Genomic DNA, 72,089 nt, shown 5'->3' on the forward strand with positions numbered 1-72,089 from the left:
GGATTCAAGCTTCAGGAGGCTAATTTGCATATTCCAGGTGCCTTCTGGGAGAAGCGAAGTCTCCCTAAGCTAGAAGATCGTTGGATACAGCCGGGACCAGCTGCTTCGAAAGCATCACCAAACCAGGGATTCAAGCTTCAGGAGGGCTAATTTGCATATTCCAGGTGCCTTTCTGGGAGAAGCGAAGTCTCCCTAAGCTAGAAGATCGTTGGATACAGCCGGGACCAGCTGCTTCGAAAGCATCACCAAACCAGGGATTCAAGCTTCAGGAGGCTAATTTGCATATTCCAGGTGCTTTCTGGGAGAAGCGAAGTCTCCCTAAGCTAGAAGATCGTTGGGATACAGCCGGGACCAGCTGCTTCGAAAGCATCACCAAACCAGGGATTCAAGCTTCAGGAGGCTAATTTGCATATTCCAGGTGCCTTCTGGGAGAAGCGAAGTCTCCCTAAGCTAGAAGATCGTTGGATACAGCCGGGACCAGCTGCTTCGAAAGCATCACCAAACCAGGGATTCAAGCTTCAGGAGGCTAATTTGCATATTCCAGGTGCCTTCTGGGAGAAGCGAAGTCTCCCTAAGCTAGAAGATCGTTGGATACAGCCGGGACCAGCTGCTTCGAAAGCATCACCAAACCAGGGATTCAAGCTTCAGGAGGCTAATTTGCATATTCCAGGTGCCTTCTGGGAGAAGCGAAGTCTCCCTAAGCTAGAAGATCGTTGGGATACAGCCGGGACCAGCTGCTTCGAAAGCATCACCAAACCAGGGATTCAAGCTTCAGGAGGCTAATTTGCATATTCCAGGTGCCTTCTGGGAGAAGCGAAGTCTCCCTAAGCTAGAAGATCGTTGGATACAGCCGGGACCAGCTGCTTCGAAAGCATCACCAAACCAGGGATTCAAGCTTCAGGAGGCTAATTTGCATATTCCAGGTGCTTTCTGGGAGAAGCGAAGTCTCCCTAAGCTAGAAGATCGTTGGATACAGCCGGGACCAGCTGCTTCGAAAGCATCACCAAACCAGGGATTCAAGCTTCAGGAGGCTAATTTGCATATTCCAGGTGCCTTCTGGGAGAAGCGAAGTCTCCCTAAGCTAGAAGATCGTTGGATACAGCCGGGACCAGCTGCTTCGAAAGCATCACCAAACCAGGGATTCAAGCTTCAGGAGGCTAATTTGCATATTCCAGGTGCCTTCTGGGAGAAGCGAAGTCTCCCTAAGCTAGAAGATCGTTGGATACAGCCGGGACCAGCTGCTTCGAAAGCATCACCAAACCAGGGATTCAAGCTTCAGGAGGCTAATTTGCATATTCCAGGTGCCTTCTGGGAGAAGCGAAGTCTCCCTAAGCTAGAAGATCGTTGGATACAGCCGGGACCAGCTGCTTCGAAAGCATCACCAAACCAGGGATTCAAGCTTCAGGAGGCTAATTTGCATATTCCAGGTGCCTTCTGGGAGAAGCGAAGTCTCCCTAAGCTAGAAGATCGTTGGATACAGCCGGGACCAGCTGCTTCGAAAGCATCACCAAACCAGGGATTCAAGCTTCAGGAGGCTAATTTGCATATTCCAGGTGCTTCTGGGAGAAGCGAAGTCTCCCTAAGCTAGAAGATCGTTGGATACAGCCGGGACCAGCTGCTTCGAAAGCATCACCAAACCAGGGATTCAAGCTTCAGGAGGCTAATTTGCATATTCCAGGTGCCTTCTGGGAGAAGCGAAGTCTCCCTAAGCTAGAAGATCGTTGGATACAGCCGGGACCAGCTGCTTCGAAAGCATCACCAAACCAGGGATTCAAGCTTCAGGAGGCTAATTTGCATATTCCAGGTGCTTTCTGGGAGAAGCGAAGTCTCCCTAAGCTAGAAGATCGTTGGATACAGCCGGGACCAGCTGCTTCGAAAGCATCACCAAACCAGGGATTCAAGCTTCAGGAGGCTAATTTGCATATTCCAGGTGCCTTCTGGGAGAAGCGAAGTCTCCCTAAGCTAGAAGATCGTTGGATACAGCCGGGACCAGCTGCTTCGAAAGCATCACCAAACCAGGGATTCAAGCTTCAGGAGGCTAATTTGCATATTCCAGGTGCTTTCTGGGAGAAGCGAAGTCTCCCTAAGCTAGAAGATCGTTGGATACAGCCGGGACCAGCTGCTTCGAAAGCATCACCAAACCAGGGATTCAAGCTTCAGGAGGCTAATTTGCATATTCCAGGTGCCTTCTGGGAGAAGCGAAGTCTCCCTAAGCTAGAAGATCGTTGGATACAGCCGGGACCAGCTGCTTCGAAAGCATCACCAAACCAGGGATTCAAGCTTCAGGAGGCTAATTTGCATATTCCAGGTGCTTTCTGGGAGAAGCGAAGTCTCCCTAAGCTAGAAGATCGTTGGATACAGCCGGGACCAGCTGCTTCGAAAGCATCACCAAACCAGGGATTCAAGCTTCAGGAGGCTAATTTGCATATTCCAGGTGCCTTCTGGGAGAAGCGAAGTCTCCCTAAGCTAGAAGATCGTTGGATACAGCCGGGACCAGCTGCTTCGAAAGCATCACCAAACCAGGGATTCAAGCTTCAGGAGGCTAATTTGCATATTCCAGGTGCCTTTCTGGGAGAAGCGAAGTCTCCCTAAGCTAGAAGATCGTTGGATACAGCCGGGACCAGCTGCTTCGAAAGCATCACCAAACCAGGGATTCAAGCTTCAGGAGGCTAATTTGCATATTCCAGGTGCTTTCTGGGAGAAGCGAAGTCTCCCTAAGCTAGAAGATCGTTGGATACAGCCGGGACCAGCTGCTTCGAAAGCATCACCAAACCAGGGATTCAAGCTTCAGGAGGCTAATTTGCATATTCCAGGTGCCTTCTGGGAGAAGCGAAGTCTCCCTAAGCTAGAAGATCGTTGGATACAGCCGGGACCAGCTGCTTCGAAAGCATCACCAAACCAGGGATTCAAGCTTCAGGAGGCTAATTTGCATATTCCAGGTGCTTTCTGGGAGAAGCGAAGTCTCCCTAAGCTAGAAGATCGTTGGATACAGCCGGGACCAGCTGCTTCGAAAGCATCACCAAACCAGGGATTCAAGCTTCAGGAGGCTAATTTGCATATTCCAGGTGCCTTCTGGGAGAAGCGAAGTCTCCCTAAGCTAGAAGATCGTTGGATACAGCCGGGACCAGCTGCTTCGAAAGCATCACCAAACCAGGGATTCAAGCTTCAGGAGGCTAATTTGCATATTCCAGGTGCCTTTCTGGGAGAAGCGAAGTCTCCCTAAGCTAGAAGATCGTTGGATACAGCCGGGACCAGCTGCTTCGAAAGCATCACCAAACCAGGGATTCAAGCTTCAGGAGGCTAATTTGCATATTCCAGGTGCCTTCTGGGAGAAGCGAAGTCTCCCTAAGCTAGAAGATCGTTGGATACAGCCGGGACCAGCTGCTTCGAAAGCATCACCAAACCAGGGATTCAAGCTTCAGGAGGCTAATTTGCATATTCCAGGTGCCTTCTGGGAGAAGCGAAGTCTCCCTAAGCTAGAAGGATCGTTGGATACAGCCGGGACCAGCTGCTTCGAAAGCATCACCAAACCAGGGATTCAAGCTTCAGGAGGCTAATTTGCATATTCCAGGTGCTTTCTGGGAGAAGCGAAGTCTCCCTAAGCTAGAAGATCGTTGGATACAGCCGGGACCAGCTGCTTCGAAAGCATCACCAAACCAGGGATTCAAGCTTCAGGAGGCTAATTTGCATATTCCAGGTGCCTTCTGGGAGAAGCGAAGTCTCCCTAAGCTAGAAGATCGTTGGATACAGCCGGGACCAGCTGCTTCGAAAGCATCACCAAACCAGGGATTCAAGCTTCAGGAGGCTAATTTGCATATTCCAGGTGCTTTCTGGGAGAAGCGAAGTCTCCCTAAGCTAGAAGATCGTTGGATACAGCCGGGACCAGCTGCTTCGAAAGCATCACCAAACCAGGGATTCAAGCTTCAGGAGGCTAATTTGCATATTCCAGGTGCCTTCTGGGAGAAGCGAAGTCTCCCTAAGCTAGAAGATCGTTGGATACAGCCGGGACCAGCTGCTTCGAAAGCATCACCAAACCAGGGATTCAAGCTTCAGGAGGCTAATTTGCATATTCCAGGTGCTTCTGGGAGAAGCGAAGTCTCCCTAAGCTAGAAGATCGTTGGATACAGCCGGGACCAGCTGCTTCGAAAGCATCACCAAACCAGGGATTCAAGCTTCAGGAGGCTAATTTGCATATTCCAGGTGCCTTCTGGGAGAAGCGAAGTCTCCCTAAGCTAGAAGATCGTTGGATACAGCCGGGACCAGCTGCTTCGAAAGCATCACCAAACCAGGGATTCAAGCTTCAGGAGGCTAATTTGCATATTCCAGGTGCTTTCTGGGAGAAGCGAAGTCTCCCTAAGCTAGAAGATCGTTGGATACAGCCGGGACCAGCTGCTTCGAAAGCATCACCAAACCAGGGATTCAAGCTTCAGGAGGCTAATTTGCATATTCCAGGTGCCTTCTGGGAGAAGCGAAGTCTCCCTAAGCTAGAAGATCGTTGGATACAGCCGGGACCAGCTGCTTCGAAAGCATCACCAAACCAGGGATTCAAGCTTCAGGAGGCTAATTTGCATATTCCAGGTGCCTTCTGGGAGAAGCGAAGTCTCCCTAAGCTAGAAGATCGTTGGATACAGCCGGGACCAGCTGCTTCGAAAGCATCACCAAACCAGGGATTCAAGCTTCAGGAGGCTAATTTGCATATTCCAGGTGCCTTCTGGGAGAAGCGAAGTCTCCCTAAGCTAGAAGATCGTTGGGTACAGCCGGGACCAGCTGCTTCGAAAGCATCACCAAACCAGGGATTCAAGCTTCAGGAGGCTAATTTGCATATTCCAGGTGCCTTCTGGGAGAAGCGAAGTCTCCCTAAGCTAGAAGATCGTTGGATACAGCCGGGACCAGCTGCTTCGAAAGCATCACCAAACCAGGGATTCAAGCTTCAGGAGGCTAATTTGCATATTCCAGGTGCCTTCTGGGAGAAGCGAAGTCTCCCTAAGCTAGAAGATCGTTGGGTACAGCCGGGACCAGCTGCTTCGAAAGCATCACCAAACCAGGGATTCAAGCTTCAGGAGGCTCATTTGCATATTCCAGGTGCCTTCTGGGAGAAGCGAAGTCTCCCTAAGCTAGAAGATCGTTGGATACAGCCGGGACCAGCTGCTTCGAAAGCATCACCAAACCAGGGATTCAAGCTTCAGGAGGCTAATTTGCATATTCCAGGTGCCTTCTGGGAGAAGCGAAGTCTCCCTAAGCTAGAAGATCGTTGGATACAGCCGGGACCAGCTGCTTCGAAAGCATCACCAAACCAGGGATTCAAGCTTCAGGAGGCTAATTTGCATATTCCAGGTGCTTTCTGGGAGAAGCGAAGTCTCCCTAAGCTAGAAGATCGTTGGATACAGCCGGGACCAGCTGCTTCGAAAGCATCACCAAACCAGGGATTCAAGCTTCAGGAGGCTAATTTGCATATTCCAGGTGCCTTCTGGGAGAAGCGAAGTCTCCCTAAGCTAGAAGATCGTTGGATACAGCCGGGACCAGCTGCTTCGAAAGCATCACCAAACCAGGGATTCAAGCTTCAGGAGGCTAATTTGCATATTCCAGGTGCTTTCTGGGAGAAGCGAAGTCTCCCTAAGCTAGAAGATCGTTGGATACAGCCGGGACCAGCTGCTTCGAAAGCATCACCAAACCAGGGATTCAAGCTTCAGGAGGCTAATTTGCATATTCCAGGTGCCTTCTGGGAGAAGCGAAGTCTCCCTAAGCTAGAAGATCGTTGGATACAGCCGGGACCAGCTGCTTCGAAAGCATCACCAAACCAGGGATTCAAGCTTCAGGAGGCTAATTTGCATATTCCAGGTGCTTTCTGGGAGAAGCGAAGTCTCCCTAAGCTAGAAGATCGTTGGATACAGCCGGGACCAGCTGCTTCGAAAGCATCACCAAACCAGGGATTCAAGCTTCAGGAGGCTAATTTGCATATTCCAGGTGCCTTCTGGGAGAAGCGAAGTCTCCCTAAGCTAGAAGATCGTTGGATACAGCCGGGACCAGCTGCTTCGAAAGCATCACCAAACCAGGGATTCAAGCTTCAGGAGGCTAATTTGCATATTCCAGGTGCTTTCTGGGAGAAGCGAAGTCTCCCTAAGCTAGAAGATCGTTGGATACAGCCGGGACCAGCTGCTTCGAAAGCATCACCAAACCAGGGATTCAAGCTTCAGGAGGCTAATTTGCATATTCCAGGTGCCTTCTGGGAGAAGCGAAGTCTCCCTAAGCTAGAAGATCGTTGGATACAGCCGGGACCAGCTGCTTCGAAAGCATCACCAAACCAGGGATTCAAGCTTCAGGAGGCTAATTTGCATATTCCAGGTGCTTTCTGGGAGAAGCGAAGTCTCCCTAAGCTAGAAGATCGTTGGATACAGCCGGGACCAGCTGCTTCGAAAGCATCACCAAACCAGGGATTCAAGCTTCAGGAGGCTAATTTGCATATTCCAGGTGCCTTCTGGGAGAAGCGAAGTCTCCCTAAGCTAGAAGATCGTTGGATACAGCCGGGACCAGCTGCTTCGAAAGCATCACCAAACCAGGGATTCAAGCTTCAGGAGGCTAATTTGCATATTCCAGGTGCTTTCTGGGAGAAGCGAAGTCTCCCTAAGCTAGAAGATCGTTGGATACAGCCGGGACCAGCTGCTTCGAAAGCATCACCAAACCAGGGATTCAAGCTTCAGGAGGCTAATTTGCATATTCCAGGTGCCTTCTGGGAGAAGCGAAGTCTCCCTAAGCTAGAAGATCGTTGGATACAGCCGGGACCAGCTGCTTCGAAAGCATCACCAAACCAGGGATTCAAGCTTCAGGAGGCTAATTTGCATATTCCAGGTGCTTTCTGGGAGAAGCGAAGTCTCCCTAAGCTAGAAGATCGTTGGATACAGCCGGGACCAGCTGCTTCGAAAGCATCACCAAACCAGGGATTCAAGCTTCAGGAGGCTAATTTGCATATTCCAGGTGCCTTCTGGGAGAAGCGAAGTCTCCCTAAGCTAGAAGATCGTTGGATACAGCCGGGACCAGCTGCTTCGAAAGCATCACCAAACCAGGGATTCAAGCTTCAGGAGGCTAATTTGCATATTCCAGGTGCTTTCTGGGAGAAGCGAAGTCTCCCTAAGCTAGAAGATCGTTGGATACAGCCGGGACCAGCTGCTTCGAAAGCATCACCAAACCAGGGATTCAAGCTTCAGGAGGCTAATTTGCATATTCCAGGTGCCTTCTGGGAGAAGCGAAGTCTCCCTAAGCTAGAAGATCGTTGGATACAGCCGGGACCAGCTGCTTCGAAAGCATCACCAAACCAGGGATTCAAGCTTCAGGAGGCTAATTTGCATATTCCAGGTGCTTTCTGGGAGAAGCGAAGTCTCCCTAAGCTAGAAGATCGTTGGATACAGCCGGGACCAGCTGCTTCGAAAGCATCACCAAACCAGGGATTCAAGCTTCAGGAGGCTAATTTGCATATTCCAGGTGCTTTCTGGGAGAAGCGAAGTCTCCCTAAGCTAGAAGATCGTTGGATACAGCCGGGACCAGCTGCTTCGAAAGCATCACCAAACCAGGGATTCAAGCTTCAGGAGGCTAATTTGCATATTCCAGGTGCCTTCTGGGAGAAGCGAAGTCTCCCTAAGCTAGAAGATCGTTGGATACAGCCGGGACCAGCTGCTTCGAAAGCATCACCAAACCAGGGATTCAAGCTTCAGGAGGCTAATTTGCATATTCCAGGTGCTTTCTGGGAGAAGCGAAGTCTCCCTAAGCTAGAAGATCGTTGGATACAGCCGGGACCAGCTGCTTCGAAAGCATCACCAAACCAGGGATTCAAGCTTCAGGAGGCTAATTTGCATATTCCAGGTGCTTTCTGGGAGAAGCGAAGTCTCCCTAAGCTAGAAGATCGTTGGATACAGCCGGGACCAGCTGCTTCGAAAGCATCACCAAACCAGGGATTCAAGCTTCAGGAGGCTAATTTGCATATTCCAGGTGCCTTCTGGGAGAAGCGAAGTCTCCCTAAGCTAGAAGATCGTTGGATACAGCCGGGACCAGCTGCTTCGAAAGCATCACCAAACCAGGGATTCAAGCTTCAGGAGGCTAATTTGCATATTCCAGGTGCTTTCTGGGAGAAGCGAAGTCTCCCTAAGCTAGAAGATCGTTGGATACAGCCGGGACCAGCTGCTTCGAAAGCATCACCAAACCAGGGATTCAAGCTTCAGGAGGCTAATTTGCATATTCCAGGTGCTTTCTGGGAGAAGCGAAGTCTCCCTAAGCTAGAAGATCGTTGGATACAGCCGGGACCAGCTGCTTCGAAAGCATCACCAAACCAGGGATTCAAGCTTCAGGAGGCTAATTTGCATATTCCAGGTGCTTTCTGGGAGAAGCGAAGTCTCCCTAAGCTAGAAGATCGTTGGATACAGCCGGGACCAGCTGCTTCGAAAGCATCACCAAACCAGGGATTCAAGCTTCAGGAGGCTAATTTGCATATTCCAGGTGCTTTCTGGGAGAAGCGAAGTCTCCCTAAGCTAGAAGATCGTTGGATACAGCCGGGACCAGCTGCTTCGAAAGCATCACCAAACCAGGGATTCAAGCTTCAGGAGGCTAATTTGCATATTCCAGGTGCTTTCTGGGAGAAGCGAAGTCTCCCTAAGCTAGAAGATCGTTGGATACAGCCGGGACCAGCTGCTTCGAAAGCATCACCAAACCAGGGATTCAAGCTTCAGGAGGCTAATTTGCATATTCCAGGTGCCTTCTGGGAGAAGCGAAGTCTCCCTAAGCTAGAAGATCGTTGGATACAGCCGGGACCAGCTGCTTCGAAAGCATCACCAAACCAGGGATTCAAGCTTCAGGAGGCTAATTTGCATATTCCAGGTGCTTTCTGGGAGAAGCGAAGTCTCCCTAAGCTAGAAGATCGTTGGATACAGCCGGGACCAGCTGCTTCGAAAGCATCACCAAACCAGGGATTCAAGCTTCAGGAGGCTAATTTGCATATTCCAGGTGCTTTCTGGGAGAAGCGAAGTCTCCCTAAGCTAGAAGATCGTTGGATACAGCCGGGACCAGCTGCTTCGAAAGCATCACCAAACCAGGGATTCAAGCTTCAGGAGGCTAATTTGCATATTCCAGGTGCCTTCTGGGAGAAGCGAAGTCTCCCTAAGCTAGAAGATCGTTGGATACAGCCGGGACCAGCTGCTTCGAAAGCATCACCAAACCAGGGATTCAAGCTTCAGGAGGCTAATTTGCATATTCCAGGTGCCTTCTGGGAGAAGCGAAGTCTCCCTAAGCTAGAAGATCGTTGGGTACAGCCGGGACCAGCTGCTTCGAAAGCATCACCAAACCAGGGATTCAAGCTTCAGGAGGCTAATTTGCATATTCCAGGTGCCTTCTGGGAGAAGCGAAGTCTCCCTAAGCTAGAAGATCGTTGGATACAGCCGGGACCAGCTGCTTCGAAAGCATCACCAAACCAGGGATTCAAGCTTCAGGAGGCTAATTTGCATATTCCAGGTGCCTTCTGGGAGAAGCGAAGTCTCCCTAAGCTAGAAGATCGTTGGGTACAGCCGGGACCAGCTGCTTCGAAAGCATCACCAAACCAGGGATTCAAGCTTCAGGAGGCTAATTTGCATATTCCAGGTGCCTTCTGGGAGAAGCGAAGTCTCCCTAAGCTAGAAGATCGTTGGATACAGCCGGGACCAGCTGCTTCGAAAGCATCACCAAACCAGGGATTCAAGCTTCAGGAGGCTAATTTGCATATTCCAGGTGCCTTCTGGGAGAAGCGAAGTCTCCCTAAGCTAGAAGATCGTTGGGTACAGCCGGGACCAGCTGCTTCGAAAGCATCACCAAATTTTTGCCTGTAGGACATTATTGCAAGAGAGCTTGGCTGAGTAGATTACACAAGAAGGAAAACACACAGCAAGTCAGCAGGATCTAGGAGCAACATGGCAGATGTGACAACCTACATGGTGAGCTGCAGCATGTGCTACATGTTCACAGATCGACCAGAAGAAGAATCCAATTTCACCTGTCAGAAGTGTAGACTAGTGGCCCTTTTAGAAGAAAAGGTGCGGGGTCTGGAAGAAAGAATAGCAACTTTGAAACTCATCAAAGAGAATGAAGACTTTCTAGACAGAACAGAAGCATCTCTACTGGTCACAGAAGGTGCAAAAAGTGTCAGAGAACCTCCAAAAGCAGATGAGTGGAAGCATGTGACCAAAAGAAGCAAGAAGACCATGGAGAAATCACCAACCACACAACTGAAGAACCGATATCAAATCTTTGTAGAGGATGAAGATGGCACACCTAAGAATGAAGCAATACCAGCAAGCAAAAAAGAAAAGGGCACACAGCAACAAGTGACAGCAAAAAGTACAGCCAAGAAGCAACGAAGAGTGGTGGTGGTGGGAGACTCACTACTGAGAGGCACCGAAGCAGCCATCTGCAGACCGGACATAACTGCAAGAGAAGTATGCTGCCTTCCAGGTGCGATGATCAAGGATGTGACCGATAGGATACCAAAGCTCTTCAGCTCCAAGGACGTCCACCCATTTCTTCTGATACATGTTGGCACCAATGACACGGCAAGGAAGGACCTACCGACAATCTGCAAAGACTTTGAAGAGTTGGGGAAGAAAGTAAAGGAACTGGATGCACAGGTAGTTTTTTCTTCTATCCTTCCAGTAGACGGGCATGGCACCAGGAGATGGAACAGGATCCTTGATGCAAACAACTGGCTAAGACGATGGTGCAGACAACAAGGATTTGGATTCCTGGACCACGGTGTGAATTACTGGTATGATGGACTCCTCGCCAGAGACGGACTACACCTCAACAAACCTGGGAAACACACATTCGCCAGAAGACTCGCTACACTCATCAGGAGGGCGTTAAACTAGAAGAAGAGGGGACGGGAAGAAAAACATTAGACTCGAACAAAGACGACCCAGGAAAACATACTCAGAAGGGAGGTAAGAACATTTCTAAAACAATCCACAGTGAGGAGATTGGAACAAAACAAAATCTTCTAAACTGCATGCTCGCAAACGCCAGAAGCCTGACAAACAAGATGGAAGAACTAGAAGCAGAAATATCTACAGGTAACTTTGACATAGTGGGAATAACCGAGACATGGTTAGATGAAAGCTATGACTGGGCAGTTAACTTACAGGGTTACAGTCTGTTTAGAAAGGATCGTAAAAATCGGAGAGGAGGATGGGTTTGTCTCTATGTAAAGTCTTGTCTAAAGTCCACTTTAAGGGAGGATATTAGCGGAGGGAATGAGGATGTCGAGTCCATATGGGTTGAAATTCATGGAGGGAAAAATGGTAACAAAATTCTCATTGGGGTCTGTTACAAACCCCCAAATATAACAGAAAGCATGGAAAGTCTACTTCTAAAGCAGATAGATGAAGCTGCAACCCATAATGAGGTCCTGGTTATGGGGGACTTTAACTACCCGGATATTAACTGGGAAACAGAAACCTGTGAAACCCATAAAGGCAACAGGTTTCTGCTAATAACCAAGAAAAATTATCTTTCACAATTGGTGCAGAATCCAACCAGAGGAGCAGCACTTTTAGACCTAATACTATCTAATAGACCTGACAGAATAACAAATCTGCAGGTGGTTGGGCATTTAGGAAATAGCGACCACAATATTGTGCAGTTTCACCTGTCTTTCACTAGGGGGACTTGTCAGGGAGTCACAAAAACATTGAACTTTAGGAAGGCAAAGTTTGAACAGCTTAGAGATGCCCTTAATCTGGTAGACTGGGACAATATCCTCAGAAATGAGAATACAGATAATAAATGGGAAATGTTTAAGAACATCCTAAATAGGCAGTGTAAGCGGTTTATACCTTGTGGGAATAAAAGGACTAGAAATAGGAAAAACCCAATGTGGCTAAACAAAGAAGTAAGACAGGCAATTAACAGTAAAAAGAAAGCATTTGCACTACTAAAGCAGGATGGCACCATTGAAGCTCTAAAAAACTATAGGGAGAAAAATACTTTATCTAAAAAACTAATTAAAGCTGCCAAAAAGGAAACAGAGAAGCACATTGCTAAGGAGAGTAAAACTAATCCCAAACTGTTCTTCAACTATATCAATAGTAAAAGAATAAAAACTGAAAATGTAGGCCCCTTAAAAATAGTGAGGAAAGAATGGTTGTAGATGACGAGGAAAAAGCTAACATATTAAACACCTTCTTCTCCACGGTATTCACGGTGGAAAATGAAATGCTAGGTGAAATCCCAAGAAACAATGAAAACCCTATATTAAGGGTCACCAATCTAACCCAAGAAGAGGTGCGAAACCGGCTAAATAAGATTAAAATAGATAAATCTCCGGGTCCGGATGGCATACACCCACGAGTACTAAGAGAACTAAGTAATGTAATAGATAAACCATTATTTCTTATTTTTAGTGACTCTATAGCGACAGGGTCTGTTCCGCAGGACTGGCGCATAGCAAATGTGGTGCCAATATTCAAAAAGGGCTCTAAAAGTGAACCTGGAAATTATAGGCCAGTAAGTCTAACCTCTATTGTTGGTAAAATATTTGAAGGGTTTCTGAGGGATGTTATTCTGGATTATCTCAATGAGAATAACTGTTTAACTCCATATCAGCATGGGTTTATGAGAAATCGCTCCTGTCAAACCAATCTAATCAGTTTTTATGAAGAGGTAAGCTATAGACTGGACCACGGTGAGTCATTGGACGTGGTATATCTCGATTTTTCCAAAGCGTTTGATACCGTGCCGCACAAGAGGTTGGTACACAAAATGAGAATGCTTGGTCTGGGGGAAAATGTGTGTAAATGGGTTAGTAACTGGCTTAGTGATAGAAAGCAGAGGGTGGTTATAAATGGTATAGTCTCTAACTGGGTCGCTGTGACCAGTGGGGTACCGCAGGGGTCAGTATTGGGACCTGTTCTCTTCAACATATTCATTAATGATCTGGTAGAAGGTTTACACAGTAAAATATCGATATTTGCAGATGATACAAAACTATGTAAAGCAGTTAATACAAGAGAAGATAGTATTCTGCTACAGATGGATCTGGATAAGTTGGAAACTTGGGCTGAAAGGTGGCAGATGAGGTTTAACAATGATAAATGTAAGGTTATACACATGGGAAGAGGGAATCAATATCACCATTACACACTGAACGGGAAACCACTGGGTAAATCTGACAGGGAGAAGGACTTGGGGATCCTAGTTAATGATAAACTTACCTGGAGCAGCCAGTGCCAGGCAGCAGCTGCCAAGGCAAACAGGATCATGGGGTGCATTAAAAGAGGTCTGGATACACATGATGAGAGCATTATACTGCCTCTGTACAAATCCCTAGTTAGACCGCACATGGAGTACTGTGTCCAGTTTTGGGCACCGGTGCTCAGGAAGGATATAATGGAACTAGAGAGAGTACAAAGGAGGGCAACAAAATTAATAAAGGGGATGGGAGAACTACAATACCCAGATAGATTAGCGAAATTAGGATTATTTAGTCTAGAAAAAAGACGACTGAGGGGCAATCTAATAACCATGTATAAGTATATAAGGGGACAATACAAATATCTCGCTGAGGATCTGTTTATACCAAGGAAGGTGACGGGCACAAGGGGGCATTCTTTGCGTCTGGAGGAGAGAAGGTTTTTCCACCAACATAGAAGAGGATTCTTTACTGTTAGGGCAGTGAGAATCTGGAATTGCTTGCCTGAGGAGGTGGTGATGGCGAACTCAGTCGAGGGGTTCAAGAGAGGCCTGGATGTCTTCCTGGAGCAGAACAATATTGTATCATACAATTATTAGGTTCTGTAGAAGGACGTAGATCTGGGGATTTATTATGATGGAATATAGGCTGAACTGGATGGACAAATGTCTTTTTTCGGCCTTACTAACTATGTTACTATGTTACTATGTTACTATGATATTACAGTATGGGATCACAGCTGCTGCTTTCTGTGAGGTAAAACGTTTCCCTGCCTGTTTAAAAACATATTTTACCTCACAGAAAGCAGCAGCTGCGATCTCCTGCTGTAATGTCCGTATATTCTCTTTTGAGTCTTCCCCTGCCCAGGAGCTGTGGTATGATCAGGCCATGTTCCTGCACAGTCAGACACAGCCATTACACAGTACACAACAGGGGCACATTTACAGTGCTGGTCACTGTTATTGGCGCCCCTTCATTTTTTTCATAAACTGTACAATATTTTCAGAAATAAATGGAAATGCACCAAAGTTATATCCACAAGATTTTTAGATAAGTGGCCCAAAGTAATGCAACAATAAAACATTGTTTTTCAACTCACATGTTGCAAATTCAAAGAAGAAGCAGAATAAACAGCATGTGCAGCAATACTTGGTTGCACACCCTTTGGTATTGATGACAGCCTCTAAACAATTCTTGTAGCCATCTTTAAGCTTCTTGCACTTCACAGCTGATATTTTATCCCCATCTACCTTTGCAGTTTGTTCAAGCTCTTGAATGTTGCAGGGTTCTTTTTCCCAATGGCAGATTTCAGCTCACTTCAAAGATTTTCAATGGATTGAGGTCAGGACTCATTAATGACCATTTTAAAATGTCCATTTTTTCTTTTTCAGCCATTCCTGTGTACTTTTGGATGTGTGCTTTGGTTCATTGTCTTGCTGGAGGACCCACAATCCTTGACTTAAACCAAGTTTTCTTACACTGGGAAGGACATTTTGCTCTCTTGATAATTCTCTGATTTCATGATTCCTGTGATACGGTCAAGGCCTCCAGTACAAGACGCAGTAAAGCAGCAACCCCACAGCATTATAGATCCTCCACCATGCTTAACAGTTGGTAGGGTGTTCTTTTCCTTATAAGCTTTATTGCGCTGTCTGTAAACAAACTGTTGCTTTGAATTGCCAAAAAGCTCTATTTTTGCTTAATCTGTCCACAGAACATTTTCCCCAAAAGGATTGTGGTTTGTTAAGGTACAAAGATTAGTCATTCCTTTTATGTCTTGTCTTCAGCGATGCTTTCTTCCATGGTCTTCACATATAAAGCTCTGCTTGGTTTAGTGTTCGGCGTATGCTACTTGTTGAAACCATGACCTCAAACTGTTCCAAGTTGGCCTTCAGATCTTTGGATGCTTGATGTGGTGTTTTTCCACCATTCACACCAACCTTCGAAGACATCTCTTGTCAAGTTTCCTCTTTCCCCACGTCCAGGGAGGTTCTTGACAGTTACATGCTAGGCAAACTTCTTAATAACACTGCGCACTGTTGAAACTGGGATACCAAGGTCTTTGGAGATGGCCTTATACTCTTTGGAAGATTTGTGTTTGCTAATAATAGCAGATCTGATGTCCTTAGACAGCTCCTTTATCTTCACCATTGTGACAGAGTCCTACCATGTGGCTTTTTAAAACTCTGTAGTCATCATTCATTGGCTAATTCCTGTCACATGGGCACAGACAATTAATCACAGGTGATTCTCATTTGTGATTCACAACAGGTGAATCAAAATGTGTTTTCATACTAATTTAATGGAAAGGGTGTCACATCAAACTTTAGGTTTTTCTATTTTACCTTCCCATTGTTTTTTGTTTTAAGTTATTGTTTATCATTTGCTCTTTAGTATTTAACACAAGTGCTCTATACAAAAAAACTGTTTTACTTAATTTTTTTCAGGAGATATTCTACATTATGTACTTAAACTTTATGGGTGCCAATAACGATGAGCAGGACTGTGTAAGATCATCTTAGCACAGGAGCATTATGTAACACATCCAATTGTGGAACTTAATATTATTCCAAAATCTATTGAATAAAAAGTACTTTGTTAGTGTTAAAACCCCTTTGAGCCCTTCCATCCTTGGTGCATTTCCTTTTTTGCACTTTCATTTTTTCTTCCCTATTTTCTTTTTTACAAAAGTCATATCATATGAGGATTTTCATTTGCTGATACAATGTGTAGTTTTATGACACCATTCATTTTACTATATGAAGTACTGGAAAATTACAAGTGTAGAGAAATGGAGGAAAGAATATTTTTTTGGGGGGGTTTCATTTCACAGTATTTTTGTGGAGTAAAAATGACCTGGCGTCATGGTTCTCCTGATCAGTACAATTGCAGCAATACCAAAGTTACATACAAAGTTTGAGGTGGCGTGGTCCCTTGCATTTTTGTGGTATGTACACTGTTTATATCGTTATCTGTATCTGTCTTTGGGTACTATAGACTGTTATTGCATAGTACTGTTATTGTCTGCCTATACCCGGTGACAGTGTTCTAATTACTTATGTGTGCCTGCCACAAACATCCCATATGGTATGTGGGATGTGTGTGACATCTCTATCTAGGGTCCACTTTCCACCTCACAGGTGTCATGAGGTTTTGTTTACGTCCCCTACCTTGCTGTTTTTTGTCCATTATTTTATTGTTGTTTCTAATAAAGATATCTGATTTTTATCTGATACTTTGGACTTGTACACTATTTTTTCTGTGATTGTGCTTGTTAGCATTTAGTGTGTCCTACACACCTTCCATATAGAGGCTGTTTATACTGTATTATCATGCTAGTATGAAGATATATGTATGTACCAGCCACATGAGTGTACCTTGTTTGGCAAAGTTACATACAGCTGAAAAGTAATTTAGGAATGTTAAAAAAAAATGTTTTTTGAGACTGCAAAGTTTTAATTTTTCTATCATGTGAGAAATTTTCTGCACATTTATTTTTTACTATTTTGGGATACTTACAACATTTTGAACGCTTTTTATTACACATGTTAAGAGCGGTACAGCAACCAAAAAACAGCAAATCTGGAGTTTCAATTACTTTTCTCTTTATGGTGTTAATGTTTTTTTAGGAGTGAAGATGGAGTGATTCAAGCTTTAATAATGTATTTATATTTGTAATACTTTTTTAATCTTTAGATTTTATCTTTTGGTTTTACTTGAGGCTCTTTTACCACATAAGGACACACCAAAATTATATATGACACATTCTCGATAATGAAACCTGTTACGTTTTGTTTTAGTGCCATGGAGTGTCAAGCTGCACCTCTGAATGTAAGTTACTCAGTCTTCTAGTAGGTAGAGTAGCAAACCACATGAATACAAGGCAATATCTGCACAGAAATAGACCACATTGTTACACACCTGTCCTGAGTATCCCTGACTCTGCTTCCTTCACCTCGGTCTGCTGCCCTCTGTTGCGCCCCATGTTGGGTTTTGCAAGTTGCCCTGGTGTGGCTCAGTGATGTTATCTCCCTAATCCTGTTTAGGACCTATTAGAACACACACCTTTGTCTTAGGATTTAGATCCTAGTGTTCAATGTTTGGTTTGCTCCATTACCTGTGCTTGTTGTGTTTTCAACTTTCATCCATGCCTTCTGGGTTCCACTCCATTTGTCTGACTGCTCCTTAAATTTTGAATAGTCCAAGGCCTCGATTGCGCACATTCTCTTGGAAGCTGCACCAATGCCTAGAGTCCATATGCCAACCACCACTCCACCGAGACTAGTGGATTAATGGATCCACCTCATCAAGTTACCCTTATACCTGGGAAAAAAGGGAAAACAGGGGCAGACATACTATTTTTTTAATTATTTTTAAGCAGTCTACAGCCTGTATGTCCATATTAATAGTTTAGACATGTCAAATGTGGTGACAGATTCCCTTTAAATGGATCCAGAATTTTTTTTTAATTGGGCAAATTAATAACATAAGCATTCCAGCTCTGCTGCTTCAGTGGTCTCTTTTGGTTCCAAAAGTGATTTTCAGTCCAACATTCAGATGACCACTGCAGCCAAGGATGTATGATGCATGAGTGCTGCGGCCAGAAATTGGCTATTTATTATTGAATATAATAACTTCGCTATTTTAAACCCTGCTGTTCTGTTGGTCAAAAATGACCGACTTTGAACTTCAATATTCTTTAAAATATTCAAGATGCGGCTCTGAAACCCGTGGCCGACCGACCCATCCTCATTTAAGTCAATCAACCACAAGTTTCAGAACCGCATCTTGAACACCCCAAAAAATACCAAAGTTCAAAATAGGTCTCCCCAGACCGAACAGAACAGCAGGGTTTTAAAGTGCCCCTACTCTTGGCTCAATTTTAAAAAAAAATACCTTTACTTATAATAACGTTTTAGAAAATGGCACACACAAAGTGTTTGTAAATATCTCCTACATTATTATCTCTTATATGGCAAGATTGGTTTCCGAATGGCTAACTCATGTACATGTACACTTGGTGTATAAACCCATCCTAATAGGTCCAGTCACACATTAAGTAAGATCATTAATTTCCAGTAAAACTAGATACAGTATGTCAGGGGTGTCAAACTGCATTCCTCGAGGGCTGCAAACAGGTCATGTTTTCAGGATTTCCTTGTACTGCACAGGTGATAATTTAATCACCAACTCATTATTTGTGTAGGTGATTAAATTATCACCTGTGCAGTACAAGGAAATCCTGAAAACATGACCTGTTTGCAGCCCTCGAGTAATGCAGTTTGACACCCCTGCAGTATGTAGTTTATGTCATTTTTTGCCCGTAACAAATTTGATCATATAGGAAAAACAATAAGACCAATATTTATAAGTTTTCAGGAACAATATCGTTCCATTGTTTCAAGTAAAGGCTCCCCTAAATGGATAAAAGTCGGATACGCTCCAACAGGTGGAAAAGAGATGCAAAAAGGAATCTTGATACACCTACCCAAGGTCCTTTAGGTCTAAATATTAGAATTGATTTGTCTGTATTTTTATAATGTTTTAATTATTTTCATTATGTTGTAAAAAGTGCTTTCTGGCTTGTACTATGATACTGCCCATATAGGAAGTAGTTTCATCTCACCTTTTACCTGGACCAGTAAAAGCATTGTGGAAACACGAAACAGTCGCCAACCTGAAATTCCCTGGACCCTCCTATATACCGCATCTACACCCTGTAATTTGGAAAAAAGGACACAGTAACTAAGTGCCGCTTTTCACTATCTTTGCTTGGACTAATTTACTCACGCACAGCGGACCACCTACCTCACTCCTGATTAATCAATGACCGGGCTCACAGCAGGGTTAAAGAAGCAAAGTGTTTAACTGTTTAGTGCCAAACAGCTTTATCTTCATGCTGACTACCTGCCTGTTGTGCCTGGCGCTAATCTCTTCCGGCACAAAGCGGTCACAACTTCTGCTGATGTAATGTCGACAGAGCCGCTGCTTCTCTTAGTCCATAGTAGTCCAGGACAACTCCTTTAAAGCCAAGTGTTGTGCATCCTCAGATGTATGATTTACTCTAGATCCTCAGATTTATGGCCATAACGTGTGCTATGGCTACAACATAACATCAGCATGTGGTTCACAAGGCTGGGGACCCCTTTCATACTTGGGCAAGGACTAAGATATTTAAGCATCTTCAGGTCTTTCAATTGTTTAGTAAAAGTTTATTAGCGATAAGGCACATTCCACTCTGCCTGGTTCTGAGTTCACTTCTTCCTTCTTCACCATTTGAATCTGTTGGAACTGAGTAGGCCTCACGATACCAAGTTGGATATGTTGTATATCAATGACCTGCATCCTGAAACATGACCATGGGAGAAAGTTGGTGAGTGCTGATCCGAAGATTGAAGACTGAAAGGAAAGAAAGGAGGACCAAAAAGAGAATTGAGGAGGCAGAAAAGGTGAATATCGTCTTTGGTAATTGTTTTAACCCCATTCTCGGCCATATAAATGCCAAAAATTAATTATAACATTTTAGGAAATTTGTTAACAAATTTGATTTGCTCTGTATCAATTCCCTCATCTCCATGCATACAACATACAGGTGCTTCTCACAAAATTAGAATATCATCAAAACGCTAATTTATTTCAATTTGTCAATACAAAAAGTGAATCTCATATATTATATAGTCATTACAAACCTATTTCAAGTGTTCATTTCTGTTAATGTTGATGATTATAGCTTACAGCCAATGAAAACCCAAAAGTCATTATCTCAGTAAATTTGAATAATTAACAAAAAACATCTGCCAAGGCTTCCTAAGCATCTAAAAAGATTCCTTAACCCCTTCACCTCGAAGCCTGTTTTCAACTTCCTGACCAGGCCATTTTTTTTCAATTCTGACCACTGTCGTTTTATGAGGTCATAACTCTAAAACACTTCAACGGATCCTGGTGATTCTGAGAATATTTTATCATGACATATTGTATGTTTATGATAGTGGTAACATTTTTTCGGTTTGACTTGCGTTTATTTGTGAAAAAAATGGAAATTTGGCTAAAATTTTGAAAATTTTGCAATTTTTAAACTTTTAGTTTTTATGCCCTTAAATTAGAGAGTCATATCATACAAAATAGTTAAAAATTAACATTATCAACATGTCTGCTCTGCATTAGCACAATTTTGGAACCATAATTTTTCTGTTAGGAAGTTTTAAGGGTTAAAAATTGAAAAAAAAATTGTTTTTACAACAAAATTTGCAAAACCATTTTTTAGGGACCACTTCACACTTGAAGTGACTTTGAGGGGTCTATATGACAGAAAATGCCCAAATGTGACAACATTCTAAAAACTGCACCCCTCAAGGTACTCAAAATCACACTCAAAAAGTTTATTAACCCTTCAGGTGCTTCACAGGCATTTTTGGAATGTTTAAAAAAAATTGAACATTTAACTTTTTTCACAAAATTTTTACTTCAGATCCAATTTGTTTTATTTTACAAAGGGTAGCAGGAGAAACTGGACATTGTACAATTTGTCCTGAATACGCCAATACCCCATATGTGGGGGTAAACCACTGTTTGGGAGCATGGCAAAGCTCGGAAGGGAAGGAGGGGAATTTGACTTTTGTTGGAATTGAGATCGGACACCATGTCGTGTTTGGAGAGCCTCTGATTTGCCTAAACAGTGGAAGCCCCCCACAAGTGACACCATTTTGGAAAGTAGACCTCCTATGGAACTAATCTAGATGTGTGGTGAGCACTTTGAACCTCCAAGTGCTTCACAGAAGTCTATACTGTAGAGCTGTAAAAAAAATCATATTTTTTAACAAAAAATGATCTTTTCGCCCCCAATTTTTTATTTTCCCAAGGATAACAGGAAAAATTGGACCCTAAAAGTTGTTGTGCAATTTGTCCTGAGTACGCTGATACCCCATGTGAGGGGGTAAACCACTGTTTGGGCGCATGGCAGAGCTCGGAAGAGATGGAGAGCCGTTTGACTTTTCAATGCAAAATTGGCTGGAATTGAGATTGGACACCATTGTTGTGAATTCCGCTCTTGGGCTCCCTCCGGTGGTTGTAAGTCGCACTTTTTTGAGTTCTGCTCTTGGGCTCCCTCTTGTGGTTTCTAGTGGTATGGCTGCTCCTTGGAGTTAGCTGTCATCAGCTGCCTCCACTTATCATCTCTTCTGCTCGGCTATTTAGGCCTGGCTCTTTCTTCAGCCAGTGCCACTTGTAAATGGTTCCTGGTTGGATTCACATCTCTTTGGAGTTCCCTGTTATCCTGACCAGTTCAGCAAAGCTAAGTTTTTGCTTGCTCTTTTCTGTCCATAGATTGTGGACTTATCCATTCTGTGCTTTCCATGTTTGTCCAGCTTATCAGTGTGAATTAATTCTGTCTTGCTGGAAGCTCTGGGAGGCAGATTTGCCCTCCACACCTTTAGTCAGGTGTGGAGATTTTTTGTAAACTCTGCGTGGATTTTTGTAGTGTTTTATACTGACTGCACAGCATTCCATCCTGTCCTATCTATTTAGCTAGACTGGCCTCCTGTGCTCATCCTGGTTTCATTCTGTGTATGTCTTTCCCCTCTCCACTCACAGTCATTATTTGTGGGGGCTAATCTATCCTTTGGGGATTTTCTCTGAGGCAAGATAGCTTTCCTGCTTCTTTCTTTAGGGTTACTTAGCTCTTAGGCTGTGACGAGATGCCTAGGGAGAGTTAGGAGCATTCCACGGCTACTTCTAGTGTTGTGTTGAGCTTAGGAACTGCGGTCAGTACAGTTACCACTTCCTTCAGAGCTCGTTCCATGTTGCTCCTAGACCACCGTATCATAACATACCATGTCGCGTTTGGAGAGCCCCTGATGTGCCTAAACAGTGGAAACCCCCCACAAGTGACACCATTTTGGAAAGTAGACTCCCTAGGAAACTAATCTAGATGTGTGGTGAGCACTTTGAACCCCCAAGTACTTCACAGAAGTTTATAATGTAGAGCCGTAAAAAAAAAAATCATTTTTTTTCACAAAAATGATTTTTTTCGCCCCAAATTTTTTATTTTCCCAAGGTTAACAGGACAAATTGGACCAAAAAAGTTGTTGTCCAATTTGTCCTCAGTGCGCTGATACCCCATATATGGGGGTAAACCACTGTTTGAGTACATGGCAGAGCTCGGAAGGGAAGGAGCGCCGTTTGACTTTTCAATGCAAAATTGGCTGGAATTGAGATCGGAAGCCATGTCGCGTTTGGAGAGCCCCTGATGTGCCTAAACAGTGGAACCCCCCCCCCCAAGTGACCCCATTTTGGAAAGAAGACCCCCTAAGGAACTTATCTAGATGTGTGGTTAGCACTTTTAACCCCTAATTAATTCACTTAAGTTTAGAATGCAGAGCCGTGAAAATTAAAATATGCACGGCAGAGCTCGGAAGGGTAGGAGCACCGTTTGGAATGCAGACTTAGATGGATTGGTCTGCAGGTGTCGTGTTGCATTTGCAGAGCCCCTGATGTACCTAAATAGTAGAAACCCCCCACAAGTGACCCCATATTGGAAACTAGACCCCCCAAGAAACTTATCTAGATGTGTTGTGAGAATTTTGAACCCCTAAGTGTTTCGCTAAAGTTTATAATGCAGAGCCGTGAAAATATAAAATATATTTTTTCCACGAAAATTATATTTTAGCCCCCAAATTTTTATTTTCTCAAGGGTAACAGGACAAATTGGACCGCAAAAGTTATTGTCCAATTTGTCCTGAGTACGCTGATACCCCATATGTGGGGGGAACCACTGTTTGGGTGCACGGCAGAGCTCGGAAGGGAAGGCGCGCCGTTTGGAATGCAGACTTAGATGGATTGGTCTGCAGGTGTCACGTTGCATTTGCAGAGCCCCTGATGTACCTAAACAGTAGAAAACTCCCACAAGTGACCCCATATTGGAAACTAGACCCCTCAAGGAACTTATCTAGATGTGTTGTGAGACCTTCGAACGCCCAAGTGTTTCGCTACAGTTTATAACGCAGAGCCGTGAAAATAAAAACTTTTTTTTCCACAAAAATTATTTTTTAGCCCCCGATTTTGTATTTTCTCAAGGGTAACAGGAAAAATTGGACCCCAAAATTTGTTGTCCAATTTGTCCTGAGTACGCTGATACTCTATATGTCGGGGTAAACCCCTGTTTTGGCTCACGGGAGAGCTCGGAAAAGAAGGAGCACTGTTTTAGTTTTTCAACGCAGAAATGGCTGGAATTGAGATCGGATGCCATGTCGCGTTTGGAGAGCCCATGGTGTGCCTAAACAGTGGAAACCCCCCAATTCTAACTGAAACCCTAACCCAAACACACCCCTAACCCTAATCCCAACCATAATCCTAACCACACCCCAAACACTAATCCCAACCCTAATTCCAACCGTAAATGTAATCCAAACCCTAACTTTAGCCCCAACCCTAACCCTAACCCCAACTCTATCTTTAGCCCCAACCCTAACCCTAATCCCACCCTAACCCCAACCCCAACCCTAACTTTAGCCCTAACCCTAACCCCAACACTAACCCCAACCCTAACCCCAACACTAACTTTAGCCCCAACCCTAACCTTAACCCCAACCCTTTCCCTAACCCCAACCATAACTTTAGCCCCAACCCTAACCCTAATGGGAAAATGGAAATAAATACATTTTTAAAAATTCTATTACTTTTCCCTAACTAACGGGGTGATGATGGGGGTTTTGATTTATTTTTATAGCATTTTTTGGCGGATTCTTATGATTGGCAGACGTCACACACTAAAAGACGCTATTTATTGCAAAAAATAGTTTTTGCATCACCACATTTTGAGAGCTATAATTTATCCATATTTTGGTCCACAGAGTCATGTGAGGTCTTGTTTTTTGCAGGAAGAGTTAACGTTTTTATAGGTTCTATTTTTGGGCACATGACATTTTTTGATCGCTTTTTATTCCGATTTTTGGGAGGCAGAATGAACCAAATCCAGCAATTCCTGAATTTCTTTTAGAGGGGGCGTTTATATCGTTCCACGTGTGGTAAAAATGATAAAGCAGCTATATTCTTCAGGTCAGTATGATTACAGCGATACCTCATTTATTTTTTTTGCTGTTTTGGCGCTTTTACACAATTAAAAACTACTTTATATAAAAAATAATTGTTTTTGCATCGCTTTATTCTGAGAGCCATAACTTTTTTATTTTTCTGCTGATGATGCTGTATGGCAGCTTTGTTTTTGCGGGATAAGATGACGTTTTCAGTGGTACCATGTTTAGTTATACCCATCTTTTTGATCGCGTGTTATTCCACTTTTTGCTTGGCGGTATGAGAATAAAGCGTTGTTTTTTTGCCATGTTTTTTTTTTTGCAGTATTCACTGAAGGGGTTAACTAGTGGGATAGTTTTATAGAGCGGGTCGTTACGGATGCGGCGATACCAAATATGTGTACTTTTATTAGAGTTGAGCGACCTTGACCTTTTTAGAGTCGAGCCGGGTTTTGCGAAACCCGACTATGTCCAAAGTCGGGTCGAGTGAAATCGGCCGATTATGACGTAAAGTCGGGATCGACCGAAACACGAAACCCAATGCAAGTCAATGGGGCAGCATAGTCGGCAGTGAGTGGGGGCCAGGAAAACACCTAGAGTGCCCATTTTAATGTCAAAACCATCCATTCTTCTTAATGAAGCTTGTCAAGCGTAATTTACCTTATAATAATTGGAAGGCATTTGAAATTGGGGGTCATTTGGCTAAAGTTGTGGGGGGTAGGGCTGGTTCAAGTAATTAGTGGGCCCAGGAAATCTGGACCACGTCACGGCAGTGGAGCAGGGAGAGGTAAGTATTTCAACTTTGCAAGTGCTGTGAACCTGAGCAAGCAGGGGGGGCCCACTCGTTGGCATTGGCACTGGCACAGGGCCCCTCAAAGTACAGCGGTGTGTTTGCACGGCGGGGGCGCCTCCCACCGGCAGCAACACTTTTGCGTACTATGAGAGGCCCTGTGCCAGTGACGTCGCCAACTAGTATTCCTCCCCCCACCTGATGAAGGAACCTGCACTTTCATCTGCACCTTCCTCTTTGTCCCCGTGTAAGGTGGTATGGTATGCGGGAAGAGCAACCTGACTTTCAGCAGGGTCACAATGTTGTTGTGTAGCGTGCACGGGGAATGTTGCGTTATGGGTCAATGTACCAGCAGACTCATCTATCACTGGCTGGGCAATGGGCACGATGAAGTGGAAACACAGATATAGGCCCAAAGAAGAAAGTGGGCTAAATGCAGTTCAAAATTGGTAACACAGGAATAACCAGGGGGCATTGCAGTGGAGGACAACTGGAATGAGAGGCTGACACAGAGAGTAGGGCCAAATCAGTAAGTAGTCGAAATGCAGTTCAAAATTGGCAACCATAGTAAACAGGCGGCACAGCTTTGTTCAGTGGAGGAGAACAGCAAGGAGTGGCAGACACCGATAGTAGGCCCCAACCCAACTAGTAGGCCAAATGCAGTCTAACATTAACAACTACTTAACGAGAGGCTGAAAATGGTATTTCAGGACAGGAAACCAGGAGAACAGCAAGGAGTGGCAGACACCGATAGTAGGCCCCAAACCAACTAGTACGCCAAATGCAGTTGTTCCATTTAACCACAATTTAATGAGAGCCTGAAGATAGAAGCTCAGGAAAGGCAACCTGGGGAACACCTTGGAGTGTAACACACCATCTCTCTCCACCCCATACCCATTTTGTAGGCCTAATGCTGTGTACTTTTCTACAACTACTAAACGAGAGTCGGAAGACCGAAGCAATGGCAAGGAAACCTGGGGAACACCTTGGAGTGTAACACACCATCTCTCTCCACCCCATACCCAATTTGTAGGCCTAATGCAGCCTACTTTCCGACACCTACTAAACGAGAGCATGAAGATCGAAGCTCAGGAAAGGCAACCTGGTGAAAACCTTGGAGTGTAACACAACCTGTCTCTACACCCCATACCAAATTTGTAGGCCTAATGCAGCGTAGTTTCCACCAACTACTAAACGAGAGCCGGAAGATCGAAGCTCATGAAAGGCAACCCGGGGAACACCTTGGAGTGTAACACAACCTCTCTCTACACCACGAAAGGGCTGATTCTTAGGAAGGAAGGCTGTTGTAAATAAGCATTGCGCGTCCGAGGGTGATTATATTCTTATTCGGTATCTACTCACCCTCGGACGCGCCATGCTTCTTGATTTGTAATTAATGTTTATTTGCAATGTGCTTTTGACTTACTCAATTATTTTTTTAATTATTGATTTTATTAAATTAATAGTTTAACATCTTATTGGAAATAATTTAAAGGAGACGCGACAGGACAACACTCGGTGGATGCCATATCTGTGTTAACAACTCCAAAAAACTTTCAGTTAACTTCTTGCAGGAGAAAGAAATTGTAGCTGTTGGACCTTTGTAGTACAGTTCCAGATATTTGTTGTGTGTTTGTTTTGATTGTTAAAATGTCTGCATTTGAGATCTCAACACGATCTTATTTTTTATAATCAAATTAATTTTTTAAATATTTTATTAGGTTGGTTCAAGGGGTACACGGGCCGCAGTAGACAGGTCAGTGGAGGCCTAGTGGAAGGAGGGACCGCAGATGCGCCACTGTTTCACCCATACACAATTAGTAGGCCTAATGCAGCGTAGTTTCCAACAGCTACTAAACGAGAGCCGGAAGATCGAAGCTCAGGAAAGGCAACCTGGGGAACACCTTGGAGTGTAACACAACCTCTCTCTACACCACGGAAGGGCTGATTCTTAGGAAGGAAGGCTGTTGTAAATAAGCATTGCGCGTCCGAGGGTGATTATATTCTTATTCGGTATCTACTCACCCTCGGACGCGCCATGCTTCTTGATTTGTAATTAATGTTTATTTGCAATGTGCTTTTGACTTACTCAATTATTTTTTTAATTATTGATTTTATTAAATTAATAGTTTAACATCTTATTGGAAATAATTTAAAGGAGACGCGACAGGACAACACTCGGTGGATGCCATATCTGTGTTAACAACTCCAAAAAACTTTCAGTTAACTTCTTGCAGGAGAAAGAAATTGTAGCTGTTGGACCTTTGTAGTACAGTTCCAGATATTTGTTGTGTGTTTGTTTTGATTGTTAAAATGTCTGCATTTGAGATCTCAACACGATCTTATTTTTTATAATCAAATTAATTTTTTTTATATTTAATGATGTTGGTTCAAGGGGTACACGGGCAGCAATAGACAGGTCAGTGGAGGCCTAGTGGAAGGAGTGACGGCAGACAGGCATCAAAGGCCTAACATTGGGCTGGCTGTAGGCAAGTTAAAATTGGTTCCAGGGGAACACGGCCATCAGTGGCCTGGTCAGTGTAGTTGTAGTTGAAAGAACGGGACGCAGACAGGCTTCGAAGGCCTAACATAACAAACTTGGGCTGGCTGTAGGCACTTTTAAATTTGTTCCAAGGGAACACGGCCATCAGTGGCCTGGTCAGTGTAGTTGTAGTTGAAAGAACGGGACGCAGACAGGCTTCGAAGGCCTAACATAATAACATAGGGCTGGCTGTAGGCAAGTTAAAATTGGTTCCAAGGGAACACGGCCATCAGTGGCCTGGTCAGTGTAGTTGTAGTTGAAAGAACGGGACGCAGACAGGCTTCGAAGGCCTAACATAACAAACTTGGGCTGGCTGTAGGCACTTTTAAATTTGTTCCAAGGGAACACGGCCATCAGTGGCCTGGTCAGTGTAGTTGTAGTTGAAAGAACGGGACGCAGACAGGCTTCGAAGGCCTAACATAACAAACTTGGGCTGGCTGTAGGCACTTTTAAATTTGTTCCAGGGGTACATGGGCAGCAGTGTATGGTCAGTGGAAGTCTAGTGGAAGGAGTGACCGCAGACAGGCTTCCAAGGCCTAACATAACAAACTTGGGCTGGCTGTAGGCACTTTTAAATTGGTTCCAGGGGTACACGGGCAGCAGTGGTCTGGTCTGTGGAAGTCTAGTGGAAGGAGTGACCGCAGACAGGCTTCGAAGGCCTAACATAACAAACTTGGGCTGGCTGTAGGCACTTTTAAATTGGTTCCAGGGGTACACGGGCAGCAGTGGTCTGGTCAGTGGAAGTCTAGTGGAAGGAGTGACCGCAGACAGGCTTCCAAGGCCTAACATAACAAACTTGGGCTGGCTGTAGGCACTTTTAAATTGGTTCCAGGGGTACACGGGCAGCAGTGGTCTGGTCTGTGGAAGTCTAGTGGAAGGAGTGACCGCAGACAGGCTTCGAAGGCCTAACATAATAACATAGGGCTGGCTGTAGGCAAGTTAAAATTGGTTCCAAGGGAACACGGCCATCAGTGGCCTGGTCAGTGTAGTTGTAGTTGAAAGAACGGGACGCAGACAGGCTTCGAAGGCCTAACATAACAAACTTGGGCTGGCTGTAGGCACTTTTAAATTTGTTCCAGGGGTACATGGGCAGCAGTGTATGGTCAGTGGAAGTCTAGTGGAAGGAGTGACCGCAGACAGGCTTCCAAGGCCTAACATAACAAACTTGGGCTGGCTGTAGGCACTTTTAAATTGGTTCCAGGGGTACACGGGCAGCAGTGGTCTGGTCTGTGGAAGTCTAGTGGAAGGAGTGACCGCAGACAGGCTTCGAAGGCCTAACATAATAACATAGGGCTGGCTGTAGGCAAGTTAAAATTGGTTCCAAGGGAACACGGCCATCAGTGGCCTGGTCAGTGTAGTTGTAGTTGAAAGAACGGGAAGCAGACAGGCTTCGAAGGCCTAACATAACAAACTTGGGCTGGCTGTAGGCACTTTTAAATTGGTTCCAGGGGTACACGGGCAGCAGTGGTCTGGTCAGTGGAAGTCTAGTGGAAGGAGTGACCGCAGACAGGCTTCCAAGGCCTAACATAACAAACTTGGGCTGGCTGTAGGCACTTTTAAATTGGTTCCAGGGGTACACGGGCAGCAGTGGTCTGGTCTGTGGAAGTCTAGTGGAAGGAGTGACCGCAGACAGGCTTCGAAGGCCTAACATAACAAACTTGGGCTGGCTGTAGGCACTTTTAAATTGGTTCCAGGGGTACACGGGCAGCAGTGGTCTGGTCAGTGGAAGTCTAGTGGAAGGAGTGACCGCAGACAGGCTTCCAAGGCCTAACATAACAAACTTGGGCTGGCTGTAGGCACTTTTAAATTGGTTGCAGGGGTACACGGGCAGCAGTGGTCTGGTCAGTGGAAGTCTAGTGGAAGGAGTGACCGCAGACAGGCTTCGAAGGCCTAACATAACAAAATTGGGCTGGCTGTAGGCACTTTAAATTGGTTCCAGGGGTACATGGGCAGCAGTGTATGGTCAGTGGAAGTCTAGTGGAAGGAGTGACGGCAGACAGTCTTCGAAGGCCTAACATAACAAAATTGGGCTGACTGTAGGCACTTTTAAATTGGTTCCAGGGTAACACGGCCAGCAGTGGCCTGGTCAGTGTAGTAGTTGTAGAAAGAAGGGACCGCAGACAGGCTTCGAAGGCCTAACATAACAAAAATGTCAAAACAATGGTATTGTCAGTGCCAGGCATTGAAGGATGTCAGCGCCTAGACTACACATTGGTGAAGCTGTGAGAGATAATTTTGCTAGTGATAGAGCACTGTTTGAGCTGGGGGGGGGGAACTGTCTTGTGGCCGGCGGTACAGGCACAGGGCCCCTCATATTACAACGGTTTGTCTGACGTTGGGTGCGCACCACCACCGCCAGAGACACTTTATTGTACTATGAGGGACCCAGTGGCAGTGCCGTCGACCAAAAGCGGCCACACCCACCTCTTCAGACAAACAGCACTCTCAAGGGTCCAAGCGCAAAGTGGCGATAGCACGGTCCCGTGTGGGGAGTTTGGCCATTTCGTGAGGTGGAAACATGTCGTATGCTGGACAATCAGGTGAAGAAAATTATGAGATTGGAAAAGTCATTCAGAATAGTCCACAGGCAAGACCTTTTCATAGGAAAGCTAGGTGTCAGCCGGGCAGGGTGGGGCAAAAGATTTTGAAATCCAGTTGTGGTTCATTTTAATGAAGGTTAGATCATCTACATTTTGGGTAGCCAGACGAGTCCTTTTTTCTGTTAGTATTGAACCTGCAGCACTGAATACTCTTTCTGATAGGACACTAGCTGCCGGGCAAGCAAGCTCCTGCAATGCATATTCTGCCAATTCTGGCCAGGTGTCTAATTTGGATGCCCAGTAATCAAATGGGAATGACGGTTGAGGGAGAACGTCGATAAGGGATGAAAAATAGTTTGTAACCATACTGGACAAATGTTGTCTCCTGTCACTTTGAATTGATGCTGCAGTACCTGTCCTGTCTGCGGTCATAGAAAAATCACTCCACAACCTGGTCAGAAAACCCCTCTGGCCAACGCCACTTCTGATTTCTGCCCCTCTAACACCTCTGGTCTGCTGGCCCCTGGAGCTCGTGTGAGAACGATCACGGGCGCTGTGTGCAGGGAATGCCAGAAGCAAACGGTCAACAAGAGTTGATTGTTTTGTTGCTAATATTAGTTCCAAGTTCTCATGTGGCATAATATTTTGCAATTTGCCTTTATAGCGAGGATCAAGGAGGCAGGCCAACCAGTAATCGTCATCGTTCATCATTTTTGTAATGCGTGTGTCCCTTTTGAGGATACGCAAGGCATAATCCGCCATGTGGGCCAAAGTTCCCGTTGTCAAATCTGCGGTTGTGCTTGGTTGAGGGGCAGTTGCAGGCAAATCTACGTCACTTGTGTCCCTCAAAAAACCAGAACCCGGCCTTGCCACGCCACCAATTTCCCGTGCCCCCGGGAAAGCTTCCTCATTAAAAATATACTCATCCCCATCATCCTCCTCATCCTCCACCTCCTCTTCGCCCGGTACCTCGTCATGTACACTGCCCTGACCAGACAATCGCTGACTGTCATCAAGGCTTTCCTCTTCCTCTGGTGCAGACGCCTGATCCTTTATGTGCGTCAAACTTTGCATCAGCAGACGCATTAGGGGGATGCTCATGCTTATTATGGCGTTGTCTGCACTAACCAGCCGTGTGCATTCCTCAAAACACTGAAGGACTTGACACATGTCTTGAATCTTCGACCACTGCACACCTGACAACTCCATGTCTGCCATCCTACTGCCTGCCCGTGTATGTGTATCCTCCCACAAAAACATAACAGCCCGCCTCTGTTCGCACAGTCTCTGAAGCATGTGCAGTGTTGAGTTCCACCTTGTTGCAACGTCTATGATTAGGCGATGCTGGGGAAGGTTCAAAGAACGCTGATAGGTCTGCATACGGCTGGAGTGTACAGGCGAACGGCGGATATGTGCGCAAAGTCCACGCACTTTGAGGAGCAGGTCGGATAACCCCGGATAACTTTTCAGGAAGCACTGCACCACCAGGTTTAAGGTGTGAGCCAGGCAAGGAATGTGTTTCAGTTGGGAAAGGGAGATGGCAGCCATGAAATTCCTTCCGTTATCACTCACTACCTTGCCTGCCTCAAGATCTACAGTGCCCAGCCACGACTGCGTTTCTTGCTGCAAGAACTCGGACAGAACTTCCGCGGTGTGTCTATTGTCGCCCAAACACTTCATAGCCAATACAGCCTGCTGACGTATGCCAGTAGCTGCCCCATAATGGGAGACCTGGTGTGCAACAGTGGCAGGTGCGGATGGAGTGTTTGTGCGACTGCGGTCTGTGGACGAGCTCTTGCTTCTGCAGGAGGACGAGGAGGAGGAGGAGGAGGAGGGGGTGCGAACGGCTACAGACAACTGTTTACTAGACCGTGGGCTAGGCAGAACTGTCCCAAACTTGCTGTCCCCTGTGGACCCTGAATCCACCACATTTACCCAGTGTGCCGTGATGGACACGTAACGTCCCTGGCCATGCCTACTGGTCCATGCATCTGTTGTCAGGTGCACCTTTGTGCTCACAGATTGCCTGAGTGCATGGACGATGCGCTCTTTAACATGCTGGTGGAGGGCTGGGATGGCTTTTCTGGAAAAAAAGTGTCGACTGGGTAGCTCGTAGCGTGGTACAGCGTAGTCCATCAGGTCTTTGAAAGCTTCGCTTTCAACTAACCGGTAGGGCATCATCTCTAACGAGATTAGTCTAGCTATGTGGGCGTTCAAACCCTGTGTACGCGGATGCGAGGCTAAGTATTTCCTTTTTCTAACCATAGTCTCATGTAGGGTGAGCTGGACTGGAGAGCTGGAGATCGTGGAACTAGCGGGGGTGCCGGTGGACATGGCAGACTGAGAGACGGTGGGAGATGGTATTGTTGCCGCCGGTGCCCTAGATGCAGTGTTTCCTACTACGAAACTGGTGATTCCCTGACCCTGACTGCTTTGGCCTGGCAAAGATACCTGCACAGATACAGCAGGTGGTGCGCTAAATGGTGGTCCTACACTGCCGGAAGGGATGTTGCGTTGATGACTAGCTTCATTGGCCGAGGGTGCAACAACCTTAAGGGACGTTTGGTAGTTAGTCCAAGCTTTCAAATGCATGGTGGTTAAATGTCTATGCATGCAACTAGTATTGAGACTTTTCAGATTCTGACCTCTGCTTAAGGAAGTAGAACATTTTTGACAGATGACTTTGCGCTGATCAATTGGATGTTGTTTAAAAAAATGCCAGACTGCACTCTTTCTAGCATCGGATACCTTTTCAGGCATTGCAGACTGAGCTTTAACCGGATGGCCACGCTGTCCTCCACCAGGTTTTGGCTTTGCCACGCGTTTTGGGCAAGATACGGGCCCGGCAGATGGAACCTGTGGCGATGTTGATGCCTGCTGCGGCCCCTCCTCCTCCTCTGCTTCAGAACTGCTGCCGCCTGCACCCTGTTCCCCCAATGGCTGCCAATCGGGGTCAAGAACTGGGTCATCTAATAACTCTTCTTGTACCTCCTGCGCAACTTCGTCTGTGTCACCGTGTCGTTCGGTGGTATAGCGTTCGTGATGGGGCAACATAGTCTCATCAGGGTCTGATTCTTGATCAGCACCCTGCGAGGGCAATGTTGTGGTCTGAGTCAAAGGACCAGCATAGTAGTCTGGCTGTGGCTGTGCGTCAGTGCACTCCATGTCAGATTCAATTTGTAATGGGCATGGACTGTTAACTGCTTCACTTTCTAAGCCAGGGACGGTATGTGTAAAGAGCTCCATGGAGTAACCCGTTGTGTCGCCTGCTGCATTCTTCTCTGTTGTTGTTTTTGCTGAAGAGGACAAGGAAGTGACTTGTCCCTGACCGTGAACATCCACTAACGACGCGCTGCTTTTACTTTTACCAGTTTCACGAGAGGAGGCAAAAGAGCTAGAGGCTGAGTCAGCAAGATAAGCCAAAACTTGCTCTTGCTGCTCCGGCTTTAAAAGCTGTTTTCCTAATCCCAGAAAAGGGAGCGTTCGAGGCCTTGTGTAGCCGGACGACGAACCTGGCTCCACAGCTCCAGACTTAGGTGCAATATTTTTTTCCCCACGACCACCTGATGCTCCACCACTACCACTACCCTCATTACCAGCTGACAATGAACGCCCCCGGCCACGACCTCTTCCACTAGACTTCCTCATTGTTTTAAAAACGTAACCAAACTAACGTTATTTGTTGCAGTCACACAACTTACACGGTGAGCTATAACTTCAGTATGATTTAGCTACCCCTTTACAGGTTGGTGAGACCACAGCGAAAATCAGGCCCAATGTTACACACTCTTTTTTTGGTGGCTGCAAATTAGAGAGATGCCCCACACGCAGGACTGTCACTGAAGCACAAATGTTAATATTAATGTCACACTATTATTTTTTTTTTATTTTTATTTTTTTCAGGAACACTTTAGAAACCCCCCCAAAAAAAAAAAATAGATTTTTGCAGGGAGAATTTAGAAAACAAATGTAACAAACTATATGCTTTCTATGGGCCACTGAGTGAGAGATGACGCACACAGGAATCAGGAGTGGCACACAAGCCCAGAGGCCAATATTTTTCTACCAATGATTGATGGAGTTATTTTCTCTGGTAGATTTTGGAACCCAAATCAAGGAAAAAAAATATAGGCTTTCTATGGACCACAATTGGAGAGAGAGAGAGAGAGAGAGAGAGAGAGAGAGAGAGAGAGAGGGCACACCCAGGAGTCAAGACTGGCACACAAGCAGAAAGGCCAATATTAATCTCCCACTGTTTTTTTTGTTTGTTTGTTTTTTTTTTTTTTCAGGGAGACTTTAGAAAAAAAAATAATAAAAAAAATATGATTTTATCAGGAAGAATTTAGAAACCAAATAAAATAAAATGATTTTTTCAGGGAGAATTTATAAAAAAAATAAAAACAAAAATAGGCGTTCTATGGCCCACTGACTGAGAGATGACGCACACAGGAGTCAGGAGTGGCACACAAGCCCAGAGGCCAATATTTTTCTACCAATGATTGATGTAGTTATTTTCTCTGGTAGATTTTGGAACCCAAATCAAGGAAAAAAAATATAGGCTTTCTATGGACCACAATTGGAGAGAGAGAGAGAGAGAGATGGCACACCCAGGAGTCAAGACTGGCACACAAGCAGAAAGGCCAATATTAATCTCCCACTGTTTTTTTTGTTTGTTTTTTTTTTTTTTTTTTCAGGGAGACTTTAGAAAAAAAAATAATAAAAAAAATATGATTTTATCAGGAAGAATTTAGAAACCAAATAAAATAAAATGATTTTTTCAGGGAGAATTTATAAAAAAAATAAAAACAAAAATAGGCGTTCTATGGCCCACTGACTGAGAGATGACGCACACAGGAGTCAGGAGTGGCACACAAGCCCAGAGGCCAATATTTTTCTACCAATGATTGATGTAGTTATTTTCTCTGGTAGATTTTGGAACCCAAATCAAGGAAAAAAAATATAGGCTTTCTATGGACCACAATTGGAGAGAGAGAGAGAGAGAGAGAGAGAGAGATGGCACACCCAGGAGTCAAGACTGGCACACAAGCAGAAAGGCCAATATTAATCTCCCACTGTTTTTTTTGTTTGTTTTTTTTTTTTTTTTTCAGGGAGACTTTAGAAAAAAAAATAATAAAAAAAATATGATTTTATCAGGAAGAATTTAGAAACCAAATAAAATAAAATGATTTTTTCAGGGAGAATTTATAAAACAAATAAAAACAAAAATAGGCGTTCTATGGCCCACTGACTGAGAGATGATGCACACAGGAGTCAGGAGTGGCACACAAGCCCAGAGGCCAATATTTTTCTACCAATGATTGATGTAGTTATTTTCTCTGGTAGATTTTAGAACCCAAATCAAGGAAAAAAAATATAGGCTTTCTATGGACCACAATTGGAGAGAGAGAGAGAGAGAGAGAGAGAGAGATGGCACACCCAGGAGTCAAGACTGGCACACAAGCAGAAAGGCCAATATTAATCTCCCACTGTTTTTTTTGGTTATTTTTTTTTTTTTTTTTCAGGGAGACTTTAGAAAAAAAAATAATAAAAAAAATATGATTTTATCAGGAAGAATTTAGAAACCAAATAAAATAAAATGATTTTTTCAGGGAGAATTTATAAAACAAATAAAACCAAAAATAGGCGTTCTATGGCCCACTGACTGAGAGATGACGCACCCAGGAGTCAAGACTGGCACACAAGCCCAGAGGCCAATATTAATCTCCCACTGTTTTTTTGTTGTTTTTTTTTCAGGGAGACTTTAGAAAAAAAAATAATAAAAAAAATATGATTTTATCAGGAAGAATTTAGAAACCAAATAAAATAAAATGATTTTTTCAGGGAGAATTTAGAAAACAAATAAAACCAAAAATAGGCGTTCTATGGCCCACTGACTGAGAGAGAGAGAGAGATGGAACGCTTAGTACTGGCACACAAGCCCAAAGGGCAATATTAATCTCCCTTTTTTTTTCCAGGGAGAATTTCTAAAACCCAAAAAAAAAAAAAAAAAATAGGCTTTCTATGGCCCACTATTTGTGAGAGAGATGGGACGCTCAGGACTGGCACAGATGGCACGCTCAGGACTGGCACAGAAGCCCAGAGGCCAATATTAATCTCCCTTTTTTTCTGGGAGAATTTATAAAACCAAAAAAATATTTAAATAGGCTTTCTATGGCCCACTATTTGTGAGAGAGATGGCACGCTCAGGACTGGCACAGATGGCACGCTCACAACTGGCACACAAGCCCAGAGGCCAATATTAATCTCCCTTTTTTCAGGGAAAATTTATAAAACCAAAAAAAAAAATTAAATAGGCTTTCTATGGCCCACTATTTGTGAGAGAGCTGGCACGCTCAGGACTGGCACAGATGGCACGCTCACAACTGGCACACAAGCCCAGAGGCCAATATTAATCTCCCTTTTTTCAGGGAAAATTTATAAAACAAAAAAAAAAATTAAATAGGCTTTCTATGGCCCACTATTTGTGAGAGAGATGGCACGCTCAGGACTGGCACAGATGGCACGCTCACAACTGGCACACAAGCCCAGAGGCCAATATTAATCTCCCTTTTTTTCAGGGAGAATTTATAAAACCAAAAAAAAAATTAAATAGGCTTTCTATGGCCCACTATTTGTGAGAGAGATGGCACGCTCAGGGCTGGCACAGATGGCACGCTCAGGACTGGCACACAAGCCCAGAGGCCAATATTAATCTCCCTTTTTTTCAGGGAGAATTTATAAAACCCAAAAAAAAATAAAATAGGCTTTCTATGGCCCACTATTTGTGAGAGAGATGGCACACTCAGGACTGGCACACAAGCCCAAAGGCCAATATTAATCTCCCACTGTATTTTTATCAGGGAGAATTTATACACCCCACAAAAAAAAAATACAGAAAAATGAAAAGGCTTTCTATGGCCCACTATGTGAGAGAGATGGCACACACAGGGATGGCACTCTAGCAGAAATGCCAAATTGCCAATCTTAATCTCCCACCAAAAAAAAAAAAAAAAAAAAAAAAACTGGCACACAAGCACAAAGGGCAATATTAATCTCCCTTTTTTTTTCCAGGGAGAATTTCTAAAACCCAAAAAAAAAAAAAAATAGGCTTTCTATGGCCCACTATTTGTGAGAGAGATGGGACGCTCAGGACTGGCACAGATGGCACGCTCAGGACTGGCACAGAAGCCCAGAGGCCAATATTAATCTCCCTTTTTTTCTGGGAGAATTTATAAAACCAAAAAAATATTTAAATAGGCTTTCTATGGCCCACTATTTGTGAGAGAGATGGCACGCTCAGGACTGGCACAGATGGCACGCTCACAACTGGCACACAAGCCCAGAGGCCAATATTAATCTCCCTTTTTTCAGGGAAAATTTATAAAACCAAAAAAATAATTAAATAGGCTTTCTATGGCCCACTATTTGTGAGAGAGATGGCACGCTCAGGACTGGCACAGATGGCACGCTCACAACTGGCACACAAGCCCAGAGGCCAATATTAATCTCCCTTTTTTCAGGGAAAATTTATAAAACAAAAAAAAAAATTAAATAGGCTTTCTATGGCCCACTATTTGTGAGAGAGATGGCACGCTCAGGACTGGCACAGATGGCACGCTCACAACTGGCACACAAGCCCAGAGGCCAATATTAATCTCCCTTTTTTTCAGGGAGAATTTATAAAACCAAAAAAAAAATTAAATAGGCTTTCTATGGCCCACTATTTGTGAGAGAGATGGCACGCTCAGGGCTGGCACAGATGGCACGCTCAGGACTGGCACACAAGCCCAGAGGCCAATATTAATCTCCCTTTTTTTCAGGGAGAATTTATAAAACCCCAAAAAAAATAAAATAGGCTTTCTATGGCCCACTATTTGTGAGAGAGATGGCACACTCAGGACTGGCACACAAGCCCAAAGGCCAATATTAATCTCCCACTGTATTTTTATCAGGGAGAATTTATACACCCCACAAAAAAAAAATACAGAAAAATGAAAAGGCTTTCTATGGCCCACTATGTGAGAGAGATGGCACACACAGGGATGGCACTCTAGCAGAAATGCCAAATTGCCAATCTTAATCTCCCACCAAAAAAAAAAAAAAAAAAAAAACAGGGAATGTCCTACAATTACTATCCCTGCCTGCAGTAATCTCAGCCAGGTATGGCAGGCAGCTACTATCTCCCTGCCTGCAGTAATCTCAGCCAGGTATGGCAGGCAGCAATAAGGAGTGGACTGATGCACAAATGAAATAAAAAGTGTGGACAAACAAAAAAGATAGCTGTGCAGAAAGGAAGGAACAAGAGGATTTGTGCTTTGAAAAAAGCAGTTGGTTTGCACAGCGGCGTACACACAGCAATGCAGCTATCAGGGAGCCTTCTAGGGCAGCCCAATGAGCTACAGCACTGAGGGGAAAAAAAAAAAAAAAAAAACTTCCACTGTCCCTGCACACCGAGGGTGGTGTTGGACAGTGCAAATCGCTGCAGCACAAGCGGTTTTGTGGTTAATGGACCCTGCCTAACGCTATCCCTGCTTCTGACAAAGCGGCAGCAACCTCTCCCTAAGCTCAGATCAGCAGCAGTAAGATGGCGGTCGGCGGGAACGCCTCTTTATAGCCCCTGTGACGTCGCAGACAGCAAGCCAATCACTGCAATGCCCTTCTCTAAGATGGTGGGGACCAGGACCTATGTCATCACGCTGCCCACACTCTGCGTTTACCTTCATTGGCTGAGAAATGGCGCTTTTCGCGTCATTGAAACGCGACTTTGGCGCGAAAGTCGCGTACCGCATGGCCGACCCCGCACAGGGGTCGGATCGGGTTTCATGAAACCCCGACTTAGCCAAAAGTCGGCGACTTTTGAAAATGTTCGACCCGTTTCGCTCAACCCTAACTTTTATTGTATTTTTGTTTTTTATTTCCATAAATAAATGGATCTATTGGGAAATATTTTTTTTTTCTTCATTTGGGATTTTTTTTTTTATACATTCAATTTTTTTTCTTACTTTCTAACATTGTCCCAGGGTGGGACATCACTATATTAGATCAGATTGCTGATCTGACACTTTGCATAGCACTGTAGGACCCGGAAGGAGTCCCGTGGCCATTTTGGATCCGGGGACTCCATCCAGAATACGGAACAACGCGATCGTATCGCGTGTTCTGGTGGGAGAGCGCAGGGAGCCCCCGTCTCTGCGCGATGCCCCTCTATGTCTCTCTCACTACTGACAGCGGCATCAGAGGGGTTAAATGCCCACGATCGGCGCTAGTGCCAATCGTGGACATTGCTGCGGGGTGTCAGCTGTCATATACAGCTGACACCCACACGCTATCGCCGCGGCGCTCACCGTGAGGCCGCGCGATCGTGCCGCCATACTAGAACTGCGGTTTGCGGGAACTCAGTTCCTGCAGAGCAGTACTAGTACGTTGCATGTTGGGAAGGGGTTAATCTGTTCCAGTAGGCTCCACAATCATGGGGAAGACTGCTGATTTGACAGATGTCCAGAAGGCAGTCATTAGCAAAAAACTGACCTCCACATCCACACATAAATCAGGTCTGAACAGGTGCTTACCTAGAGTCGCCAACTCATATACAATGAAACAGATAAGGCAGCACTCTGTAGCGCTATAGTATGCAAACATAAAATATGAAAATTGGATTACATTATTTGTTGCACTAGAAGTATGAAAAATTGAGAATGTTTAGCACAAGAATTGGCCAATTCATGTGTACCTGGAAGCCACATTAAGGCGTTTCTCCTTGCCAGGACCTAATGCCAATCCTCTATTAGACAGTCTACATGTCTTTGGGAACCTAATGTGAATTCTTTCTGGACTAAAGTCTATATCTCTGTGGAGGGGTAGGATCCTGCTGCAATTAAAAACACCTAAGGCGAAGGGGTGGTGTGCTCAGTCAGAAGGCCAATGCAAGTCTTAATAAAATCAAAAAAACTGACCATCACAACTAAACATAAATCATGTACAATGAAACAGATAAGGCAGCACTCTGTAGCACTACAGCATGCAAAAAATAATATATTAAAATTGGATTGCATTATTGCACTAGAAATATGAACAACTGAGAATGCAATCCAATTTTCATATTTTATATTTGCATGCTATAGCAAACAGAGTGCTACCTTATCTGTTTCAGAATGCAGTCATTGACACACTCCCTAAGAAGAGTAAGTCAGAAAAGTCATTGCCAAAGAAGCTGGCTGTTCACAGAGTGCTGTATCCAAGCATACTAATGGAAAATTGAATGGAAGGAAAAAGCGTGGTAGAAAAAAAGTGCACCAGCAACTGGGATAACCGCAACTTTGAAAGGATTGTCAAAAAAAGGCCATTCAAAAATTTGGGGGAGACTCACAAGGAGTGGACTGCTGATGGAGTCATTCCTTCAAGAGCCACAACACAAACGTATCCAGGACTTGGGCCACAAGTGTCACATCCCTTCGGTCATGCCACTCACGACCAATAGACAACGCCAGAAGTCTGGGACAAGGAGAAAAAGAACTGGACTGTTCCTCAGTGGTCTGAAGTGTTGTTTTCAGATGGAAGTAAATTTTGCATTTTATTTGGAAATCAAGGTCCCAGAGTCAGGAGAAAGAGTGGAGAGGCCACATTCCAAGCTGCTTGAGGTCTATTGTGAAGTTTCCACAATCAGTGATGGTTTGAGGAGCCATGTTATCTGCTGGTGTAGGTCCACTGTGTTTTATCAAGACAAAAGTCAGTGCAGCCGTCTACCAGGAAATTTTAGAGAACTTCCTGCTTCCCTCTGCCGACAAGCTTTTTGAGGTGGAAATTTCTTTTTCCAGCAGGACTTGTCCACACTGCCAAAAGTACCAATACCTGGTTTAAAAACAAACATATCACTGACCTTAATCTATGGGTATTGTCAAGAGGAAGATGAGAGACACCAGACCCAACAATGCAGACGAGCTGAAGGCTGCTATCAAAGCAAAGGATCCCCGACCAAGTATTGAGAGGATTTACTGAACACACATTTCAGTAGGCCAACATTTCGGATTTTAAAATAATTTTTCAAACTGATGATATAAAGTATTCTAATTTACTGAGATAATGACTTTTGGGTTTTCATTGGCTGTAAGCCATAATCATCAACATTAACAGAAATAAACACTTGAAATAGATCACTCTGTGTGTAATAACTCTATATAATATATGACTTTCACTTTTGTATTGAAGAACTGAAATAAATTCCCTTTTTGCTGTTAATCTTATTTTGTGAGAAGCACCTGTAACTGCTTAATTCAAGCGCAGAGATAAAGTCACGCGTCTCAGAAGGCCAAATATTCCACTCCCAAATAAGAAGATATGCATAATAAAGGACAAAATCACGGACAAACAAAAATTACAAAAAATGATTTGTATACGTACAGATGTCCATTGTTTTTACAATCTACATTTTCCTTTGCATGTCTTTTGATCTCTGTATGGGCAAGAACGGCCGTCCTTGCCTAAATCAGCTGGATTGAGTGATAATCATGTAATCCCTATGGGCTGTTTTAGAATAAATAACATTGCTGGAAATAAAAATCAGATTACAGGAGCTAATACTGAGCTCTGTCTTCGCGGGAGATAAAGCGTTAAGTTCCATTTCCCTTTCTTCCTTCCCATTTACTAGGCTGAAACATGGGCTGTAATATCAGCAGACAGCAATATAAGATAGCATTCCAACACAGCTCTGTCAAGGTATCTCAACCTCAGTGTCTTGACATTAAGTACGGAAGTATTAGTCTGGCTCCAGTGAAGCATTTATATTCTTTCCACTGAGCTCATGTGTGTCTCTTACAATAAAGTCTGCAAACCCCAGTCTGTCTGTAGCAGAAAATACAGGCTAATGAATGAATGAAAAATAAATGAGCAATATCTCTTATTGGTTTCTCCAGAAGCCTAATCACTCAAATTGTACCATGCGCTGCCCAGATCACATTATTAACTGTGTTCCACATTTTTTTCCTTGCTTTTAAATCTTTTGTTAAAGTGGTTGTTTGCAGATTAGACAAAAGGGACTGTAATTGCAAAAATGCTGCCACTCAAGCCCGTAGGTAGCGTCTGGTATTACAACTCAGTCCAATAGAATGTAAATATCCCCATCTGCCATTTTAATGGATATGAGATTAAAGAATTATTGACTTTTATTTACCCTTTGATGTGCCGTCTTCTTCGTCTTAACTTTGGTTCGCCATTGCTGTGCTGCACCAGCTAGAGACATAGCACCCTTCGGTCCGATCCTCTCACCTGCATTGGATTAGCGTGAAGGGATTGCCATCGCACCATGGCTAGGTGTTAGGGTTGGCGGAACGCACCGAATATATTTATTAAGTGGGATTGGTGCGTTCGCAACCTGGGATCCACCGTGCAGGAAAGAACCTGCTGCTAAATAAATGGTGGCACTATATGGTGATATAAACCAGCTCTGTTAGCTTCACAGAGCAGCCGAGAAGGCAAAGCTCTGTGCCCTGTTAGACTTTCACAGAGGCGCAGGCCAACTACCCAGATGTGAGCAGTGAGTGGTCATGCATGCACACAAAACTCCTCGCTGGAGGTGCCAGCATTCTAGGGGCTTATTTCAGCCGGGTCCCTGAACACACTTAAACACAATCTCCTCGACGGAGGTGCCAGCATTCTAGGGGCTTATTTCAGCCGGGTCCCTGAACACACTTAAACACAATCTCCTCGCCGGAGGTGCCAGCATTCTAGGGGCTTATTTCAGCCTGGTCCCTGAACACATTCAAACACATGACCACACTGGCGCAAAGCACATAACATAAGAGGATACTAGCGCATGGCCGTGCGGCCATGCAAGCCTTAAATAGCTGCAGCACGTATAGGACCTTTCAAAGAATGACCAATGGAATTGCTGCAGTACCTGAGCATGTGACCCTAGATCTCCACTGAGAGATCTTGCCCTGGGCATGCTCAGTGTGCAAAGCAGAACTTAGTCCTAGTACCTACAGGACCTTCCGTGAGAAGGACCAATGGAAGTCGCTGCAGTACCTGAGCATGTGACCCTAGATCTCCACTGAGAGATCTTGCCCTGGGCATGCTCAGTGTGTGCAAAGTAGGACTTAGTCCCAGAAAAGCCTGCTCGCCGCAGATCAGTGCAGGGTACAATAGCAGAGCCAGGAGAGGCAGTAGTAACCCTTTGCACAGAATCAGTCTCAGTGAGACACTGGGAGCGACGTCTCCGCTGAGCAGGCTCCACTGCGGCCGATGCAGCATGGGAGACCGCAGCAGACACGGATCGAGATTCCCCCTGTGCAGCAGAGGAGACTCGACTCCTAGCACTAGGGGGCCTCAAAAGTCTCTTTTGCCTTTATAAAATGACCATTGCTATTAAAGACTTACATTAATTTATTAATTTGGGGCCCCTCTGAAGCTTTTGCATTGGGGCCCATGAGCTTCAAGTTACGCCACTGGACAATACCATCTACAGCCCTTGGATAAAAGTGATCCTGTTTCTCAAAAAATAAGCAGGAGCACATTTAGCCCTTTTTATCTACCTTTATTTTTCCTTTTGTTTGGCTTAAAGGGGTTCTATGAGCCAGACATAATGAAGATCTATCCACAAATAGGTCATTATGATGATGTGGGATGGGGCGTCCGACAAATAGCATCATCTCCACCGATTAGCTGGAATTCCCTCAAGCACGGTCTGGATATAAGTGAGGTACAAAGTTGAACACTGCAGTCCCGTATATAGCGTCAGCACTGGGGTGACCGTGTGACTAATTGCTGCTGTTAACCTTTTAAAAGCCGCTGTCAATCACTGCTCCTGTTTCCTGAAACCTTGACAGTCCCATGCAGAGCTTCATTGGAGACGGCAATTTTCACTATTTACAGCAGTGCTACAGTATTGCATTACATAGCATAATCGCTGGTTCTAGTCCCTTAAAAGGGAATAAAAAATTATTTGCCAAAAAAATTTGAATCATCCCCTTTTTCTCCATTGAAGTAGTCATACGAAGACAAAGTAATTTTCATCCGCCCCGCAGGTGACATCACAGGTCTCTGCAAGCCGGGTGTTACCGCTTTGTTACCGGCTTGTTACTACTGAACAGAGCCGACAACAAAGCGCGTGCTGTCACGATACACATCAGTGACGGCAGTCTCCGACCCATGATAACTCTTTGTTTGTATATCCCATCATGCACTGGGATTTTCAAAAGAAGCCTCTTCAGAAAGGAAATAGGGAAAAAAAATAGCAGATAATGTAGTTAGGGAACGGAAGGGAATTTTTAATGCAAGTTTATTAGAAATTAGTTTAAATTATAGCGCTGAATAAATAGGGATTTAGAAGGAAAATTACTTTGACTTGAGACCATTCTTTTAATAACAAAGAAATTAAAAAAATAAACATCTGATTTCGCCATATCCATAAATGTAAGGTCTATCAAAATATACATTTCTTTAACCCATACGGTAAACCGCAAAGAGAAATAAAATCACACAGCCGGAATTGCCAGAAACCTCCCTAAAAAGTGCAAATGATGAAGACCATCAAAATGTTGTATGCATCCCAAATTGGTATCAATAAAGTCCTTATAGCTCAGGGCGCAATAAAACAGCTCCATCGACAATAAAGTGATAACATTACAGTTCTCAGAATTCACACTAAACAACAATTTTTTTTTACAGACCTTTCAATTTTTCTTTAACTTCTTAAACAAATCACAAAAATCTATGCAAGCTTGGTATTACCGTAATCATTCTGATCTGGAAAATCATATTTTCTGGTCATTTTTACCATGAAATGATTGTCATAAATACAAAACCCAAAAATAAATGAAGGAATAGCATTTTTTTTTTAACATGACATCCCAATTGGGATTTTTTTTCCTGTTTTTGAGTACATTGTAAATTAGATGTTATCATTCAAAACTACAACTCGTGTTGCAAAGAACGACATTCATAATAATAATAATAACAATAATTTTTATTTATATAGCACCAACATATTCCGCAGCACTTTATAATTAAGCGGGGACATGTACAGACAATAAATTCAGTACAAGTTGAGACAATTTAAACAGTGACATTAGGGGTGAGGTCCCTGTTTGCAAGCTTACAATCTACAAGGAAATGGGGGGACACAATAGGTGAAAAGTGCTTGGTATTTCAGGTCTGGCAATTATAATAAATAGGGATTTTCATATAAAGCTGCATGATGCGGTCATCAGCCCGTGTATTTAAGTGCAATATTAAGTGCATTTATCATGTGTATGGAGGGTGTGGAGACAGATGAATAGTAGGGTGTAGATTCACATGCAGATAATATTTGGAAGGAGGGAACAGGGTAAAGTTAGTTTACTGAGTAGTTGATGTGGTAGGCTTGTTTGAAGAGATGGGTTTTTAAAGTGCGCTTGAATAGATCGGGGCTAGGTATCAGTCTGATCGTCTGGGGAAGTGCATTCCAGAGAGCTGGTGCAGCACGAGATAAGTCTTGGAGACAGAGGTGCGAGGTTCGGATAATGGGGGATGTTAGACTTAGGTCATTTGTAGAACGGAGGGCACGTGTAGGGCGATAGACGGAGATGAGAGGGGAGATATAAGGCGGTGCAGAACTGTGGAGAGCTTTGTGGGTGAGAGAGATGAGTTTATACTGGACCCTGTAGCGAAAGGGTAGCCAGTGTAATGACTGGCACAAGATGGAGGCATCGGTGAAGCGGCTGGACAGAAATATGACCCTGGCTGCCGCATTGAAGATGGATTGGAAAGGAGAAAGTTTGGAAAGAGGAAGACCGATCAGAAGAGAGTTGCAGTAGTCCAGACGGGAATGAATAAGAGCGACAGTAAGCGTCTTAGCAGTTTCAAAGGTGAGAAAAGGTCGGATTCTGGAGATGTTTTTAAGATGCAGGTGACAGGAGCGAGTGAGTGATCGGATATAGGGAGTAAAGGAAAGTTCGGTGTCAAATATTGCCCCATGACAGCAGGCATGCTGCTTTGGAGTTATGGTTGAACCCTCCAGGGTAATTTCGATGTTGGGTAGAGTGAGGTTAGTAGAAGGGAGATACACAAGTAGTTCAGTTTTGGAGAGATTTCGTTTCAGATAGAGGGAGGACATGATGTTAGAGACAGCAGACAGACAATGCTTGGTATTTTGAATTAGGGTAGGGGTGATGTCAGGGGAAGAAGTGTATAATTGGGTGTCGTCAGCATAGAGATGGTATTGGAACACAAATCTGCTGATTGTTTGTCCAATAGGGGCAGTGTATAGAGAGAAGAGGAGGGGGCCCAGGACTGAGCCCTGCGGAACCCCGATAGTAAGGGGATGAGGAGAGGAAGAGGAGCCGGGAAAAGATACAGTGAAAGAGTGGTCATAAAAGTAGGAGGAGAACCAGGAGAGGGCTGTGTCCTTGAGGCCTATGGAGCAGAGCATAGTGAGAAGGAGCTGGTGATCCACAGTATCAAATGCGGCAGATAGATCCAGGAGAATCAGCAGAGAGCAATGACCTTTGGATTTAGCTGTTATTAGATCATTAGAGACTTTAGTGAGGGCAGATTCAGTGGAGTGTAAAGAGCGGAAACCAGATTGTAAGGGGTCGAGGAGAGAGTTATCTGAGAGATAGCGGATTAGACAGGAGTGGACTAAGCGTTCCAGGAGTTTAGAGATGAAGGAAAGGTTAGAGACAGGTCTGTAGTTAGCCGTGCAGTTCTGGTCCAGGGATGGCTTTTTAACTAAAGCGGTAATGATGGCATGTTTAAATAAGGAGGGAAAGATACCTGAAGAAAGAGAGAGGTTAAATATTTTAGTCAGGTGCATGGTGACTAGGGTTCAGCGAAACGGATTGGACAAATTCAAAAATCGCCGACTTTTGACAAAGTCGGGTTTCAGGAAACCCGACCCAATCCTAGTGTGGGATCGGCCATGAGGTCGGCGATCTTCGCGCCAAAGTCGCGTTTCGTTTGACACTTTCAGCACCATTTTTCAGCCAATGAAGGAGGACGCAGAGTGTGGGCAGCGTGATGACATAGGTCTCGGTCCGCACCATCTTAGAGAAGGGCATGACAGTGATTGGCTTGCTTTCTGCGGCATCACAGGGGCTATAAAAGGGCGTGCACGCCGACCGCCATCTTACTTCTGCCGATCGTAGCATAGGGAGAGGTTGCCGCAGCTTCATCAGAAGAAGGGATATAGTTAGGGAGGGAAGATTAAGCCCTGAAACTGCTTGTGCTGTAGCGATTTCCACTGTCCAACACCACCATTTGTTTGCAGGGACAGTGGAGGCTATATTTTTGTGCATCAGCTCTGTAGCTTATTAGGCTGCTTATAAGGCTCCCTGATAGCTGCATTGCTGTTTGCATGCCGCTGTGCAAACCAACTGCTTTTTTAAAAGCAAAAATCCTGTTGCTCCTTTCTGCACAGTTATCTTGTTTATTTGTCCACACTTTCGTGTGCAGCAGTCCTTTTAATTGCTGCCATACTTTTCCTGAGATCATTGTAAGGAGAATGAAATTGTACTACAGTCCTTGTATTTTTTCATATATCTTCCAGCCACTTTCTGCCACTGCATCGATTCAAAGTGACAGGAGACAGCATTTGTCCAGTATGGTTACGAACTACTTTTCCTCCCTTATCGATTTTCTCCCTCACAGGTCATTCCCTTTTGATTACTGGGCATCTAAAATAGACACCTGGCCTGAATTGACAAAATATGCATTACAGGATCTCGCTTGCCCTGCTTCTAGTGCGCTATCAGAAAGAGTCTTCAGTGTTGCTGGTTCAATACTGACCGAAAAAAGAACACGTCTGGCTCCCAGAATGTTGATGATCTAACCTTCATTAAAATGAACCAATCATGGATTTCAAATTATTTTGCCTCACCTTCCCCTGCTGACACGTAGCTTGCCGGAAAAATGTCTTGCTTTTGGCCTCCTCTTACTGACTTCTCCAATTCCGCCATTTGCAGCTGCTGAATGTCCACCATAGGCCATTTTTATACCTCCCTAAATGGGCTGACTCCCCCCACAGGGCAGTGGTCACCACCTGGCGCAAGCACCCATGCGAGTGCCGTTTGCCTGGACAGGTGGGTGCGCCCACTCTTGGGCGACGGCACTGGCACAGGGTCCCTCATAGTACAATGAAGTGTCTCTGACGGTGGTGGTGCACAACCAACATCAGACACACCGTCGTAATATGAGGGGCCCTGTGCCAGTACCGCCGCCCACGAGAGAGTGTTCCCCCCAGCTCGAACAGTGCTCTACCACTTGCAATACTTACCACCGCCTGCTCCACCACTGTGTAGTCTGTGCTGTTAAATCCTTCAATGGCACTGCCAATACAAATTTGTTAAAATGATAGATGATAGTTAAAATATACAGCGGCCCTGGCCTCCATTTAGACCAGTTAATGCTTTGCGCCTACTACCACTGTCTGCTACTCAGCAGAGGAGCCCATCCCAGTACCTAGCTATGCCGCCTGTTTAGTCCTGTTACCAATTTTGAACTGCTTTTAGCCTACTTTTGTATTTGGGCCTACTAACCGTGTCTGCGCCACTCATTACAGTTGTCCTCCACTGAACAAAGCAATGCCGCCTGTTTAGTCCTGTTACCAATTTTGAACTGCATTTAGCCTACTTTATTATTTGGGCCTATATCTGTGTTTCCTCCTCATCCTGCCCATTGCCCAGCCACTGCTAGATGAGTCTGCTGGTACATTGACCCAGACCACTACATTCCCCTTGCACTCTACACAGCCTGAATCTGACCCTGCTGAAAGTCAGGTTCCCTTTCCAGCACACTATACCACCTTACATGGGGACAAAGAGGAAGGTGCAGATAATAGTGCAGGTTCCTTCATCAGGTGGGAGGAGGCATACTCGTTGGCGACGTCACTGGTACAGGGCCCCTCATAGTATGCTAAACTGTCTCTGGCAGTGGGAGGCAACACCCGCCATCAAACACACCGCACACAGTGCCAACGAGTGGGCCCCCTTCTTGCTCAGGATCACAGCAGTTGCAAAGTTGAAATACTTACCTCTTCCTGCTCCACCGCCGTGACGTATTCCGTGTTTCCTGGGCCCACGAAAATCTTGAGCCAGCCCTACCCCCCACACAACTTTAGCCAAATGACCCCCTGTTTTCAGTGCCTAACTATTATTATAAAGTTAATTAAGATTGACAAGATTAAGAAATAAGAATTGATGTTTTTGGCATTAAAATGGGCACTGTACGTGTTTTCCTGTCTTTCACTCACTGCCGACTCTGATTCCCCATTGTCTTGCATTGGGTTTCGTGTTTCGGTGAGCCCCCGACTTTTCGAAATAATTGGCCGATTTCACCAGACCCGACTTTTGACAAAATCGGGTTTCGCGAAACCCGACTCGATCCTAAAAAAGTTAAAGTCACTCAACTCTAGTGGTGACCACTGGTGAGAGAGACTGCAGGAGAGGTGAAGGAATGGGGTCACTATTGCAGGTTGTAGGTGCGGCAGGGAAGGGGATCCAGGCACTGAGGAGATTGGGCTGAGATATCCTGATGGATGTGGTTGATTTTTTCTAGGAAATAAGTGGCCAGATCCTCACCACTGAGATTGGAGATGGGGGCCTGTACTTTAGGTTTCAGGAGGGAGTTTAAGGTTTCAAAAAGTCGTTTTGGGTTTGTTTGTTTGTTTGGCCAGAGAAAGGGCAGAGTTTTAGGTTTTGAGCATGAACTTATAGTGGATGAAGTCTTCTGCTAAGAGAGATTTTCTCCACTGCCGCTCTGCACACCTTGAGCAACGCTGAAGAAAGCGTGTTTGCATAGTGTGCCAGGGCTGCCGTTGTCTGTGTCGGGTCTTTCTGCGTGTAGAAGGTGCTGCTTCATCCAGGGCATTCTTCAGTAATATTGAAGTGTGAAAATGCTAAGTCTGGACAGGAGAGGGAGGAGATGGGGGCTAAAGATGTGTGGAGGTTGTCCATAAGCTTCTGGGTGTTAATGGTACGTGTATTCCGATAAGTGTGGAAAGAGGGGGGGGTCCTGGGTGAGGAGACAATTCTTGACAGAGAAGGAAAGAAGGTTGTGGTCCGAGAGTGGGAGAGTGGAGTTAGTAAAGTTGTGCAGCAATCCGGGACGGGAGAAAACCAGGTCGAGAGTATTCCCGAATGCACTGCGCAGCTGTAGAAAAAGAGCGCGCTCGCCGCTTTTCAGCGGTTTCTCGGTGGGCGCGGCCATCTTCCTGAGGCCGCGCGTGCGCAGATGAAGTCTCCTGCTTCCCGGGGCTTCAGGAAAATGGCCGCGGGATGCCGCGCGTGCGCAGATGGACATCGCGGCGGCCATTTTCCTGAAGCCGAGTTCGAATCTCGACTTCAGGAAAATGGCCGCCGCAATGTCCATCTGCGCACACGTGGCATCCCGCGGCCATTTTCCTGAAGCCCCGGGAAGCAGGAGACTTCATCTGCGCACGCGCGGCCTCAGGAAGATGGCCGCGCCCACCGAGAAACCGCTGAATAGCGGCGAGCGCGCTCTTTTTCAACAGCTGCGCAGTGCATTCAGCACTTGCGCATGCGAGAAGCACTACACCACCAACGGGAACATAAGCAAGATGTGGGGGAGAAACAGCGCTGTGACCATGCCCATCTGACCTGACCAGCCTGATTGACAGGAGAAAAAGGCCACTTTTGTAAGGTATTTCGGCAGCATAGGTAGGGAATCAGGGGACAAAAAATACCCTATTGTAAAGCACAGCTCAGGCCCTATTTAACGGTATTTTTATCTCCTACTGAAAAAACGGGGTGACAGGTTCCCTTTAACCCCTTCCCGACCTTTGACGCCACGTAGGCGTCATGAAAGTCGGTGCCAATCCGACCCATGACGCCTATGTGGCGTCATGGAAAGATCGCGTCCCTGCAGATCGGGTGAAAGGGTTAACTCCCATTTCACCTGATCTGCAGGGACAGGGGGAGTGGTAGTTTAGCCCAGGGGGGTGGCTTCACCCCCTCGTGGCTACGATCGCTCTGATTGGCTGTTGAAAGTGAAACTGCCAGTCAGAGTGATTTGTAATATTTCACCTATTATAACGGGTGAAATATTACAATCCAGCCATGGCCGATGCTGCAATACAATCGGCCATGGCTGGAAATCCTAATGTGCCCCCACCCCACCCATCGCCCCCCCAATCTGTCCGGTACACTGCTCCGGCTCCCCTCTGTCCTGTGCTCCGCTCCCCCCCGTGCTCTTGTCCGCTCCCCCCATGCTTCAATCACCCCCCCGTGCTCCGATCACCCCCCCTGCACTCCGATCCATCCCCCTCCGTGCTCCATTCCACCCCCCGTGCTCCGTTCCACCCCCCGTGCTCCGTTCTACCCCCCCGTGCTCTGTTCCACCCCTCCCGCACTCCGATTCACCCCCCAATGCTCCGATCCCCCCCCCCCGTGCTCCCCCCCACCCTATCATACTTACCGATCCTGCCGGGGTCCGTCCGTCTTCTCCCCGGGGGCCGCCATCTTCCAAAATGCATTTTGATCACTGAGATATAATCTATCTCAGTGATCAAAATAAAAAAAATAATAAATGACCCCCCCCCCTTTGTCACCCCCATAGGTAGGGACAATAAAAAAAATAAAGAATTTTTTTTTTTCCACTAATGTTAGAATAGGGTTAGGGTTAGGGCTAGGGTTAGGGTTAGGGGTAGGGTTAGGGCTAGGGGTAGGGCTAGGGTTAGGGGTAGGGTTAGGGCTAGGGTTAGGGTTTCGGTATGTGCACACGTATTCTGGTCCTCTGCGGATTTTTCCGCTGCGGATTTGATAAATCCGCAGTGCTAAACCGCTGCGGATTTATGGCAGATTTACCGTGGTTTTTCTGCGCCTTTCACTGCGGTTTTACAACTGCGATTTTCTATTGGAGCAGTTGTAAAACCGCTGCGGAATCCGCACGAAGAAGTGACATGCTGCGGAATGTAAACCGCTGCGTTTCTGTGCAGTTTTTCCGCAGCATGTGTACAGCGATTTTTGTTTCCCATAGGTTTACATTGAACTGTAAACTCATGGGAAACTGCTGCGTATCCGCAGCGTTTTCCGCAGCGTGTGCACATACCTTTAGAATTAGGCCATGTGCACACGGTGCGGATTTGGCTGCGGATCCGCAGTGGATTGGCCGCTGCGGATTCGCAGCAGTGTTCCATCAGGTGTACAGTACCATGTAAACATATGGAAACCAAATCCGCTGTGCCCATGGTGCAGAAAATACCGCGCGGAAACGCTGCGTTGTATTTTCCGCAGCATGTCAATTCTTTGTGCGGATTCCGCAGCGTTTTACACCTGTTCCTCAATAGGAATCAGCAGGTGAAATCCGCACAAAAAACACTGGAAATCCGCGGAAAATCCGCAGGTAAAACGCAGTGCCTTTTACCTGCGGATTTTTAAAAAATGATGCTGAAAAATCTCACATGAATCCGCAACGTGGGCACATAACCTTAGGGTTAGGGTTGGAATTAGGGTTGTGGTTAGGGGCGTGTTGTGGTTAGGGTTGTGATTAGGGTTATGGCTACAGTTGGGATTAGGGTTAGGGGTGTGTTGGGGTTAGGGTTAGGGCTGTGATTAGGGTTATGGCTACAGTTGGGATTAGGGTTAGGGATGTGTTGGGGTTAGGGTTAGGGTTAGGGCTGTGATTAGGGTTATGGCTACAGTTGGAATTAGGGTTGTGGTTAGGGTTAGGGGTGTGTTGGGGTTAGGGTTGTGATTAGGGTTATGGCTACAGTTGGGATTAGGGTTAGGGGTGTGTTGGGGTTAGTGTTGGAGGTAGAATTGAGGGGTTACCACTGTTTAGGCACATCAGGGGTCTCCAAACGCAACATGGCGCCACCATTGATTCCAGCCAATCTCGTATTTAAAAAGTCAAATGGTGCTCCCTCAATTCCGAGCCCTGACGTGTGCCCAAACAGTGGTTTACCCCCACATATGGGGTACCAGCATACTCAGGATAAACTGTGCAACAATTACTGGGGTCCAATTTCTCCTGTAACCCTTGGGAAAATAAAAAATTCTGGGCTAAATAATTATTTTTGAGGAAAGAAAATGTATTTATTATTTTCACGGCTCTGCATTATATACTTCTATGAAGCACTTGGGGGTTCAAAGTGCTCACCACACATCTAGATAAGTTCCTTTCGGGGTCTAGTTTCCAAAATGGGGTCACTTGTGGGGGGTTTCTACTGTTTAGCCACATCAGGGGCTCTGCAAACGCAACGTGACGCCCACAGAGCATTCCATCAAAGTCTGCATTTCAAAACGTCACTACTTCACTTCCGAGCCCCGGCATGTGCCCAAACAGTGGTTTACCCCCACATATGGGGTATCAGCGTACTCAGGAGAAACTGGACAACAAATTTTGGGGTCAAATTTCTCCTGATACCCTTGGAAAAATAAAAAATTGCAGGCTAAAAGATCATTTTTGAGAAAATAATTTTTTTTTTTTATTTTCATGGCTCTGCGTTATAAACTTCTGTGAAGCACTTGGGGGTTCAAAGTCCTCACCACACATCTAGATTAGTTCCTTTGGTGGACTAGTTTCCAAAATGGTGTCATTTCTGGGGGATCTCCAATGTTTAGGCACACAGGGGCTCTCCAAACGTGACATGGTGTCCGCTAATGATTGGAGCTAATTTTCCATTTAAAAAGCCAAATGGCGTGCCTTCCCTTCCGAGCCCTGCCGTGCGCCCAAACAGTGGTTTACCCCCACATATGGGGTATCAGCGTACTCAGGACAAACTGGACAACAACATTTGGGGTCCAATTTCTCCTATTACCCTTGGCAAAATAGGAAATTCCAGGCTAAAAAATCATTTTTGAGGAAAGAAAAATTATTTTTTATTTTCATGGCTCTGCGTTATAAACTTCTGTGAAGCACCTGGGGGTTTAAAGTGCTCAGTATGCATCTAGATAAGTTCCTTGGGGGGGTCTAGTTTCCAAAATGGGGTCACTTGTGGGGGAGCTCCAATGCTTAGGCACACAAGGGCTCTCCAAACGCGACATGGTGTCCGCTAACAATTGGAGCTAATATTCCATTCAAAAAGTCAAATGGCGCTCCTTCCCTTCCGAGCCTTACCATGTGCCCAAACAGTGGTTTACCCCCACATATGAGGTATCGGCGTACTCGGGAGAAATTGCCCAACAAATTTTATCATCCATTTTATCCTATTGCCCATGTGATAATGAAAAAATTGAGGCGAAAATAATTTTTTTGTGAAAAAAAGTACTTTTTCATTTTTACGGATCAATTTGTGAAGCACCTGGGGGTTCAAAGTGCTCACTGTGCATCTAGATAAGTTCCCTGGGGTGTCTAGTTTCCAAAATGGGGTCACTTGTGGGGGAGCTCCAATTTTTAGGCACACGGGGGCTCTCCAAACGTGACATGGTGTCCGCTAAAGAGTGGAGCCAATTTTTGATTCAAAAAGTCAAATGGCGCTCCTTCCCTTCCAAGTCCTGCCGTGCGCCCAAACAGTAGTTTACCCCCACATATGAGGTATCAGCGTACTCAGGACAAATTGGACAACAACTTTCGTGGTTCAGTTTCTCCTTTTACCATTGGGAAAATAAAAAAATTGTTGCTAAAAGATAATTTTTGTGACTAAAAAGTTAAATGTTCATTTTTTCCTTCCATGTTGCTTCTGCTGCTGTGAAGTACCTGAAGGGTTAATAAACTTCTTGAATGTGGTTTTGAGTACCTTGAGGGGTGCAGTTTTTAGAATGGTGTCACTTTTGGGTATTTTCAGCCATATAGACCCCTCAAACTGACTTCAAATGTGAGGTGGTCCCTAAAAAAATGGTTTTGTAAATTTCGTTGTAAAAATGAGAAATCGCTGGTCGAATTTTAACCCTTATAACTTCCTAGCAAAAAAAAATTTTGTTTCCAAAATTGTGCTGATGTAAAGTAAACATGTGGGAAATGTTATTTATTAACTATTTTGTGTCACATAACTCTCTGGTTTAACAGAATAAAAATTCAAAATTTTCGCCAAATTTCCGTTTTTATCACAAATAAACGCATAATTTATTGACCTAAATTTACCACTAACATGAAGCCCAATATGTCACGAAAAAACAATCTCAGAACCGCTAGGATCCGTTGAAGCGTTCCTGAGTTATTACCTCATAAAGGGACACTGGTCAGAATTGCAAAAAACGGCAAGGTCTTTAAGGTCAAAATAGGCTGGGTCATGAAGGGGTTAAGCACCTTACCTGTATCCTGCCCTGTCCAACTGCCATTGTCTAACTGCAAAGCACTTTATACTGTTGCACTTAATATCTGTTGCACACGCGACCCCGCATGCGGGCTATCCCAGCCAGACTAAGTATATATGAAATGACTGCTAGTTTCAGGAACCAAATGGCCACAATCAGTAAATAACCAATTAGCATAAGGCCAGAGCAGGCGTTACTATGCAGGGTAACCAACCAATGCTGAACAAGGCCATAAAACAGTGGGAAAGAGGAAGAATGAAAACAAATATAGCTTTGAAAACTTTAAATCAGAAACCAAAAACAGAGGGAAAAAAAATCAACACAGGAGTGATGGATTAAAATACTCTAAGCAAAGCTTGCTAGATATGATTCTGTTCACACTTGCAGCCAGCACATTCATGCTGCTATGTCTACAAAAAAAAATAAAAAAAAGTTTTGGCTCTTATAAGAAAGGGGGAAAAAAAGGAAAGAGCAAAACTCCAAAAGCGCCTGTCCAAATAACAATAAAGGACACTAGTATTTTTTGGTTTAAAACATGTTAAAACAAGACAATTTTCTATAAACCGCACTCTTTACCGCAGCCATGATTGTCAAGAGTCACAAAAAGTGTCTCAAACACAATAAAACACAACAAATATGATGCGACTATCAACGTTTTTTGTTACAATTTGCCCCGGAATTCTTAGGAAATCTCCCCTATTGTATGTTGAATGGGATTGAAATATTGCCACCCGAGGCTCTGATATGGAGAACCGAGCTCCTTTCTTTCCCTTTATGTTAGGAAATATAGTTACAAACATTCCATTTGGCAATGTTCCATGTTACCATGGTAACCAATGTCAGTATTTAACCTACAGCACGGATGTTGGTGCTCACTGTACTAAATACACAAATCTGTAAAATGAGTAGACGGGGCATCCGAGACGGTGGAACCATGGATAATTGAAGTGTCAATCTAGCTTTACATTCTCAAGTCCATTCACCACTGCTTTATGCGCTGCCACGGCCATTAGGAAATACCCCTGCCATGAAATAAACTAATCTGTACAGTATTTCGGCAGGTGGTATGTGCTAGTAACATCCACATGAACGCCAGGACCCAAGGTTTCGCGGCAGAAAATTGACACAAATTATTACGCCGCCTTGTTGGCTTGGATGCCATATCTTCTTGGAAAGCAATTCTCGATTCTCAGACCAGGCCTCCTTCATCTGTTGCCTCATGGTCCAATTCTCATGCTCACATCTCCATCGTAGGTGCTTTCATTTGTGAACAGCGTAGGTGCTAGCAAACCTCGGGTGGCCATGACCATACCTTGGGTTTATCAGGTATCCTGTCTTGGAACACTTTAATTATTACTAAACACAGCATATTGGCGGTATCAACCTGGCCATTTTGAAGATGACCTGACCTGGTTTTCTAGCACTTACAATTTGCTCAGATCCTTATGTTTTTTTTTTCTTGGTTTTAACACATGAACTTCAATAACTTTGAGAGTTAGCGGGTTATTCAATATTACTCACACCTCGTTGCTTTTAATGTTACAGCTCATCAATATGCATACATGTACTGAGAAATAGATACAATTTTAACGCTGTGGGAGTGTAACACCAAGAAAGAAAAGTCATTAAATAATGAAGATCACAGTGTTGATAAACATGTTAAGGATATGAATATGATGAAAAGATGGAAACAGAATCTTCAAACCATGTTGGTTTTCTGTAAAATGTTCTCTCACACTGAATATGCTTAGGCATTCAAATCATCATGATCCAATGCTGGCAGATCTTTTTGCAATTGACAACCAATGATGTCCCAGATGCGCTCGATGGGAGACAAGTCCGAAAACGCTGCAGGGTATGGTAGCACATTTAAGCCACAAACACGAGCAACATCTGGCCGTCCATTGTGTTGAAAAATGGCTTTTGGGTCACTTTCATATTCCCTCGTGAAGGTCTCTGCATGGCATTGCCTGCATGGTCTGAAGACCTATTTACAGCTACCGTAGCCTCCAAGATAAAATTGGGACTCATTGCCGAAGAGATTGGACTTCATTTCAGCATTCATTGCTGTCTTGCTATACTCTTTGAGAATAGTCTTTGACAACAGTGGTGTAAGGTCAATGGAACACATGTAGCTGGACATTTGGCTAGTAGCCCAATGTCATGTAAATGCTTTTTGATGGTTTGTGTATACACTGCTTGATGTCACAACACACTATTCTTCAAATCTGACCAAATCAGGTGGGCAACGTCATGAAAAAGCTCTAACAAGGGAAGATTAAATTCATTCTACCCTCAGGATTATGCTGTGGGGTGGTATAAAGTACGGAACCTGGACCCCTCTAATCTTCATCCCAGGTACGCTAACAGGTAGGGGTTCCATCACAACACCCCATTCTTCAATTCTGACCATGACTGAATTAGGTGGGAAACGTCTCGAAGAAGCTCTATTAAAGGAACAAGGGAACATTATATTCATTCTACTCTTGGGATTATGCTGTGGGGTGGTATAAATTATGGTACCTGGACCCCTCTAATCTTCATTCCATGTACACTAATAGGTAGGGGTTCAATTGATTGGGTCGGGGAAGCAAGAATATGGCCATTTTTCCAAAGTGTCCAAGGAACAGTTTTTTTTTATTACGACAACACCAGACCGAATGTTGGTGATACTACGGTGAGCAACCTGTGTGGCCTAAACTTGCTAGAGTAGCTTTCAGCATCTCCGGAGTTGTCTCCCATTAAGCAAAATCTGGGACACCTTTAGTCAGCAATTGCAAAGGCGCTGCCAGCAACAGATCTTGATGATTTGTGTGCCCGAGCGCTTTAAGCATGGAAGAACATTCCTGAGACAACCATTAGTAACCTCTATGATAGCAGCCGAGGACTGTAAGTGGAGGCTTTTCTGGATGTGGTGGTCATATTCGATACTGTATAAACTGAGATGTTTTGAAAATTTTGTTTACATTATTGTGTTTAAATTTTTTTCATAATTTGCATATCATTAGCGCATATCTATCCATATAATTCCATGTCTTTTTATTATTGCTGTGGTAACTTCAAGCTTGAGGAGTATATATACATATCCAGTATATCCAGTATATGTACGCACATACATATAAATATATACATGTGTATGTGGTGTGTGAACAAGTACTGTATGTGTGTACAAGAACAGGCACATGTTCCTTTCTTTTGTTCATTTCACAAAGCTTGGGAACCACCTACACCTGGACTCATCTCTCGCTGAGATCTCAGTCCACCTACACTGCTGTTACTATTTTTCACATGAAATGTTTCATAATTTAAATTCATGATTATAAAACTTGTACAGTCAGAGCTGAAACAGAAATTGCTTATTTTATGCTATTTATACTAAATATCTTCATCTAGTGCTTCCTTCTAGCTTTCCAATTACCTTTTACCATTTAAAGGGGTTCTCCAGGCTCAAGCAATTTCTGCAGTCAAACTATGGAAGTGTGCTATGTGCCATAAGAATATGGAGAATTAGGAAAGGCGGAGGGCGCACTACCATTGATAACTAATACAGATATAATAGAGGTGGGGTGCAGCACCTAGTCTGGATAGCAATCATGTACATCGAAAGAAGGAAGGCCAAACTAAAATGGTGTGCACATCCACATAATAGAATAATAATAGCCTTTATTAACACCTCAGACAAAATAAAAAAACATTAAAAACATTTAAAAATACACGAAAAACATGGCAAAAAACCTACACCCCCAAAAACATGGAGCCATATGGGCCAATATAAATGGTAATCCACCATAAAGTGAGATGAGCCAGCTGATAGAAAGGCACATGTTAAAACCGGATCACAGTTGCTCCAAGAACCAATGTAGCAAATAATAATAATGTGCATACATGAATAATAGAAAACACGTGCTAGTGGCAGGCCACAATACATCCAAAATGCAATATAACAGCAACAGTTACATATATCATAAAGGTTGTTATCACTCAGGTTATATAAGCAATATATCAATAAAGCATACTAATGGGTGTGCAATAGCTTAAAGAGCGTATATATATATATATATATATATATATATATATATATATATATATACAGTGGGGCAAAAAAGTATTTAGTCAGTCAGCAATAGTGCAAGTTCCACCACTTAAAAAGATGAGAGGCGTCTGTAATTTACATCATAGGTAGACCTCAACTATGGGAGACAAACTGAGAAAAAAAATCCAGAAAATCACATTGTCTGTTTTTTTAACATTTTATTTGCATATTATGGTGGAAAATAAGTATTTGGTCAGAAACAAAATTTCATCTCAATACTTTGTAATATATCCTTTGTTGGCAATGACAGAGGTCAAACGTTTTCTGTAAGTCTTCACAAGGTTGCCACACACTGTTGTTGGTATGTTGGCCCATTCCTCCATGCAGATCTCCTTTAGAGTAGTGATGCTTTTAGCTTTTCGCTTGGCAACACGGACTTTCAACTTCCTCCAAAGGTTTTCTATAGGGTTGAGATCTGGAGACTGGCTAGGCCACTCCAGGAGCTTGAAATGCTTCTTACGAAGCCACTCCTTCGTTGCCCTGGCGGTGTGCTTTGGATCATTGTCATGTTGAAAGACCCAGCCACGTTTCATCTTCAATACCCTTGCTGATGGAAGGAGGTTTGCACTCAAAATCTCACGATACATGGCCCCATTCATTCTTTCATGTACCCGGATCAGTCGTCCTGGCCCCTTTCCAGAGAAACAGCCCCAAAGCATGATGTTTCTCAGTTTGTCTCCCATAGTTGAGGTCTACCTATGATGTAAATTACAGACGCTTCTCATCTTTTTAAGTGGTGGAACTTGCACTATTGCTGACTGACTAAATACTTTTTTGCCCCACTGTATATATATAGTTAGGGCCAGAAATATTTGGACAGTGACACAAGTTTTGTTATTTTAGCTGTTTACAAAAACATGTTCAGAAATACAATTATATATATAATATGGGCTGAAAGTGCACACTCCCAGCTGCAATATGATAGTTTCCACATCCAAATTGGAGAAAGGGTTTAGGAATCATAGCTCTGTAATGCCTAGCGTCCTCCTTTTCAAGGGACCAAAAGTAATTGGACAATGGACTCTAAGGGCTGCAATTAACTCTGAAGGCATCTCCCTCGTTAACCTGTAATCAATGAAGTAGTTAAAAGGTCAGGGGTGGATTCCAGGTGTGTGGTTTTGCATTTGGAAGCTGTTGCTGTGAGCAGACAACATGCGGTCAAAGGAACTCTCAATTGAGGTGAAGCAGAACATCCTGAGGCTGAAAAAAAAGAAAAAAATCCATCAGAGAGATAGCAGACATGCTTGGAGTAGCAAAATCAACAGTTGGGTACATTCTGAGAAAAAAGGAATTGACTGGTGAGCTTGGGAACTCAAAAAGGCCTGGGCGTCCACGGATGACAACAGTGGTGGATGATCGCCGCATACTTAATTGGGGGAAGAAGAACCCGTTCACAACATCAACTGAAGTCCAGAACACTCTCAGTGAAGTAGGTGTATCTGTCTCTAAGTCAACAGTAAAGAGAAGACTCCATGACAGTAAATACAAAGGGTTCACATCTAGATGCAAACCATTCATCAATACCAAAAATAGACAGGCCAGAGTTAAATTTGCAGAAAAACACCTCAAGAAGCCAGCTCAGTTCTGGAAAAGTATTCTATGGACAGATGAGACAAAGATCAACCTGTACCAGAATGATGGGAAGAAAAAAGTTTGGAGAAGAAAGGGAACGGCACATGATCCAAGGCACACCACATCCTCTGTAAAACATGGTGGAGGCAACGTGATGGCATGGGCATGCATGGCTTTCAATGGCACTGGGTCACTTGTGGTTATTGATGACATAAGAGCAGACAAGAGTAGCCGGATGAATTCTGAAGTGTACCGGGATATACTTTCAGCCCAGATTCAGCCAAATGCTGCAAAGTTGATTGGACGGCGCTTCATAGTACAGATGGACAATGACCCCAAGCATACAGCCAAAGCTACTCAGGAGTTCATGAGTGCCAAAAAGTGGAACATTCTGCAATGGCCAAGTCAATCTCCAGATCTAAACCCAATTGAGCATGCATTTCACTTGCTCAAATCCAGACTTAAGACGGAAAGACCCACAAACAAGCAAGACCTGAAGGCTGCGGCTGTAAAGGCCTGGCAAAGCATTAAGAAGGAGGAAACCCAGCGTTTGGTGATGTCCATGGGTTCCAGACTTAAGGCAGCGATTGCCTCCAAAGGATTTGCAACAAAATATTGAAAATAAAAATATTTTGTTTGGGTTATGTTTATTTGTCCAATTACTTTTGACCTCCTAAAATGTGGAGTGTTTGTAAAGAAATGTGTACAATTCCTACATTTTCTATCAGATATTTTTGTTCAACCCTTCAAATTAAACGTTACAATCTGCACTTGAATTCTGTTGTAGAGGTTTCATTTCAAATCCAATGTGGTGGCATGCAGAACCCAACTCGCGAAAATTGTGTCACTGTCCAAATATTTCTGGCCCTAACTGTATATACAGTGGGGCAAAAAAGTATTTAGTCAGTCAGCAATAGTGCAAGTTCCACCACTTAAAAAGATGATAGGCGTCTGTAATTTACATCATAGGTAGACGTCAACTATGGGAGACAAACTGAGAAAAAAAAAATCTAGAAAATCACATTGTCTGTTTTTTTAACATTTTATTTGCATATTATGGTGGAAAATAAGTATTTGGTCAGAAACAAAATTTCATCTCAATACTTTGTAATATATCCTTTGTTGGCAATGACAGAGGTCAAACGTTTTCTGTAAGTCTTCACAAGGTTGCCACACACTGTTGTTGGTATGTTGGCCCATTCCTCCATGCAGATCTCCTCTAGAGCAGTGATGTTTTGGGCTTTTCGCTTGCAAACACGGACTTTCAACTCCCTCCAAAGGTTTTCTATAGGGTTGAGATCTGGAGACTGGCTAGGCCACTCCAGGACCTTGAAATGCTTCTTACGAAGCCACTCCTTCGTTGCCCTGGCGGTGTGCTTTGGATCATTGTCATGTTGAAAGACCCAGCCACGTTTCATCTTCAATGCCCTTGCTGATGGAAGGAGGTTTGCACTCAAAATCTCACGATACATGGCCCCATTCATTCTTTCATGTACCCGGATCAGTCGTCCTGGCCCCTTTGCAGAGAAACAGCCCCAAAGCATGATGTTTCCACCACCATGCTTTACAGTAGGTATGGTGTTTGATGGATGCAACTCAGTATTCTTTTTCCTCCAAACACGACAAGTTGTGTTTCTACCAAACAGTTCCAGTTTGGTTTCATCAGACCATAGGACATTCTCCCAAAACTCCTCTGGATCATACAAATGCTCTCTAGCAAACTTCAGACGGGCCCGGACATGTACTGGCTTAAGCAGTGGCACACGTCTGGCACTGCAGGATCTGAGTCCATGGTGGCGTAGTGTGTTACTTATGGTAGGCCTTGTTACATTGGTCCCAGCTCTCTGCAGTTCATTCACTAGGTCCCCCCGCGTGGTTCTGGGATTTTTGCTCACCGTTCTTGTGATCATTCTGACCCCACGGGGTGGGATTTTGCGTGGAGCCCCAAATCGAGGGAGATTATCAGTGGTCTTGTATGTCTTCCATTTTCTAATTATTGCTCCCACTGTTGATTTCCTCACTCCAAGCTGGTTGGCTATTGCAGATTCAGTCTTCCCAGCCTGGTGCAGGGCTACAATTTTGTTTCTGGTGTCCTTTGACAGCTCTTTGGTCTTCACCATAGTGGAGTTTGGAGTCAGACTGTTTGAGGGTGTGCATAGGTGTCTTTTTATACTGATAACAAGTTTAAACAGGTGCCATTACTACAGGTAATGAGTGGAGGAAAGAGGAGACTCTTAAAGAAGAAGTTACAGGTCTGTGAGAGACAGAAATCTTGATTGTTTCTGACCAAATACTTATTTTCCACCATAATATGCAAATAAAATGTTAAAAAAACAGACAATGTTATTTTCTGGATTTTTTTTCTCTCAGTTTGTCTCCCATAGTTGAGGTCTACCTATGATGTAAATTACGGACGCCTCTCATCTTTTTAAGTGGTGGAACTTGCACTATTGCTGACTGACTAAATACTTTTTTGCCCCACTATATATATATATATATATATATATATATATATATATAGTGAAAAAATTGGAACAGCATCAAATTACTACCTTACAAGGCATGCAGAGCTCTCCCGACCAGCAATCCAATGGTCAAAAAGTAATAAACTCAAAAAAAAGGAAAAGCAGCACAAAATAATTGAAAAAAAGTGGACTTTAATGCCTGAACGGCGTGGCAACGTTTCGGATGTGTTATCCTTTGAGTTTATACATATATATATATCGTATATATTGTTTCTCCTTGCAGAGAGTGACATGTTAAGCATGTCGAGATGAGGAGAATTAAACCTGCAATGCTCCTCTGGGAAATATGCAAATTGTCTCTTCAGGGAGGAAGAGGACTAGAACTCTAGTGCCACCTATTGGAAGTAGCAATCCTAACAGTCAATGTCGACCCTTTAATGAGCCTAATGAGGAGGGCAACAAAATTAATAAAGGGGATGGGAGAACTACAATAGACAGATAGATTAGCGAAATTAGGATTATTTAGCCTAGAAAAAAGACGACTGAGGGGCGATCCAATAACCATGTATAAATATATAAGGGGACAATACAAATATCTCGCTGAGGATCTGTTTATACCAAGGAAGGTGACGGGCACAAGGGAGCATTCTTTGCGTCTGGAGGAGAGAAGGTTTTTCCACCAACATAGAAGAGGATTCTTTACTGTTAGGGCAGTGAGAATCTGGAATTGCTTGCCTGAGGAGGTGGTGATGGCGAACTCAGTCGAGGGGTTCAAGAGAGGCCTGGATGTCTTCCTGGAGCAGAACAATATTGTATCATACAATTATTAGGTTCTGTAGAAGGACGTAGATCTGGGTATTTATTATGATGGAATATAGGCTGAACTGGATGGACAAATGTCTTTTTTCGGCCTTACTAACTATGTTACTTACTTCCAATAGGTGGCACTAGAATTCTAGTCCTCTTCTTCCCTGAATAGACTATATATATATATATATAATCTATAATATAACGCTGGGAGCGTCACTCTGTCCAAAGCCTTTATAGACTGCGCAAGCGCCGGCGCAGTCTGGGCCTCACAGAGTGACGCTCCCAGGAGATCGCGGTATGTGTAAACACTGAACGCACACCGCAATCTCCAACAGAGAAGCAGGGACCGCCAGGAGGGTAAGTATCGGCTATATTCACCTGTCCTCCGTTCCTCCGCTGCGCGCTGCCATCTTCCCGGTCCTCGGCCTGTGACCTTCAGTTCAGAGGGCGCGATGACGCGCTTAATGCGCGCCGGCGCCGCCCTCTGACTGACCAGTCACAGCCAGAGGACCGGGAAGATGGAGGCGCCCAGCGGTGGAACGGAGGACAGGTGAATATAGTAAGTGCTGGGGGGCCTGAGCTGGCGGCGATACCGGCACCTGACCCCCACAGCATGCCGGTGTCCCCGCCTCGGCGCTGAGCGGGTCAGAGGCAGCGGGGCCGAGCGTGTCAGAGGCAGCGGGGCCGAGCGTGTCAGAGGCAGCGGGGCCGAGCGTGTCAGAGGCAGCGGGGCCGAGCGGAGCAGAGCAGAGTGTGGCAGATGTAGCAGAGCAGGGTGTGGCAAACGTAGCTGAGCAGAGTGTGGCAGATGTAGCAGAGCAGAATGTGGCAGATGTAGCAGAGCTGAGTGTGGCAGATGTAGCAAAGCTGAGTGTGGCAGATGTAGCAAAGCTGAGTGTGGCAGGAAGGGAGCAGCCCATTTCAGAATGGGGCGCAGGATGGGAGCAGCACATGACAGGATGGGGACGCAGGATGGGAGCAGCGCATGACAGGATGGGGACGCAGGATGGGAGCAGCACATGACAGGATGGGGATGCAAGATGGGAGCAGCGCATGACAGGATGGGGACGCAGGATGGGAGCAGCGCATGACAGGATGGGGACGCAGGATGGGAGCAGCACATGACAGGATGGGGACGCAGGATGGGAGCAGCACATGACAGGATGGGGACGCAGGATGGGAGCAGCACATGGCAGGATGAGGACGCAGGATGGGAGCAGCACATGACATGATGGGGACGCAGGATGGGTGCAGCACATGACAGGATGGAGACGCAGGATGGAGCAGCACATGACAGGATGGGGGCGCAGGATGGAGCAGTACATGACAGGATGGGGACGTAGGATGGGAGCAGCGCATGACAGGATGGGGACGCAGGATGGGAGCAGCACATGACAGGATGGGGACGCAGGATGGATACCATATACCAATATAAATGCTCACCACCCGGGCGTAGAACGGGTTCAATAGCTAGTATATATATATATATATATATATACATATATATATATATATATATATATATATATATATAGTAGGGATTTCTGTTGTGAATTCTGTGGCTGAATTCACTTCTGTGGTCACAAGTGGTATTGCAGTCTCTGGGCTTCCTCCCTCAGGTGTTTTGGTGAGCTCGTTGGCTGCCTTGCTATTTAGCTCCACCTGAGTCTGTCTTCCTTGCTCCTTGTCAATGTTCCAGTGTTGGATCTGAGCTACTGCATCTTTCCTTGGGCCTGCTGCTCTGCTAGATAAGTGCTTCTAGTTTGTTTTCTGTTTTTTCTGTCCAGCTTGCTATTAACTTTTGCTGGAAGCTCTGAGAAGCAAAGGAGTGCACCGCCGTGCTGTTAGTTCGGCACGGTGGGTCTTTTTGCCCCTTTGCGTGGTTTTCGTTTTAGGGTTTTTTGTAGACTGCATAGTTCTCTTTGCTATCCTCGCTCTGTCTAGAATATCGGGCCTCACTTTGCTGAATCTATTTCATTCCTACGTTTGTCTTTTCATCTTGCTAACAGTCATTATATGTGGGGGGCTGCCTATTCCTTTGGGGTATTTCTCTGAGGTAAGTCAGGCTTGTATTTCTATCTTCAGGCTAGTCAGCTCCTCAGGCAGTGTCGAGTTGCATAGGTAGTGATAGGCGCAATCCACTGCTGCTTATAGTTGTGTGAGGATAGATCAGGTACTGCAGTCTACAGAGATTCCACGTCTCAGAGCTCGTCCTATTGTTTTAGGTAATTGCTAGATCTCTGTATGTGCGCTGATTACTGCACGCTGTGTTGCCTGATTGCCAGCCATAACAGATTTCACTCACTCGGGTGCGACGTCTGAGACTCAGGAGGCACGTTTCTTGAAAAGTTCATAGGGTTTATTGCATCATAAACCACGTGGCGAAATAACAGAAAACAAATAGCCTTTGGCTCAGGAAAGAAAAACAAATGTCCAGTCCTTCCGGCTCAGTCCTGGAGCCTTGACACACTCAGGAGGGTTTCACCTCCTCACATATCTACTGTGTTAAGCATTAGCCTGTCTTATATAGGACTAACCACACCCAGTAATCTATCACATGATTAGCCATGTGGTCTGACATCACCACAGGTCCTGAAACACAAATATATGGTTATGTAAAACAAAGAAATATTCCGGGTTACATTACAGCGACAAGGTACCTATGTGACACATACCTCCCGTCGACCACACACCCGTTAGCCATGCTACATACCTCCCCCCTCTGCCTAAAGCCGTGGGGCTTGGCACTTTCCCCAACTAAACAAGGGATTCTTGATAGGGCATCCGCATTACCGTGCAGCTTTCCGGCCCTATGTTCCACATGGAAACTAAAGTCCTGCAGGGCTAAGAACCAACGGGTGACCCTAGCATTTCTACCCTTTGTTTCCCTCATCCATCTAAGTGGGGCATGGTCAGATATTAGTCTGAATTTACGACCCAGCAGATATTACCGCAACGTGTCCACCGCAAACTTTATGGCCAAACACTCTTTTTCCACGACTGAGTAGTTCTTCTCAGATGAGGACAGCTTTCTACTCAGATAGAGAACAGGATGCTCCTCCCCATGTAGCTCTTGGGAAAGGACTGCTCCTACCCCAACATCTGAGGCATCTGTCTGAAGAATAAATTCTTTCTTGAAGTCTGGGGCCGTCAGAACGGGCTGCTTACATAGAGCCCCTTTCAACTCTTGGAAGGCTGACTCTGTCTCTTCGGACCATTTAACTATCACTGACTTTGTCCCCTTCAGCAGATCAGTCAGAGGCGCAGCCACTGTGGCGAAGTTCGGGATGAACCTCCTGTAATATCCCACGATTCCCAGAAAGGCTTTAACTTGCTTTTTTGAAAGTGGTTTCGGCCACGTTTGGATTGCCTCCACTTTCCTGATTTGGGGCTTTATTTCTCCACGACCCACTATATAGCCTAGGTATTTAGCTTCTTCCTTACCCAAGGCACACTTCTTCGGGTTTATTGTAAACCCCGCCTCTCTTAGAGCATCAAACACCGCTTGGACTTTCTCCAGATGACTCTCCCAGTCCGGGCTAAAGATGACGATATCATCTAGGTACGCAGCAGCGTAGGCCTTATGGGGTGCAAGGACTCTATCCATAGCCCTCTGGAAGGTCACCGGAGCTCCCTGTAGGCCAAACGGCATCCGGACATACTGGAAGCATCCATCAGGTGTCGAAAAGGCCGTCTTCTCCTTGGCTTCCTGTGCCATGGGGATCTGCCAATACCCCTTTGTCAAATCCAAGGTGGATATATATCTGGCGTGCCCGAGCCTTTCGATGAGCTCATCAACGCGGGGCATGGAATAAGCATCAAACTTGGAGACCTCATTTAACTTCCGATAGTCATTGCAAAACCTCCACTCTCCATCAGGTTTTGGGACCAGGACAATTGGGCTCGACCAACCGCTCTTGGACTCCTCAATGACTCCAAGCTTCAACATACGCTCCACTTCCTTAGAGATAACTTCTCGACGAGCCTCAGGAATACGATAGGGTTTCACATTCACCCGCACATGTGGATCTGTTAGGACCTCGTGCTCTATGACCTTCGTGTATCCTGGCAACTCTGAAAACAGGTCTCTGTTTTTCTGGAGTAACTCCCGGCACTGCTGTTTCTGGGTCTTTGATAGCGTCTCCGCTATAGTAACCGCTCCAACCTCATCTTCTGGGTTGCTTAGCAAAGATGGAGTTACTGTCGGCTCTCTATCTTGCCATGGCTTGATGAGGTTGACATGGTAAACTTGGAATGGTTTCCATCTTCCCGGTTGGTGAATTTTATAATTTACCTCACCAAGTTTCTCGATAACCTCATATGGCCCTTGCCATTTGGCCAAGAACTTACTTTCCACCGTCGGAACTAACACACGAACTCGGTCTCCCGGATTGAACTGCCTCACTCTTGCAGACCGGTTGTAGACCCTGGCCTGAGCTTCTTGTGCCTGGAGGAGGTGCTCTTTCACGATAGGCATCACCTTTGCAATCCTCTGCTGCATCAGGGCCACATGCTCAATGACGCTTCTGTGGGGCGTGACTTCGGCTTCCCAGGTTTCCTTGGCTATATCCAGGAGTCCTCGCGGATGTCGGCCATATAGAAGCTCAAATGGTGAGAACCCTGTGGAGGCCTGTGGAACTTCACGAATGGAAAACATCACATAGGGTAAGAGACAATCCCAGTCTCTACCGTCTTTCTTAATAGCTTTTCTCAGCATGCTCTTCAGAGTCTTGTTAAATCTCTCAACAAGGCCATCTGACTGGGGATGGTACACCGAGGTCCTCAAGTGGGAGATTTTCAGGGCTTTGCATAACTCCCTCATCACCTTGCTCATGAAAGATGTACCCTGGTCAGTCAGGATCTCCTTCGGCAGACCTGTCCGGGAAAAGACATGGACCAACTCGCAGGCTATGCTCTTTGAGGAAGAATTTCTCAAGGGAATTGCCTCAGGATAGCGTGTGGCATAGTCCAGGACGACTAATATATACTGATGGCCCCGAGCTGATTTAACTAAGGGACCGACCAAGTCCATGGCAATTCTCTCGAACGGTACCTCAATAATGGGCAGTGGCACAAGGGGGTTCCGGATATGAGGAGTGGGAGCAGTCAGCTGACATGTAGGGCAGGACCTGCAATAGTTCACTATTTCCCGGTGACACCCAGGCCAATAGAACCTTTGCACAACCCGTTCCTGTGTTTTTTCCACCCCTAGGTGTCCACCCAAGATGTGTGAATGGGCCATGTCCAACACCTTCCGTCTATACGGACCCGGCACTACCAACTGCTCTACCAACTCCTACCTTATTTTCGTGACCCGGTACAACAACTCACCACTCATCAGAAAATGGGGAAATCTTGTGTCTGCCCCCGGCTCCTGTACCACCCCGTCAATAACTGTGACATTATTAAAGGCTTCCCTCAGAGTGGGGTCCCTATGTTGGGCAGTCCCAAAATTTTCACCGGATACCTCTAACTCCAGAATGTCAGATGCAGGGGACACTTCCTCCTCATCTCCAACCAGGACACAAAAAGGAAACCTGTCTGACTCTGGGTGTGGCGACACCCTTCCAGGGTTCATTGGTTCCCTACTCTTGCTAGGGAGCTCAGAACCTTTCCCCCACAAATCCCAAAACAAATAGAAATCCCGGCCAATAATTATAGGGTGCAACAAGTCCTGAACGACGTCGACTTTGTGGGACTCAGTGCCACATGCCGTTTCAATGTCCACCCTGGCCATAGGGTAGTCCTTTGCATCACCATGTATGCACCGCACTCCAACCTTCTTTCCTGGGAGCAGGTGGAGAGGAAAAGTGGCCCTCACCAGGGTCACTAGGCTCCCTGAGTCTAACAGTGCCGTTACTGCTCGACCGTTCACCTTTACGGGACACGCTTGAGGTCCCTCGTTGGATGGAGAGTTCACACTACAGGCTGGATACGCATAGTATGAACAACGGCGTCCCATGCTGCAGTCCATCTGCTCAGTGGTCTGGGAACAACGGGCAGCTATATGTCCTGGCCCGTGGCACCTCCAACAAATAATATCACCCGTAGGGACCTTGGGCACCACCTCCCCCGCCCTTTGTGACCTTGGACGCACCACCCCTTTTTGGGACTCAGCTCCCTTCTGGGACCCCCAGTACGGCATGGACTGCCTCCCGAAGGAGCCTTCCAACCCCTGGTATCTCTCAACCAGTCCGATCAGCTCGTCGGCATTCTGGGGATCACCCTGGGCAACCCAAGACTGTATAGGCCTTGGGAGGGAATGGACAAACCGATCCATCATCACCCGTTCTACCATCTGTGCAGGTGTAGATGACTCTGGCTGCAGCCATTTCTGGACCAGGTGCAACAGATCAAACATTTGGGAACGAGGTGGTTTGTCCCGGTGATAGGCCCAGCAGTGAACTCGCTGTGCCCTGACAGTCAGTGTCACCCCCAAACGTGCGAGAATCTCGGCTTTCAATTTGTGATACTCTTTGGCATCCTGCAAGGTCAAATCATAGTACGCCTTCTGGGGTTCTCCCATCAGGTATGGCGCCAGTACCTCTGCCCACTGCTCTGGCGGAAGTTTTTCCCGCTCAGCGACCCTCTCAAACACCGTCAGGAAGGCCTCAACATCATCCCCGGGAGTCATTTTTTGCAACGCGCGTCTTACCGTCTTCCGAACGTGGGTGTCATCAGCCAGACCTGGGGTTGGGGCGCTCGTCTTGCCCTGGATGGCGGTTGCCAGAAGCTGCATCTGCTGCCGTTGCTCCTGCTGGTTCTGTTGCATCTGCTGCCGTTGCTCCTGCTGGCTCTGTTGTATCTGCTGCTGGTTCTGTTGAATCTGCTGCATCAACAGCCTGTTGCTCTCTTGCTGCGACTGGAGCAAGTGTTTCAGCAGGTCCTCCATTTTCTCAGGCAATGCTTGCTGGCTTACCACAAACTTGACCCAGGACATCCAATAACAGACTCTTCGTCTCCGCTGGGAACGCTGCCCGCACGTCTACCACCAATTGTAGGGATTTCACTCACTCGGGTGCGACGTCTGAGACTCAGAAGGCACGTTTCTTGAAAAGTTCATAGGGTTTATTGCATCATAAACCACGTGGCGAAATAACAGAAAACAAATAGCCTTTGGCTCAGGAAAGAAAAACAAATGTCCAGTCCTTCCGGCTCAGTCCTGGAGCCTTGACACACTCAGGAGGGTTTCACCTCCTCACATATCTACTGTGTTAAGCATTAGCCTGTCTTATATAGGACTAACCACACCCAGTAATCTATCACATGATTAGCCATGTGGTCTGACATCACCACAGGTCCTGAAACACATATATATGGTTATGTAAAACAAAGAAATATTCCGGGCTACATTACAGCGACAAGGTACCTATGTGACACATACCTCCCGTCGACCACACACCTGTTAGCCATGCTACAATATATATATATATGTATATATATATATATATATATATTCAGATAAACACAATGAACCCAAAATCAGGTACATCCATCTAATATGTATGCAAGGAACTGATCAGTTATGAGATATAGCAAACCTGATGAAAGAGGGAAAGCCAGGGATATGAACAAAAAAAAAAGTGAATATATTTTCTTTTCCATTGCAATTGTGGGTCAATTGTTCAGATCCCTTTCACACTTTTTTGTTAAGTATATAATTCCATATGTGTTAATTCATAGTTTTGATGCCTTCAGTGTGAATGTACAATTTTCATAATCATGAAAATACAGAAAAATCTTTAAATGAGAAGGCGTGTCCAAATTTTTGGTCTGTACTGTATATAATAATAATAATAATAATAATAATAATTTTTATTTATATAGCGCCAACATATTCCGCAGCGCTTTACAAATTATAGAGGGGACTTGTA

The sequence above is a fragment of the Ranitomeya imitator genome, chromosome 5 (genome assembly GCF_032444005.1).
Source record: "Ranitomeya imitator isolate aRanImi1 chromosome 5, aRanImi1.pri, whole genome shotgun sequence".
NCBI lineage: Eukaryota > Metazoa > Chordata > Amphibia > Anura > Dendrobatidae > Ranitomeya > Ranitomeya imitator.